The 72,089-nt window shown below is 39.3% G+C and overlaps 1 protein-coding gene across 1 annotated transcript; it reads left to right on the forward strand.

Moving 5' to 3' along the window:
- Positions 1 to 16,239: 16,239 nt before the first annotated feature.
- Positions 16,240 to 59,856, forward strand: tulp4b (TUB like protein 4b). The gene is made up of 16 exons (XM_030127287.1): positions 16,240 to 16,279; positions 16,879 to 17,170; positions 26,259 to 26,528; positions 29,034 to 29,162; positions 30,419 to 30,580; positions 31,860 to 32,040; positions 32,144 to 32,251; positions 33,113 to 33,279; positions 35,881 to 36,105; positions 37,934 to 38,168; positions 41,961 to 42,081; positions 48,685 to 48,829; positions 53,287 to 53,380; positions 53,464 to 53,607; positions 54,673 to 58,049; positions 59,530 to 59,856. The coding sequence occupies exons 2-16, from the start codon at positions 17,153 to 17,155 to the stop codon at positions 59,644 to 59,646; spliced, it is 5,493 nt and encodes a 1,830-aa protein (XP_029983147.1). The 5' UTR covers positions 16,240 to 16,279; positions 16,879 to 17,152; the 3' UTR covers positions 59,647 to 59,856.
- The last annotated feature ends 12,233 nt before the right edge of the window (positions 59,857 to 72,089 follow it).

The raw sequence follows: 72,089 nt of genomic DNA on the forward strand, positions 1-72,089 counted from the left end.
CTCTACATAAACCAACAGAACCTGGCAGCGTAAATAAACAGAACATTATTGAAAAGTTCCACTAGATGAATGTAGATGGACTGCAGATGTGGAAATGAACAGATGTACATGAACAAACTGAAGGAGAAACAGTCATTACTGAAGATGATGACGACACTTGGCTTTGTTTTCAGCTTTAACCCTTTCATGCATGAATTATGAGAACCGTAATCCAGATTTTTTTTCCTGAGTGTTTTAATTCCTCTTTAGGCATGAAAAAAGCTATATGATTGATTTTTTTTTTTTTTTTTAATGAACCTATTTTTCCTGGGGTTACAAAAATGTCCATTCAGCTGGACACCATGCATTTACTGACATACTGTGTGAAAACTATGAAATACATGTTTTTAATGCTGTTAATCTGTTCTCACATAAAAAAAATTATAAAATAAATAAATAAATAAATAAATAAATAAATAAATGCTTTCCACTGCAAAGGACATTCCATAATTTAAAAAAAAATCTATCTGAAAAAACAATCAAAACAATTGAAACAATTATTAAATGTAAAAAAGCCAAAACTTTTCCTCTCTTGGGTCTCTAGTTATTCCTTAGATATGCAAAAAAAAAAAAAAAAGTTAAAAAAAAACAACAAAAAAACCCCTGTTAATTACAGTCTAATAACCATTAGCAATTGATTTACACTCAAATATGTTACTGCAGATCAGGTTGATGAAGAACGGTACTGGTCTGAATGTCAGTGTATTATTATGGGATGGTGCATCAGTGTCCACTGCTTTGGCTGATATGGAACTAAAACAACCAAACCCATGAATATACAAGAGAACAACTTTGAATAGCTGTCCACTGGAGTGACCACTGTGCATGAAAAGGGTTAACTTTGTGCCCCCCCCCCCCCCCCCCCCCCCCTCAACACACACACACACACACACACATACACAGATACCCATACAACCCCCCCACCCCACCCCACCCCACCCCTCACTGCTCCTGTCTCAGTGGGATCGAGCACATAAAAGGAGGACAAAGCACTTCCTTACACCTCCCAAATCTGGTCAGAGGCTGGGATTAAATGCACCTTCTCTATTTATAACTTTAAAATCTGGATTCAATAACCTGCACTGACTGTGCACGGTGCTCCTCCCCCCCGCCCCCCAACACACACACACACACACACACACACACACTATTAAAAAAATCCTGTTGTTTTTATGGAAAAAACTGGCAACTGTGGTTTCCAGAACAATACTGTAAAAAACACATCCAACTGTAAACATATTTACAGAGTAACATGTAGATTTAACAGTTTAAACATGTAGATTTAACAGTTTAAACATGTAGATTGAACAGTGGATTTAAATGGTAAATGTTCTGCACTTCTTTAGCTCATTTTCTCCTCCTTCATGGTGTCCACAGCTCTTTCCAAATCCACCAGGTCCAACTGGGACCAGTTTAGGGTTCAGTGTCTTCCATGGACACTTGGACATATGGACAGTCAGAGCCAGGATTGGAACCACCAACCCTTTGGTTATTGGACGAGCCGCTCTACCAACTCTACCAACCCATTCATTTACACATTTAAAATGGTACATTGGTAAATGTTTACTTTTTTGTAACTTTTAGATGTATATATATATATATATATATATGTGTATATATATATATATATATATATATATATATATATATATATATATATATATGTATAAAGCAAATATGCCGTTATTTCAACATTATGGTCTTTGCAGTTTAAATGGCACCACATTGTTTTTCAATTTACAGTTTTATTTTCTTAAAACAATAGAAATCCATCATTTCTCCATCCAAATCTGGTTTTGTTCACATACTCTTCCTGTAAAAACTACAGCTATATTTGATTTAATCACTGACACAAAAGTCTTTTTAAATAAACAACTTTGCATTGTATTGTCACTTACAGTTTTTTTATGTTGCAATTTTACAACTTTTTGGTGTTAATTCTACAGTCATTTTTTACAGTGCACATAAACACATAAGGCATGTTCATGCACAGTCACCATCATTTGTTACGCTTAGACATGAAAAAAAACAAGGTAGATGAATCATCATATCTGCTCTGTATTATATTCTCATAAGGACTTCAAAATATGTGATAGTTTAAAACAGAGTTTTATGATTTTAAACAAATAAAGCACCAATAACAACAGAATTACACACAGGACTGGTGGGAAACAGTGGAAGTCTCTGAAGTCTACCTCTTCTATTTCCTTTAAACTCTCTTACACACAGTTTTTATGCAAACACACACACACACGCAGAGCTTTGATCTCCTTTCGTTCTCCATCTCCTGCTGTTCTCAGACATGGATCCTGCAGTTACATAACAGCCCCTTTTCTACTCTCAGTCTTAACCCATGTTGACGTATGTAGCCCGTGTGCGCTCGGAGCGCTGTTTTCTCTGCCTACAATCACACGACGCTGAAAACTTGATCAAATCTCCCATCATTCCAGACTGGTTCATCGCCTCAGAAAACAGTCAGGAATCCGGCAGCTCCGTGGTCTGGGTAAACAGGTTTGTGGGCCTTCACAATCCCCGCTCCGTTTCCTTGGAAAAAGTCAATCCTGCCAACGCTTTCTCTACCGGCTGCACAAAGTCTTTCATATGTTTTAGAATCTGCAGGAGAAGTAAGGTGATTACAGGTTCATAGGAGTATATGTGAGAGCGTACACTACCATGAGCCCACAGTGGGAGTGGGAGTTCCTCGAAAACCTCATGACAAGTAAGAGAAGGAATGGTGTTTCCATTCACACACTGTAAAAAATATGATAATTCTTTACTTAAAAACCAGAACTGTGTCACTACTAGGGCGTCTCAAAAACCACTTTTCTCTTCAGATCATGGTGTTATTGAAACCAGTTAATGTCCAACATGATAAAAGCCCCCCCAAAAAAAATTTCAGCAAAATCCATCAATGTCCCCCCCCCCCCCCCCCCCCCCCCAACACTGCAAAGTATGAAGGACTCTTCAAAAAACACCAAAAATGCTCATTTTAACCCAGAAAATCACATGTAATGAGGTCTTCAGTGTTCTCAAATTGCTTTTTCTGGTATTTTACAGCGTCCCGTGTAATATCAGCTTCATAGGTTATTGTATCAGGTGATATATAAGTGAAAATAAGGTGATTTTAAGATAAAATAACTCAGTTATAGGCTAAAAAGTTGAAATAGAAAGAAGTTCAGAACAGCAAATCTAGTTGAACACATTGTCTATTTTCTTAACCTCCTTTTCAGCAAAATACAGGTTTGAGTTCAAGACAAATAGAGCTGAACACTGAACTAATAAGGCTAAATACAAGATTTAAGGGTGCATAAATCACAGAGTTTAATGATGACATGGTTCTGATAATGTGGACATACTTTTATACATGTGCATTTCACAGTTTATTCACATATTACTGGCTCTATAGTTTCTCTTCCATTTCATTCTGGAGAACCTCTGGTAGCTTGATTCTGTGGGAACCATGTTCCCTCTATGGCACAGGTGTCAAACATGTGGCCCAGGGGCCAAATCCGGCCCGCCAAAGGGTCCAATCTGGCCCGCAGGATGAATTTGTGAAATGCAAAAATTACACTGAACATATTAACAGTCAATCCTTTTCCTTTAGGGGCATAAAAAGCCCTACTTTAGTCTCAAGTGGGTCAGATCAGTAAAATACTACCATAAAAGCCTACCAATAATGACAATTCCAAATTTTTCCTCTGTTTTAGTATAAAAAAGTTAAATTACATGAAATTGTGTAAATTTACAAACTAGCCTCAAACAAAAAATATGAAAAACTAGAAATGTGTTCAGAGAAGTAAGTGTAATTTTACTAATATTCTGCCAGTTACTAAAATATTTTGTAAATTTGCAGATCCATTGTCATCTGTAAGTTGTAATGCACATTTACAAATGATAAGCAGAGGCAAAATAGAGTTAAAATTGCACTTATTTTTCTTAATAAATTTCATGGTTACCTCCACCAAGGAGGTTATGTTTTTGCCAGGGTTTGTTTGTCTGTTTGTCTGTCTGTCCGTTAGTGTGCAACATAACTCAAAAAGTTATGGACAGATTTGGATGAAATTTTGAGGGTTTGCTGGAAATGGGATGAGGAAGAAATGATTAAATTTTGGTGGTGATCGGGGGTGGGGGGGCCCACGGGGGGGGCCACTGATCAGCCTTGGCGGAGGTCTGCGCTCTCTGAGTGCTTCTAGTTGTTCATGTTTTTAAAAGGACAGTTTATAGATGTAACGTTTCCATAATGTCATTTCACTTTTTTCACTATCAAACACATTGAAATGTTTGGAGTTGGCATTATTTGTACATTATTATGTTATTAATTTACTGGCCCGGCCCACTGCAGATCATATTGGGAGGATGTGGCCCCTGCTCTGTGGGCTCCATCCATGGCTGCATTGGCATCATATTGGATGTCTGTAACACCTCTGTCTGCAGCATCGTTAACCACAGATAGCTCCGACACATTCATTCATTCATTCATTCATTCATTCATGTTCTGAACCTGCTTTATCCTCACTGGGGTCCTAGGGGTCGCTTGGAGTGTATCCCAGCTACATAGGGGTGAAGGCGGGGTTCACCCTGCACATGACGCCAATCACTCTCACATTCACACCTATGGGCAATTTAGATTAACCAGTTAACCTATCAGTGCATGTGTTTGGATGGTGGGAGGAGCCAGAGTACCCAGAGAGAACCCATGCAGGCACTGGGAGAAAAAGGTCCCACCCCCATGGACTAAAGGTCCTACCCCCATGGACTAAAGGTCCCACCCCCATGGACTGAAGGTCCCACCCCCATGGACTAAAGGTCCCACCCCCATGGACTGAAGGTCCCACCCCCATGGACTAAAGGTCCCACCCCCATGGACTAAAGGTCCCACCCCCATGGACTGAAGGTCCCACCCCCATGGACTGCTGTTGGAATGGAACCCAGGACCTTGTGTCTGTGGCTCCAGGTCTATCCACTGCACCACTGTGTCATTTGTCTGTGCTGCAGTTGTGTTTCCATGTCTGCTTTGGTTTCTGTTGGTACTTGTTTATCAAACAGACTCAGTCCCACAGTAGACTCAGTCAGGTCCCACATGTGTGGATGTCTGTACTTTAGGCACTTTAGGATCCATTAAGCATGGGAATGCATTTAAAAACAGCATGTTTTGGTGTTTTTTGATGGGCCCTTCATACTTTGCAGGGGGGTGGGGTCAAACGTTGATGGATTTTGCTGAAATTTTTTTTGGGGGGGGCTATTGTCATGTTGGAGATTAACTGGTTTAAATAACACTGTGATCTGAAGAGAAAAGTGATTTTTGAGACGCCCTAGTCGCTATTCATTCACTGCTGTCAAGTTTTCAAATCAATCCATCAAATGTATTTATATAGTGTCACATCATTACAAAAGTTATGTCATGACCCTTTATATTTAGAGCTGGTCTAAACCAGACTCTTAAACCAATTTACAGAAACCAACAGAATCCTCCAGGAGCAAAGATTTGGTGACAGTGGAAGAAAAAAGTACCTTTAACAGGAAGAAACCCGGAGCAGAGCCAGACTGAGGATGGACGACTGAACTGACCAGTTAAAGGGTTAAAGAGAGAGAGAGAGAGAGAGAGAGCGAAAGAGAGAGAGAGAGCGAAAGAGAGAGACTGGGGGGGCACATGAAAGCACAGCAAACTGAACAATTACTGTTAAAAACTACAACTCCTGTTACTAGTATAACTACCAATAACTAGAACAAATGCTCATAACTGTTAATAATATTGCATAATATTACTACTCCAACTACAACTACAACTACAACTACAACTCAACTACAACTGCAGTTGTTAGCACCAATAATAGAAACCTCGACCGTCTATGTAACTATAGAATAAACACTATCACAACTATATGGATAAATGAATGATGACAATGGAGGCACTTACTTTTACGTTTTTACATTCTACTCAGTAATTCCTCCATTCAGATTTCAACTGTACCTTTTCAGAAGGTTTGCAAAAAACCCCCAATAAAACCCCAAACATTTGCATCCACTTTCATTATGCAGATATCAGGAGTTTGTTCTTCATCATCCTGCTTTAATCCATAAACAGCTGCCATCAACCATAACCATCTACTGATCTAAGCTGTTTAACACCTGGTGATCCATTATCCACCCCATCGGGGGTGGGGGTGGGGCACTGATTTGCCTTGGTGGAGGTCTGAGCTCTACCTCCACCAAGGCAGATCAGCCCCCCCACACCCCCACCCCCACCCCAATCACCATCAAAATTTAATCATTTGTTCCTTGTGCCAGTGTCAACATTTCCTGAAATTTTCATCCTAATCCATCCATAACTTTTTGAGTTATCTTGCACACGGACAGACAGACAGACAGACAGACAGACATGGGGGGGGGGGGGGGGGGGGGCACTGACCTGCCTTGGCGGAGGTCTGCGCTCTCCGAGTGCTTCTAGTTAAAGAATGAAATGGTCTGTGTCCTGTCTCACTGCGAAGAGACTGAAACAGGTCAATAACAGGAGTCTGTTGTGAAAAGAGAGGCTGCACTGCCACCTGCTGAGCACTTGTATTATTGGATGTTCTGCCCCTTTGACCTGTGCTGTTTTTTGTCTTTGTCTGCTCTTGTGTGGGAGCAGAATTCCAGTTTTGGTTAAGAATGTCTGGAGCCAAGGTTAGAGTCAACATCATTAATATTGGACAATTCCACTTATTCACTCTATGACGTCCTGGTCAGTCACAGGAGGACGTTCATAGAACGATAGAACGATAGAACGATAGAACGATAGAACGATAGATAGAACGATAGATAGAACGATAGATAGAACGATAGATAGATAGATAGATAGATAGATAGATAGATAGATAGATAGATAGATAGATAGATAGATAGATAGATAGAACGATAGATAGATAGATAGAACGATAGATAGAACGATAGATAGAACGATAGATAGATAGAACGATAGAACGATAGAACGATAGATAGATAGATAGATAGATAGATAGATAGATAGATAGATAGATAGATAGAACGATAGAACGATAGAACGATAGAACGATAGAACGATAGAACGATAGAACGATAGATAGATAGATAGATAGATAGATAGATAGATAGATAGATAGATAGATAGATAGATAGATAGATAGAATGATAGAACGATAGAACGATAGACAGAATGATAGATAGAACGATAGAACGATAGATAGAAGGATAGATAGAACGATAGAAGGATAGAACGATAGAACGATAGAACGATAGATAGAACGATAGATAGAACGATAGAACGATAGAACGATAGAACGATAGATAGATAGATAGATAGATAGATAGATAGATAGATAGATAGATAGATAGATAGATAGATAGATAGATAGATAGATAGATAGATAGATAGATAGATATGTGTAATTTTTTTCATAAAATTTCCTAAACAACTTCCACTCTGCACAAAGTTACATTCAAACATTTTCAGGATTTTAACCCTTTAAACGCCAGTTTTATTATTTGACTGCACTGTAAAAAAAAAAAAAAACAAAAAAAAAACAAAAAAACATAAACTTTTTTAAATTATTCCAGCAGCAGGGGTGCCGAAAAAATACTGTTAAATAATGGAAAATAACCATCTCATAAAAATACAGTAATTTTCCATAATTAAAATACAGTTTTTTGCCCTAACTTTACATGGGATTTTGCATATTTTTTTGACTTTTTAATGTTTAATAAAGAATATTTACATGTATTAAAACAATCCAATTACCTATAAATATATATATATATATATATATATAAATAATTTTCAGTGAGACTCAGTTGTCCAATCCACTGATAAAAACTGTATTTGGACAGTTTATCAGTGCTTATACATGTTATACATTCACAAAAATACATTTATTCAACATTTTTGTTGTGAAACCTCCTGTAATTACACAAGATATTTGTCAATTAACAAACGAGTCTTGTTAAACTTACAGAACAAATACTTTTTTTATGGTTAATTCTCAGTAATTTTATCTCATTTTATTTTATTTATTTATTTATTTTTTTACAGTACTAAACTTTAAATTAACAGTTTAATCTCATGAATAGAAAAGAAATATTTGTGAAATTACGATACATTTGCAAATGTATTTTAACTGTATTTTTCTGTGGGAAAACAAATCTTTTAAAAAATGGAAATTTTATGGTTATTCATAGTTACAGTTTTTTTGTGTTGCTTTACATTTGACATGTAAAATCACAGTCTGTTTTTTTCATTTCATAGATGTTTTCCTGTATCTTAAAAATACAGGAAAAATCTGTCAAATAAACAGTAAAAATTCTGTTAAATTACAGATTTTTTTTACAGTGTGCCAATTAATATGAGCAAATAAACAGAACTATCACTATGTGAATATTGTGCCAGTGGGCCTGAGTTTTTTCACACATTTTGTCGGATAATTGTAAAGTACAGCTTACTATTCATTGAACAGATATTTTCTTTTATGTGAAATATTATTTACAGTTACACAGTCTTCATAAGATTAGATTCTATGATTAACTTTATCCATTTGAGGGTCCATCCCTTGCCCATTTTCACCAAAAGTTTTTTTTTTTTCTAGCTTTTAGGATCAACCAATCACAAGTTTTGAAAGGATGACTCATACCTGTCAGCGGGGTCGACCACACCTCCTCACTAACAGGAGTTTCTGTCCATTCCTGCTCAGAGTTCTCTGACCGTGTTCTGGAATCACTCCTGAGCTCAGACTCCTTGCTAGGAATTTTTAGGTGAAGTTAGGAGCTCTGAGAGGATTCTGAGAATCTGTAGGAATACGGGTTCAGGTCTCAGCACAGGTGGACTGATCCCAGATCAGCTCACTGAAGCCCACACAGACACAGCTGCCTCCTTTACAGTGTAAACATGTGATTGAGCTGAATCTGAGAAAGCCCCTCCTACATATCAGCCCTGTTACCTTTGTCTACCTGACACATAAAAAAATCCTTTTGAAAAGATGACATGGTAATCATATCCGCTTATACGGAATCAAAATGCTACACAGAGCTGCACAATAACTGGAGACAACCGAAGCTGCTGTATGTTAATACGACCTTTGGAAGACAATTCAGTTAAGACTGTGGACATGGAGACGAGTTCAGGATAACAATCCTGTTTCTAATGAATCTCCCAAAATATCAGAGTTGAAGAAAAAGGTAAAACAAGCAACAAAATCCTGTTTGTAAAGTCACACGGCATGCTCAGAAGTACTAACAACAAGAGGCTCATCAGGTAAACTGGTTTAACACCATTCTTTATTACTACCAAGTAGGGATGTAACCATATGAAAATTTCATATCAGGGTTATTGTGACCAAAATTATCACGGTTATCATTATTATCGCAGTATTATTGAAATTGTGTTCAGAATGTTCAAAAAGTACTAATACACACACTGAAATAATTTAACCAAGTTGTATTTTGAGAAAAAAACCCAACAACAAACAAACAAAAAAATAAAATAACAGTCCCAATGTCCCTTCTGTTGCAGAAACATTCAAATATTAACCCTTAGTGGTCTGAGCCTATTTTGTCCGTTTTTCAGTCCTTTTGATTTTGCTTTTATATACTATAGAAACAAATGTTTACTATAGCCATGTTTGGGATCTGTTTTTTCAGCACAACTTCATCTATATCATCTGTCTATTAGTTTTTTTCACTTTAACCTACTATAAAAACATAAAAGGACAAAAAATACAAACAAATATATAAAATCCGATTTGAAAAATGTATATACTTTATTGCATAAATAACACACAGATGCTTAACGAACCTTTTCACAGACTTTAAATGTGAATATTGGTTCCAAATATTAGGTATAGAAAATTAAAATTGTAATAAATTAAAACTATACTCAAATATTTGACATAAAAGCAGATCTTTACATCGGGTTTTTTTCCCCTAAAAGTGCGGTAATCAAACACGGTTATCATGAGAATTAGAATTTAAACAGTAATACTAACCGTCTGTGATTTTACTGTGGTTCATCGTTATACCGGTAATCGTTACATCCCTACTACCAAGTAAGAGCCAGGAAAGAAGAAATCAGTTTCAGATCATCTTTCCTGTAGCCCCATATTTCATATATAGTCAGTGAAGCTCCACAGCCCACAACCCTACGTCCCTAAAGTTGTTACAGTACTGATACCATTAGCTTTCACCGCCTAGGGAACTGATAATCTCCTGACTAAAGCAATGGAAATTCAATAGGAGCCGTACCCTTTCCTACAGAGAACAATCGTATTTCCATGTTTGGTCCTTCAAATCCAAGGTACTATTGTGGTGTAGTACTGAAAATTAAATGAACAGAAGACATGTCTTCAACAGAGTTTTGACTGTTCAAGGCAAAAGGACAAACAAAACAGAACAATCCAACTACACACAACAACGCAGAGGCTTCCCCTGTCAGTACTGCAGTCCTTATGGTTATACACACACACTTCATCTGTTTGCAGTAATGTGATATTACAGAACATACTCTGTGTATAACAGGGAAGAAATTCTGATCTATGCGCTGAAAGGATTCCAAGGAGGCTAAGAGAGGAGGTAAGAGTGCACTTAAGTATTGCTTTAACTAGGAAGGAAACATCCTGCAACTCTAAATCCATGCAACATTGTAACAAAAGTTGTAGATCACAGTGTGTCAGACACAATGCTTATATGCTACATAGATTAAAAAAAAAGTGATGAAAGGTGAGGATCAGTTTACTGCCCAGCCACTTGTCAATCCAGGTTGAACACTAGTGTCCAGATACATTCGAATCAGCCAAAGTCCTCAGACTCTCCTAATTCTTGTTGGATGCAAATGTAATAACAAGACAAATAATTTAAGTGTAAAAGAAAAAAAAAAGACTAATAATACATCTACATAGGACGGCGTATTAGGGCCACATAAGAAAAAAAAAAGCTTGTCACTACAAGAATAAAGTCGTTATTTAACGAGAATGAAGTCGTAGTTTTAAAAACTCATTTAACGAGAATAAAGTCGTTGATTAATGAGAATAAAGTCATTATTTAATGAGAATGAAGTTGTAGTTTTATGAGATTAAACTCATAATATTTTGAAAATTCGACAGAGTTTCTGGTTTTACAGCAAAGGCCACAGGTGAAGCAGATCGTTTCCTTCTGCTGGACTCCTAAACTCACAGTCAAATCCACAGCTTGTTCAGAAACACAAACCCTGTGTGTTTAGTTCTGCTGTTTCCACTGATAGTCCTACAGACGAACACTGCAGCAGTTTGTCCAAAACAAGAGACAATTTACTACAAATCAGTTCAGTTCTGACAACAAACCCAAACGTGTGCAAACTCTTCGAAGTCCTTAAACTAATGTGTGGATGGAGGACAGACTCAGTATTTGGCCTTTGTGTCTAAACCACAAATGAAAGAAGAACTGCACGAAAGGTTCACAGTTCCACATCCATGAGTAGGTACGACTGCTCATTATATTATGACTTTATTCTTGAAATATAACAACTTTATTCTTGTTAAATAACAACATTATTCTCGTTAAATAATGAGTTTTTTCTTGTTAAATAACAATTTTATTCTTGTTAAATAATGACTTTATTCTCATTAAATAATGACTTTTTAAAACTATGACTTTATTCTCGTTAAATAATGACTTTATTCTCGTAGTGACAAGCGGGTTTTTTTCTTATGTGGCCCTAATACGCCGTCGTATCTACAAGTATGTTTTCATTGTTTTAATGTCCTAACATTTAAACATTCTAACACGCCTGAGAAACATCACATAGGAATGGCTGCAAATTGCTCAAACTGTCTTCTTGAATGTAGTTGGTAGTTATACTGTATAATACAAACCAAACGGAACTGCAAAAACAGCTGCTCACAGAGGCAAAAACAGCTGTTAGTCTAGGCTGGTGCTTTATTTTCCTCCCAAAACAATCACATGACACCAACGCGGCAAACCAGGGGTTAGCGTCATCGTTTCCAAAAGTATCTGTTTCTATCCAACCACATATCAACTCAACCTCAGAGGTTACAAACAAAAACCATGTCAACAGCGTTTCTCTCCCTGTTAAACGTTCTAAAACACTGGAACAGTGTGGACACGAGGTGTAAACACAGCACAAAATAATGACTTACAAAAAACGTATAAATGTGAGTGTAGCCCAGTCGCTATTCTACATAACATTTTCTGCGATTTTAATTGTGTTTACACATGCACAGATGTAAAATAACTAAATAAATCAGGTTAACCTGTATACATGCAGGAGGACATCGGAGTATTGGGGAGAAATACAGGTGTGTTTCGATTTCTCATAATCAGATTCCTGCTGTTATCTGATAAAGCATATCAGATTATACTGTTTTACATGGTCACCTGAATAATTTGACAACTCCAGAAATCGGATAATCATCGGAGTATTAATGTGGATGTAAACAGACTCAGTGACACTGGCTTCCTCCTCCACTGTTTATACCTCCAATGACTATACATTGACTTGTGCATGATAAAATCATGAAAAAAATTATGATTAAGATTTTACAATGAGGCTGATAGTGGGTCACTATGAATATGTTTAATTTGTGCAGCATGTCTGTCAAGGCCCTAGAACCACTTTAACACATAAGCTATTTAATATTTAGAGATGTGAATAAAGTTTTAACAACATGGCTGGCTTGTTTAACAGACAAAAAAGGCCCTGAGTAAAGTCAGGCCACTAGACTGTCCTTGAGGGTTTGCTGGACACAACCCAGTCTTTTTCCAAGTAACACCATCCATCTAGCAGAAACTTGTCAATGCTCCAGGGTAGGGCTGTGCGATTAACTGATGTTAAATTGAATTTTTAAATGGGGACAATTTTTTAAAAAAGCGAAATCAGCAAATCGATTTATTTCTCTCGCATCTCCGAGCTGCGTGGCTAGTGTAGGCTCCTCCTCCTATCTGTGAGAGCGGTCTTTCGCAGAAGTCTGTGTCATGACCACAGACGTTAAATCAGTGATGATACCAACATAAACCATGGTCCACGTCAAGGTTATTATCGTTAATGAAAACTAACGAAATGATGAAAACTAGAATTGTAAAAACATTTTTGTTAACTGAAATAAATAAAAACTAGAATTAAAAGAAAAAAACAATAACTGACTGAAACTGTATTGTGTGCTTACAAAACTAATGAAAAATTATGGATAAAATTCCCTTTGTTTTTGTCTTTGTCAATGTCGGATTGATATGAAATCGATTTATTTCCCTCAAACAATTTTACCTGCTGGCACCATATGATATTTAAGGGTCCGTCACTTGTGTTCACTTGTGGTTTCCAGTCGTCTTCTGGTCCCCACTCTACCTGGAAACATGGAGACTAAAGTTGGGAGAAAGCAGCAGAGTCCTGTCTGGGATTTATTTGAATACGACGACAGAGAAGAAGAGAAAAGAGACAACAAAACTAAAATTAACTAAAACTAAGCATTTAGAAAATAACGAAAACTTATAAAAACTATCAAAGCTGCTCTAAAAACGAATTAAAATGAACTGAATTAGAGGGAAAAAAAAGTCAAAACTAAATAAAACTAAACTAGAATAAAAAATCCAAAACTATTAGAACCTTGGTCCACGTAAAGATCCCCCAGTTCAAACAAGGTCAAGGTTCAAGGTTCCTTTATTTGTACCCGTAGGCAGATTTGTTTTGCAGTTGAGGTGATTGCTTTGGTATTACAACAAGACATACATTGAACATGTTAGACAGGTACATGATCAAGCTTACAGACAAAACAAAAAGACAAGGCTCTGGCTGGCATATCCATGCATAGCTCATTCAGTCTCCTCTAACCCCCCCGCTCTTCCAGAACAGCCCCAGTTCAGACCGATGGGACTAATGTTCCATTTCCTAGTGGTTTATGTTTGTGACTAAACAGTTTACTGGTGAACTTTTCATCCTAATAGAACTAATATAACCAGGTTCTGGCTGCACTTCCTGTACAAGCGCTCCAGCCTCTGGGAAGGCGAAGAGGGGTACGAACAGAGGGGGAAGGGGGGAGGGGCCAATGGCAGTTGAGTTTGATAGACATAACACCGTACAATCATTTCGAGTGGGCGCTCAAAATGATTGGATGGTGTTTTTTCAGTCCTGTCCGTTCCACAGGTGACTGATTTTTTTTAATTTTTGTGTTAGAGCATTTAATTATTTAGTTGTAATTGGGGTGTGAAGGGGATTTTAAGGAATATAATAAAAAATGCTCCAGAAAAACATCTCAGACCCCACCTTTAATCATACCACAGTTAAGCCTAAAGGTTTTCATAATGCCAAAAGAAAGCCAAAAATGCCACATGCATGCCATAATACTGCCAAAATATTTGCTATCTGGGTTGCATTGTGGGCTGCTCATGAAAACCACATGCTGACCTCTGTTGTCTTTTGTAAGTAAGTAAAGCTTTATTTATATAGCACTTTTTAAAACAACATGTTACAAAGTGCTTCACATAAAGGAGACATAGATAAGAACAAATAAATCAAATCAAATCAAATTTTATTTATATAGCGCCAAAAGTTATCTCATGGCTCTTTACATATAGAGTTGGTCAGAACCAGACTTGAAGCCAATTTACAGAAAAGTTTTTATGGTAGTTTTACCCAAAAATCCAAAGAGAGTTTTTACAGGAAAAAAATCTAGATTTTATTTTTGGCCAAAATCATGCAGCCCTACTGTAAGGGTTGTCAACACTCAGTCTACATACTGGTCTCAAGGAGGCAGGTTTTGGTTTCTGGTTTCTGGCTGTTTTTGAGCGCAGCAGTACCCAGAACCTGTCTGTCCTCTCACAGTTACTGAGGACACAACTCAGCACTGCCACAGGTGACACACCTACTCAGACCAGAAACATTCCTATTCCTGTTCCTCTAACACGATTCCAACAGGACTATGTATTCAAAAACTTTACACATGGAACAAAACCTTTTCTTTTTTTTTAAAAAAAACTTTTCTAGTTGGCTTATTTTGACTAATGCACAATTCAAGGGTCATTGCTATTTTGCTACAAATCACAATTTCATGACAAACTGTTCAGTGATGACACATCACCTGGTAGTCTTTCCTGCAAACATGAGGAACATCCATGTTATGGGTGGAAGGGCAGATATCATCATATTTCCTCTGAGTGAAGATGTCCGTCCCAACGAGATGAACCTAAAAAAAGCATTAAATTATAACCTGAGGTCAGATGACCATTGAAGGGTTTCAAGTAAAATTGGAAAACATACAGATGAATCAAATAGTGCCTTAAGCTCTACACTCCAAAAGGATACTTGTAATTTTTTTTGTTTGTTTTTTTCCCTTGGCATGCCCATGCTTGCCAGTTTCAGAAGTAGACATCTCCACGATCTTACAGGGACAGTTTTTTTTAGCATGACATAGCCATTATTCTGCAACGCAGAGCACTGCATGGGGAAAGTTGTAGAGAGTTGACTGATATATTTAGAGAACAACAACAGCCTTTTTTTGCTTCTGTTGCAAATTGTTTTTAAAATGGATGGTTCATTGAACCAGTTCAGGAATGGTAAATTGGAACTATGGCAGCCCTTTACTCACATCACATGACAGGAGGCTCTGCTCAGGGTATTGTCTATTTAATTTAAATGATATTATTTGTTTCCACACAGACCCTGTCAGTTTTTCTATAATTTTAGAAGTCCTTGTGGACATATAATAAAACATCACAGTTTGCTAAACTTTGATGTGTTGTTGGGGGGTTTTTTTGGGGTGGGGGTGGGGTGCTCGAGGGGGTTCTTGCCCAGGGCATCATTCAAGCTAGAACCGCCACTGCCCAACCCCACCATGAAACCTTGGTCTTTACCCAGTCGCCATGGCCCAGGCGTGGGACTCACGTCCAGGTCTTGTATCTAGAATGTCACTTCAGTTTGTAATTGTGGGATGTCTTTTTTCGGGTTGCCATTCAGACAGAAACCCTCTTTTGAGGTGCGGATGGACTGTCTCCATGTGGACCAGACTGCATGTCAGAGTAGAGTAAACCCACAACCCTTCAACAGTTCTGACGAGCTTGATTAGATTTATTTACCCTTTCATTTCCTTTTCGGGAGGAGAAACTGGGACGCCATATTTTCCGTACTGTCTGCTTCATGGCAACCCGTGTTCTTAAAGCCACAAACCCAGCAGTGCCTGGCAACACGACCGGACCGGACCGGACCGTTCCTCTGGACCGTCTGTGGACTGCCGGTGTCCTCCATCGGTGTCAGGTATGTCCCTGTCCCCAGCTCCAGCTCCATCTTCTGCTGCTGGTTGTATATTATGGCCCAGGTGGGGTTTCTCCTCATTTTCCACCGCAGTTTGCTGGTCTCGTGAGCAGCAGCTCTCAGACTGGAGCATGCGCAGACAGACTCATAGAAGACGCATTTGAATGAGAAATGCATTTGATGTGAAATAGAATGACAGAGCTGCATCCATCAGACCAGAGGATGGGTGGTCGGCTTCATTTGGAGTTTTTCACTGAACAGACGCTTCTGTTTACGCTTTGAATATTGGATTCTTTTTCTGTGTTTTCTCATATAATCTGTTCTACACAGAAATCCCAATGTGAGTTCACATCCTCGACTGGCGGCTTTCATGTTTGACGTAAAATCGGAAGGATCAGGGACAGTATCCGTCCCCATGGAGACTGATGTTCAATGCAGTGTTTCTGTTGCATAGAGACTGAGGACAAACTGGGAATTTAAGGCTGATGCACAGAATGACAACGCGGCTATTTTCAGGAAGGACCCATATCTGTTCTCTGTTTCAGTCTTACTTGTTGAATAACGCTGATATTTCTTTGGCTTTTTGTTTTTTAATGCAACAGGATTGCACAACTGTCCAGAGCAGCATTCCGGCAGCAGACATGGGATGGGCAGCAGGCATCACAGAAGTCTCACTCACATCATTTCAACTCTGAAGTGGCACAAGCGGCTTGATTAAATTCATGAAATGTTGAGGTGGACATCTGGCTGTATGATGCATTTTCCTTCCCCATAGATGATCCCATCGTAAACACTGAAAGCAAAGCAGCCATTACCCTTCAGTGAATCATCTGAATGGAAATATGGACTCCTGCAGAGGAGGAGTTTTAACTCAACATGTCCAGGAACTATGAGGTATGTTGAACTGCTGTGGAAATAGCCCTTTGTCTTCAGACTCAGGGATTTACTCAAGGATTTATCATACTATTTTTTTTTTTTTTTGAAACATAAATTAGAGTTTGGCTTTAATTATAATAATAATAATAATTAATAGTATAAATGGAACACTACGGTAGGGATGTAAAGATATGAAAATTTCATATCAGGGTTATTGTGACCAAAATTATCATGGCTATCATTATTATTGCGGTATTGTTGAAATTGTGCTCAAAATGTTCAAAAAGTACTAATACGCACACTGAAATAATTGAACCAAGTTGTATTTTGAAAAATGAATAAATAAATAAAATTAAATAATAGCCACAATGTACTTTCTGTTGCCGAAACTTTAAAGTATTAACATGTAAACAATCAAATATACAAATGTGCATTAAAGATGGAACCTTATGGACACTGTTTGACCATTTTGCAGATCAAGTTTGAGTTGTTTGAGTTTCTTTTTGATAGATAGATAGATAGATAGATAGATAGATAGATAGATAGATAGATAGATAGATAGATAGATAGATAGATAGATAGATAGATAGATAGATGCTGCTTCTTCAGGAAATGAGCAGTACCATTAGTTTTCAAGGTGCGGTAATCAAACACAGTTATCACGATTATTAGAATTTTATCAGTAATACTTACCGTTGGGAATTTTAATGCGGTTTATGTTATACCGGTAATCATTACATCTCTATACTGCAGTAAAGAATTTGTCAGCAGATTGATGAGATTAATAACTGGAATATTTTGTAATTCCATGTCTTATGGGAGTATTAATTGAACGTGGGTAGTAGGCTAGTTTAAGATTAGTCATAATGCAGTTTTAGGCTATATGGAAAGTACTGGTCAACTACTGTGGATTTTTAAAGGCTGGTATAATAGTGATATCACATGTACATTCAGTCCCTATATGTTGAGTTTTGGTTCTTCCAGAGAAGTCTGGAACCGTGAGTCTGTAAATATGAAATGAAAAATGTGTAGAAATCCTGTTATTGTTTAAAACCAAAGTGTAAGGTCTGTGGTAGTGAAATCAGGCACTACTGACTGAAATGGGAATACTGCTGATGACCAATGAATGTCTGTCCTCCCATAGTCTCACACCGAACTCACCAAAAAACATTGTCATACATTTTTTTCCCAGTCACCTGGTCTGGTTCCATAGTGGAAATATGTGGTCTCATATTATATTTGTGGACTAAATGACCACGATTTGGGGTAAAGAAAACACAGATGTGGTCAGGGGGTCATTTTTTTTAAACCAAGCATTTATTGTTTTGAAATATTTATATGAGCTTTACATTTCCCAGATAGCAAAATCATTATGGCTTAAATCTGGCCCAAAACTGGCATGCCATTTGGCAAAGTTCTGGGCGGATGTATGGGCCCTAAATGGCCCAAAATAGGCAAACCAAAATCAAACCAGAAGGAAGCCAAAATTCACCCAACACTAATTGCGGACTTCCAAAATATAGCCATAATTGTCTCAGAAAAGCCCCAAATCACCATAATCCAGCCAAAACGTAGCCAAAACTGACCCAAAGAGAGGCCAAAAGGAGGCCAAAATTCACCCCAAATGTGTGTTGATCATGCTTTTAAAATGAAGTGGGTTTTCTTCTGGGGAGAAATTCCCGCTCTTTGCGCAGTGTTTTGGCTTTACAGAAATATGCCAAAACACAACCAAAACACATCCATATATGGAATCAGATGTTGCCGCTCTTTAGTGAATCTTCTGTCTTGCCATAAACATGCCATACCATCCCTAGACTTGATCCCGCTCTTTGTCCAGTCTTTTGGTTCAGCAGACATATGCCAGAACTCAGACATCCCAGATAGCAAATATTTTGGCAGTATTATGGCATACATTTGGAATTTTTGCCAAAACACTGTGCAAAGAGTGGGAATTTCTACCCAGAAGAAAACCCCACTTCATTTTAAAAGCATGATCAACACAAATTTTGGGTGAATTTTGGCCTCTCTTTGGGTCAGTTTTGGCTACGTTTTGGCTGGATTATGGGGATTTGGGGCTTTTCTGGGACAATTATGGCTATATTTTGGAAGTCCGCAATTAGTTTTGGGTGAATTTTGGCTTCCTTCTGGTTTGATTTTGGCTTGCCTATTTTGGGCCATTTAGGGCCCATACATCCGCCCAGAACTTTGCCAAAATGGCATGCCAGTTTTGGGCCAGATTTAAGCCATAATGATTTTGCTATCTGGGATGTATGCCATAATACTGCTAAAATATTTGCTATCTGGGTTAGTTTTCTTTGATAGTGTTAGCTAGTAATATTAGCTACACCAATGTTGGGGCTAAACACGTTAACAAAACCTTTTATTTTGTAAAATAATTTGATAAGAAATCATTGACAAATAAGACAAGCATTAAATGCACCTATTTACCTGTTAACATATATACATTTTCCATTTATATTTTCTTGGAGAGGTAAAAGATAGTTAGCTAGCTGCTAGTAGTTAATTGTGGTGAATTAATTTCAGAAGGATATTTAGTCTCACCCACTGCTTCACAGTTTCCGAAAATCTGCATGATGATATCTTAAATATTTTTATACTGTATACTATATGCTATTTCATAAATAACAATCTTCATCAGATATAGTTTGAAGGCTAATGTGTAGGTGTTTCCAGAACAGATTTAAGACAAACAAGGTTTTCCATTGAAGGATTAAGCCAAACACTATAACATAATATTCCTGTGAAGTCTCAAAGCACAACATAAAACCTTAAAGGAAAAAACAAAAAAAACAAAACCAAAAACAAAACTGTGCACTGAATCTATCTCTGTAATCATCTCAGCATTAGTTTGTGAATGTGATCAAATACGACAGACTGTAGTGAGGACGTTATGTCCAATCAAATCCTGGAGCTTCTCCAGACACTGAAGAACACAAGTGCCAGGACACTGTGAACACTGAGATTTGACTAGTTTAAGGGCATAGTAGTGATTCACTGGTGTGAGGTTTCAACACTCAAATTCAACTCATTTGGATGAAATATCAAATAAACCATAACGTGACTACAATAAGGACACAGAGTTTTTGATGTACTCCATATTACATGCAAAATTAACTCATTTAGTATGTTCACTGACACTGTCTTTTATTCATATAATATTTGTTTACCACAAATCAAACACAGATGCAAAGATGGGTTTTTCCGGCTTTTTCCTGCCCCACGAACCGATGACCATTAAGAACCGTCTGCCAATGTCTTTGGGCCTGATTTATTCAGATCTTAAATGTGCTTGCTTGCACTAAAAAATGCATGTGCTATTGATTTGCGTGTCAGGGGTGATCAACTAAGATTGCCTGCGCAAATGACAACAGGTACAAAGCCTTGGAAACTGTCCTATTTAAATGTGGATTTTGCGTGTGATACTGGTTGTTGTCATGGAGACAGTGCGCTATAAAAACTGCTCTGGGATATGCCAGCACTCATGAATCTTGCTCTTTTTCCACACAGAGGGGTGGATAGGTATTTCTCTGTTGTTGTTTATCAGTAATTAAGTGTGTTATTAGTGAAATAAATAGCTTCTCTCTCTATGTCGCTCTGCATGGGGAATGAAAAATTTTTAGCCCGTGGGCACGAGAGAAAACCTGCATCAGTGTTTATGTAGAAGGTTCAGGAGTCCAGACACAACACCATGGACAGTAATGTATATGTATATGTGTGTGTGTGTGTGTGTGTGTGTGTGTGTGTGTGCAGTGCTAAAACCCGTCCTGTTCGGTCTCCCCTGCGAGAGACAGAAAGAGAGAGAGAGAGAGATGTTGCTCAGGAGGCATGGCGGGCGGGCTCATAAAGGGTGTGTGTGTGTGTGTGTGTGTGGGGGGGGGGGGGGGGGGGGGGGGGATATGTCTCAATTAAAAACTTTTTTTTTCTTCCGTCATCCCAAAAGTGTTGTCGTGAGCAGAACAGATTGGTTCTCTGCATTGCCTTTAGTTGTGCCGGTGCCGCATCCTCACAACTGCGGCCAGTTTTGCACGAAGCTGTGCAAGTTCAAACCTGCCTTTCAGACGTGCTAAATATAGACACAAAATCAGCCACTGCAATCAGTTTCAGGTTTGGTAAATCACATTGTGCACGCTAAGTAAATATTTGCATTTACTCCTCCCCAAAATTTTGTGCATTCTGCCAGAAATGCCCATATTGAATATTCATCAAGGTAAACACACTAAATGGATTGCGCGAGCTATTTTGTCTATTTGAGAGACACAACCCTCGGTGCATCCTGTGAGTAGTTCAGCTTCAAGGTGTTTTTGCGTGCACAAACCATTAGTGAATCTGGCCCTTTATGTCTAAGCTCACCTCATCATGGAACAAACCACTGTCTACCCGCATCACAGTGCCCGGCTATGGACAGTATATGGACCTGGAGGGAGCTAAGAAGGCTGGTTTGGGGTGTCTCAAACTGTCTCACAAGGGTGTGGGCAGTGCCCTGACTCTGCTGTCTAAGCACTGCTGGTTCTCCACCTCACAGCTGGAAAAAATTTACTCAGGCTGGTGCTGCTCGTGCCCTGAGCTCTATCACCATGCTCCAGGCATACCAGGGCATGTGTTTAGCAGAGTTGCGCTCATTGGTGCCCTCCGATAGGCTTCTGGCTCCTCTCCTGAATGAGGTAAGGGTTACATTGGATTATATCTAGCATTGCATACGTTGCATTGCATGCATGTTACGCCTGTGGTGCCAGCACACCCCCTCAAGAGTCCTGCACGAGCTGTGAGTTCGGGCTCTCAGCTGGTGAGGCGTCAAAACCAGGGTCAAGTCCCACACAAGTTGGCCTGGAGCAGGGACCCATCGCCAAGCCTCCAGAGAGACTCAGCACATAGGAAGAAGAAACCTCATTCCTCCTAGCCCTCAACCTGAATGGAGAAGGGCCTCAGCAGCCCGGAGACACTGCTGCCCCTCAGTTAAGGGTGCCCAACAGGCCATTGTCTGTTGCACTGGGACCCAGTCCAAGGAGAATTTGTTTGTCCCCCACACAGTCTCCCAAACACAACCCCCAGGCATGCATGTTCAGAAGCACTGTGATGGACCCTCAGGTTACAGCTCCCAGTTTGGGATTGCTAAATGTTTTTCAGGTGACCACATTTTATGTTTGTCTCTCTGTTCAGTGTCCACATGTTGTGAATTCTCCCATGTTGGAAACAATAAAAACTGTTTTCTGTTCAACTAAATGCATGTCAAATAAGTCAGGACAAACAGGGGGTGTCATTTCCCGCTTGCACAACAGAGGGCGTCATTCCCCCTCTTCTGATTTAGCAGGTCAGCCCACTTACTGTTCAGCTCCCTCAGTGGTGCACATGCGCTCCTCCTCCTTAGGTCACAAGTATCATTGATAGGGGTTACCGACTACAGTTCTGGGTTAGGCAACCCCATTTTCTTTCCGTGGTAAACCCTGCTGTTGGAGACAAAGCAGCAGCGGTACTAAGGGAGGAAATAAACCCTTTCCTGAACAAGAAAGCTATATGAGTCGTTCCTTGTTTGGAAATGAACAAAGGTTGGTGCAGTTGTTACTTTGTTGTTCCAAAAAGGGGTGGGGGTGGGGTGGGGGGGTGAGTGGCTACCAGCCCCAATCGTCCAGATAAGCCAAAATCCAAAACACCTCTCTCTTGGAGGGAGCCAGCACTGCCTTGACACATTTGGTGAACATGCGTGAAGCAAGAGATAAACCAAGGGGTACCACCAGTTATTCATAGGCAATGCTTATCTCAGGAATTGCCTATGACCTGGGTGTATTGCTACATGAAAATAACCAACTCTGACTTCAGTCACTGCAAACCAATCTCCTGGAGTGATTGCATTCTTTAGCTGCATGAGCATTACCATTTGGAACTTGTAAGTTTGTACATATTTGTTTAATGCTCGCAGGTCCAGGATGGAACACAGTAAGTGCTAAGGGCTCTTACATCTCCCCTGGAGCCCACAGGTGCCGCGGTCCCCTCTTTCTTCCACACGGATAGCGGTGTACGGAGCAGCAGCCAGCGCTTCCTGTTTGCGATTTTCACAGACCGTGGATTCGTTCTTTTCTTGTTGTTCCTCAGTGGAGGTTCCTTTCTGCTCCTGGTCTCGGCCCAAATGGAATGAATGACTAAAACAAAGGAGGGTGATGTTCACAACTCCCTGACTCACCTCGTCTCCACCTTGCCCAGGAACGGAGACTCCATCTCTGGCAGAAGATGGAAGCAGGAGGTGGGACCGATGGCCTAGATGGTGGCCACATGCAGCACGCAGTCCCTGGGCAGCAGCAGCGAGATGCTGCTGCACTCCCTGCTCAGGCTTCTGGGGAGAAGAAGAAGATCAACCAGGCTCCATCCCTGGCCTGACCAAAGGACGTACCTGGGTGGTCGGTCACAAAGATCCGGGGCAGAATCTGGACTCCTTCACTGAGCGTCAAACCGGGGTCCAGTTACCTAGGGAGCCGCATTTCCAGGCGCAGTCTGGTGGAGGATCTGAGCACAAAGGATGGTAAAGGGGACTGAGCACAAGGAGACCGGTGGGGAAGCTCTCCTCCTTAGCAAAGCCTTCATGGGGAAGGCAGCCAAAGAAGCCAGCTGGTGGAGGAGGACCCTCGGCTCCTCTGTGGACAAGGACTGGCTGTCCCTGGGCGTGGAGGTCGGCGAGGACAGCATTTCCCACAGTAAGGAGCAGTCGGTCACGTCGGTGGACAGCAGGGTCCCCCCCGATACATGCCATTTTCACCTATGGCATGTAGCCGAGGGTCCAGGGTGCCCTCCCCAGGGACAGCCAGTCCTTGTCTGCGGAGGAGGGTGATCCAGTTTGGTCTCTGAGTGCCTTTTCTAGATCCGGCCCCCCTGCCTCAGCTGCTCCAGGACAGTTTGTTCTCATTGCTGTTGGTGGGCGACAGCTTCCTGGGAGTGCAGCCATAGTCCTTGGACAGGTCGTCGGATCAGATACTGGAGTCCAATACTGGAGTGTGACCCCCTCCTCCACCCGCCAGCTCCTTTGGTCATCTACCTTGCGGAGGCTTTGCTCATTGCGGCTGTGGAAGAGAGCTTTCCCACCAGTTTGCCTCCCCCGGCTCGGTCCCCTTTGCCTCAGACCCCCCCCACCAGATTCATGTTGTGATGAGGGGGAGCTGCAGCACCCATGGGTTCCAGACCAGGGAAGAAGCAAGAGTCCTTAGTGCTTACTTCTCCCACATTTCCTCTGTTTTGATTGGTTGCTTGATTGGAGCAATCACAACAGTGTCTGTCCTCAGAACATCTTTCGGTAAGCAGAAGTCCCATCTGCGTTGTGTAAATTTGTGACATGGCTCCTTATGGAGCAGACGTGTGTCTGAGTTAAATTCAGTGAGAAACCACCTCTCAAATAAACTGTGATTAATCCAAAACCATACATCCTATCTCAAAATTTTTCTATGTGAGGCTTGTGGAGAGTCTTGTGAATGTATTGATGATATGTGGAAAAAAAAAAAGGCTGAACTGAATAAGTAGGGATTTTGGGATTCATTAATTGGTGTTAGAATACACTGAAAGGCAAATTCCCAACTTCCTGTTGGAGTCGGCTCATGGGTATCAGAGTATGATTTGTCGGGCTTGATGAGACAAAAAAACTGGCATTCGTTTCATGTCTGTATGACATGTCTACTGGCCGCTTTGGCCATTTTTGTGTATGTAGGTGGCGCTAGAGAGCATCTATGGGGTTAATTTTTATATTGTGTCAAATTTTTTGCCAGGTGTGACATGTGTACCAAATTTGGTGAGGTTTTGAGCATGCTGAGGGGGTCAAATTCAAGTTTAAAGTATAAAAAGTATAATAAACAAATTGCAATTAATCTATAACCGTACATCCTATCTCAAAAATTCTTGCAAGTGAGACTTGTGGTGACTCTTGTGAACATATGGCTATATAACAAGGATAAAAAGTCAAAATGGATTAAGCTGTTTCAGACTTTGCAAGTCTCAGGGCTTGTTTAAAAAAAAAAAAAAAAAGACAGTTATGACGAAAGTGCAATATCACTTTTTTACCTCCGCCAGGAGGTATTGTGATCATTTTGCTTTGCTTTGACAAGGGTTTGCTCTATCTTTTGGTGCTTTTTAGAAGCCAGTTTGACAAATGGCCTCGGACAAGATAGTTTTTGAAGTTTTACTTTGAAAGGCAAATCGCCAGCTTCTTGTTGGAGTTAGCTCATGGGTGTCAGCATATTATTTGTTGTGCCCGAAAATTCTGACATTAACTCATGTCTCTATGACATTTCTACTGGCCACTAGGGCCACTGCTTTTTTTTTTTAACATAGGTGGCATGAGAGAGCACATTTCGATAGCTATGAGGTCAGTTTTTATATTTTATCAAATTTTTCACCAGGCGTGACATGCATGCCAAATTTGTGAGTTTCTGAGCATGTGTAGGGGGTCAAATTCCAGTTTAAAGTTATGTCGGAATTATAACAATGAAAAGCGAACAAAATACGGACAAAATTGGGCAAGTCCCTCTCACTCACTCATCCTCAGTCCCTAATAATAGAAGTAAAACCATAAAAGCAGTCCCACTTAGGTTACAGCTACTGTGAAGTTTCAGATTTATTGACTCTTTTAAGTTTTATTTAAGCTCCACTGATTCCTTTTGCAGTTCAGTTCAGTTCAGTTATCTGGTTTCTAATACAGTCTAAGATAGTTGAGTGACCATTTAATCTACCCTTCTAGCTCTAAACCATCAGCATTATTTCACTGTAAAAACTAAAACAAAAATAGATTTACGTTAAAATCAGCTTGGTTTTGTTTTCTCCCAGTTTGTTTATAAAATTGCTTTTGCACAATATTGTTAACTTAATGAACAGTGACTGTGCTACAGCATATTTTGACATACATTGTTTTATACAGGCTTTTAGCCTCTAAAAATTAGTGTTTTCTTCATAGAATATGAAATACTAGCATTAAAAGTGAAGAAAAAGTAGTCAGTTCATTGAAATGAAACTAAAAATGAGAGAAAGTGATACTGTAAGCTTATTATACTATCAAAAATGGTAATCTACTGATGCTTCAGCTCAGCTTCTTCCTCTTTCCTCTCGTCCATATTAGCCTGGTCACTCAGTAGGGATGTTGGCTGCTGTGGAACATGGTCCCATCCTCTGCAGCGACTCCAACATCCTGTGCCTCTCGTGGAAAGGACGGGTCCCCAAGAGCGAGAAGGACAAGCCTGTGTGCCGGAGACGGTATTATGAGGAAGGCTGGCTCGCCACAGGGAACGGGAGGGGAGTCGTTGGGGTGACATTCACATCTAGTCACTGCAGGAGGGACAGGAGTACACCTCAGAGAATTAACTTCAATCTGCGAGGACACAACAGTGAGGTCTGCTACTTTCATGTGTTTTAAGAAATACATCAATTCATTTATATGTTCATTCCTTTAGTCTTTTACTTTTTTACATTCTTCAAACACTCTGAAAGAAAAAAAATTGACTGAAACGCATGGGCGGTGGTGGTGCAGTGGTTGTTACGAGGCGACAGCAAGAAGGTCCTGGGTTTTATCTCCTAGATCACAGGTGTCAAACATGCGGCCCAGGGGCCAAATCCGGCCCTCCAAAGGGTCCAGTCTGGCCCCTGGGATGAAGTTATGAAATGCAAAAATTACACTAAGGTATTAACAATCCTTTTAGTTCAGGTTCCACATTCAGAACAATTCAATCTCCAGTGGGCAGGACCAGTCAAATACTATCATAATAACATATAAATAATGACAACCACAAATTTTTCTCTTTGTAAATGTAAATATTTTCATCTGTTTACACTAAAACAAAGTATAATTTCGCAAAAAATATGAATAACCTGAACAAATATGAATAACCTGAAATGTCTTAAGGGAAGTAAGTACAATTTTAACAAGATTCTGCCTGTTACTAAATGTTTTGTGTGTTTGTAGATCCACTGTGATCTGTAAGTTACAATGTACATGTGTAAATGATAAACTGAGGCAGAACATTGTTAAAATTACACTTATTTTTTCAGGTTGTTCATGTTTATTCACATCTTTTGAAAGGATAGTTTGTAGATGTAAACCTTTTCATAATGTAAATTTACTTTTTTCGCTCTAAAACATAGAGAAAAGTTTGGAATTGACATTATTTATACATTATTATGTTATACTGTTATATATAATATATTATTTTACTGGTTCGGCCCACTTTAGATCAGATTTAGCTGAATGTGGCCCCTGAACTAAAATGAGTTTGACACCCCTGTCCTCGATGGACCTTTCTGTGCAGAGTTTGCATGTTCTTCCCATGTCTGTACAGATACTCCAGCTTCCTTCCACTGGCCAAAGACATGCATTAATTGGTTAAGCTAAATTGCCCATAGGTGTGACTGTGGGAGTGATTGGTTGTTCGTCTCAATATGTCAGCCCTGCAAAGAACTGCAATGAAGGCCCAGGCTTCACCCGTAGGTAGCTGGGGTAGGCTCCAGCACCCCTGTGACCCTCTGGAGGATAAAGCCATTCAGAAGATGAATGAAAGAATGACTGAAACATTCAGTACAGTATTAAATCCATCAAAAAATGTGCAACACAGTCAACTTAATGTGTTAAGGCGGCCATACACTGTGCGATTATTTCGATCGTTGCACGCAGCTCCATCTCAAACTGTGCAAATCAGTGGTAAAGTCAGGCTCACGATTCATGTTCTCACACTGTACGGACCGATGCTGGTATGCGACCGGACTGCTCACACTGTAGGACCATACACCAGAGGACGCACCACACTGTAGGATCATACACCAGAGGACTCACCACACTGTAGGACCATACACCAGAGGACTCACCACACTGTAGGACCATACACCAGAGGATGCACCACACTGTAAGACCATACACCAGAGGACGCACCACACTGTAGGACCATCCACCAGAGAATGCACCACACTGTAGGACCATACACCAGAGGACGCACCACACTGTAGGACCATACACCAGAGGACGCACCACACTGTAGGACCATACACCAGAGGACGCACCACACGTTCCAGTGTTGGATCTGGAAATACAACGTTAAAATACCAAGGAATCTGGAAGTGCATAGACAATTGTGGATTGGCGTGAGTCACCAAATGGTAGTGCTAAACAAAAACCAACGAGTTGCTTTGGTAATATGTGCCATTATCTGTGGGGAATCAAAAAAGAAGAAAAGACGACCACATGTTTGGTGCAGGAGTTGTTTGTCCAGACGTAGACAGTATGGGCTGTCAGTCCTACAGCAAAGGGAACTAGAGGGAAGATGCAAAAGCTAAACTGCACTAGGCCAATAGCCAGCTACTGTTAGCTTAGCATTAGCTTACAGTAGGTGGCTATTATTGTATTGGCGCATGCACAGTGTGAGAATCTGAGGCCCATGGGCTCATGGCATTGCTCTGACAGTGCCATACCCTCAGGAGGAGCGAGCAGGATTTCAAACAGCTCCGTTTTCCTTGCGAACACACGATTGCTGGTGGTGAGGTGGTGGTGAGGTGTTAATGGCTTCTCCTTACCCCATGTACACTGCACCAAGCACGACAAACGATTACAGGCACATCTGGCCGTGTATGGCCGCCTTTAGGCTTAGCCGTGCATTGTAAAATTATCTAATTTGTGCATTAAAATGACACAGAACAGTATTTGTGCCTTATGTGCAATAGAAGTACAAGTGTATCTGTACTGTGCAATGCTTATTAATGGATTCATATTGTTAGTCTTTGCATACTCAGCTTAAAATGCTGTTTTTAAAGCATTGTGCTCATACTAGATATTAATCAAGAGTGCTACTTTTACAGTATAAAAAGCATACTAAGCGTCTGTAAATAGTAACAGTGTTTTGGTCTTTTGCAGGTTGTCTTGGTCCGTTGGAATGAACCCTTTCAGAAACTGGCCACCTGCGATATGGAAGGAGGGATTTTTGTGTGGATCCAATATGAGGGAAGATGGTCTGTGGAGTTAGTGAATGACAGAGGAGCCCAGGTGCAAACTTTTCATCCAATGTTACCAAAGAGCTAACTCAGCAGAACGATCGCAGTCAGAAGGGGAGCAGAATTAACCAGAGTATTCTCAGTATGCCTGCTGCTTACTTCAGATTCGCCCCGACACTGTAGATGAGATAGTTTCATTCACAAACTTTTTCATAGTTTGATAAACCGTTCTCCAGAACCTCCAAGGTGGTAGTCACACAACAGGAACCAGGAGGCCAAGTTCTGAAACTGACTGAAACGAGTCTTGGTTCCTGGTCCTCATTCCTTGGCTGTAGTTTTGAGGGAAAAGGACCCGGGTCCAGAATGAAGTAATATGTGGATATATGTTACAGTTTTAATACCTGGTGTTGGCCACGAGATGCTGGTCTATAAACCCCTGGTTCTCCTAGACTTAGAGTGGACTGCTAACTAGATATACTAATCCAGTTAATTTTTTGTCATTCTGGCCTCATTTGTTAGATTTGGGTCATCAAGTAATCTGGTCACACACATTTTTCAAACATTAATAAAATCTCAGGGCAAATTGAATTCTGTGATGTCTGCCCAGTCTGACACGTAAGTGAGCAAAGTCAATAAATGAGCAACCCAGTAACAGAATATTCCTGTGAAAAACAGTGAGACAGAGACAAAAACTACATTTGCCTTTTTAAGGGAAAACATTCCTTAGTGATTTAGTGATTTATTCCAAACATGCAATGAAATTTAACATATACGCACTAGCAAAACATACATAATAATACAAATATCAAGAATCATAGCAATCTCAGTCAGAAGAAAAGCACAATAATTCCATTTACATTTACCCGAAAAGGGGTGGGAAGAAGTGCAACTTATTTAATCCCACCCCCTCTCCCAAAAATATTATTAATAATATATGTCCCTCTTCCTTTTACATTACTCTTCTACAGTATATTTATATATCTATTCACACACACATACGCACACATTCATTCATCCATATACACATATATACGTTTATACATATACACAACATACAAATACATATATAATCTTTTACCAGTGCCTTTCTTAGCTGTGCTGGCGAATAAATAAACAAATAATAACTAACTCAAGGAAGGAAATACATACATAAACAACAGTGACATTCCTTAAAATGATGCATTGTATATCTCCTTACTCACCTCAGTGTCAGCCTTTAGTTTGTAAATCTAGAAAACCTAGGGAGTAATACAACTGTATTTTAATGACAAATGTCTTAAAGGTGAACATTCTGTTTCTTTCTTTTAGGTGAGTGACTTTACTTGGTCACATGATGGCACTCAAGCCCTCATTGCGTACAGAGATGGATTTGTGTTGGTCGGCTCCGTCAGTGGACAAAGACACTGGTCCTCTGAGATTAACCTGGAAAGTCAAATCACCTGTGGCATTTGGACACCTGATGATCAGCAGGTTAGACAGCTTCTTGTGTAGTTAACACATTTGAACTGCAGTGTCTTATCCATTATGCAAGAAACGGCACTGTGCGTACAAAGGATTAAAATTAGGGCTGGGCAAGTTAATGCGTTATTACTGCATTAATGCATTCATTAAATAACGCCGACAGTTTTTTTTCTCTCCCGTTAATGCCGTTTTATTCTAACTCCTATTCTTCTGCTTGTGTGTGTGTGTAGCGAATAGCTCGGCAGATAGACAACAGGTTTACCAAGAAAAGCGGGACGCCCAAAACTTCTGTCCAAATCTGTTCCTGTAGACTCACTGTAAAACTGCAACATACAAACAAAATATGTCTGAGTTCTGTTCACTGCCTTAGTACATTTACATGGCATTATACATTTAAATGAATGGGAAAAAGACTGCTAGCTCGATGCTAACTTGAATGGAAAAATCCATAGACATGCTAACGATTAGCATTTACAGATTAGTTTAAGATTTACAATGTCTTTTTATCCAACAACAAAGGTTCACATCACAGATATTTGATACTATTCATTCTTACAACAACTGAACATAAAATACTCGCAGGCAAACGTTTTTGGGGCCATAAAAACAGAGTGAAAGAAATGTGTCTGTTAGTTCCTTCTTATGTCCAAACTGGCTATGGGAACACCGCAAGGACAAAACATACGTTAGTGCAACTTATTCCCACCACTAGAGGGCCCCCTTTGCTTGGTTTGAACAACTGAACATCACATATTATTGGGCTTATTAGTATTAGTACTGATTAGTGGGACTAAGACTCCTGTCAATCACTCACAAGGGGAAATAAACTGGTGTGGACATAAACATGTGTAAAAGTAGCGGTCTGTTCCATGGACATTTTCATGTTAAATGTCTTCAGATGGTGGGGGGGAGAAGGACACAGGTGTTTGGAATCACTGACATGTGCAATTATTTTTATCAGCGGAGTACTTCAGTCTGAAATATCACTGAAAGGAAATACACGCTGTTGATGCCGGATACACACACCCCAATATAACTATGCGATGAATCGTGATTAATCGCAGAAATCCATGCAATTAATTGCGATTAAAAAATGTAATCGCTGCCCAGCACTAATTAAAATATTATTTCTCAAACAGAACATCTGCAATGAGATCCCTTTCACTTTTTCTCCTGTGCTGTTTTTGAAATGCAAGAGCAAACGGTTTGTCACAGGACACATATTTGATGCTCAGTAGCATATTCTTCATGTCATCCATTCAAATTTGATGTACGATGTCCCCCTCAGGTGTTGTTTGGCACAGCAGATGGTCAGGTGATAGTGATGGATTGTCATGGTCGAATGCTCGCTCATGTTTTGTTACATGAATCCGACGGGATAGTGAGCATGTCGTGGAACTGCCCTGATTTCCTAGTGGAGGACAGCACAGAGAGCGACACAGAGTCGGATGACAACATTCTGCCTCTAGGTACAAACCCATTCCCCTTCTGTTCAGACCATACAACTGCCTGGTGCTGGAGTGACATGTGATGACGATCCAATTCTAATATATTTTTCTTTATTGTTCAAAGTGCGGAGAGTCAAGCCTCTGTTGACGGTCACCTTCTTATCAGGAGATATCAGTTTAATGAACAACTATGATGACCTCTCCCCTGCCATAATTCGCTCAGGGCTCAAAGGTATGAACTGATAATGGAATGAAAAATGGAGATTAATACTCATAAGGGTCATTCCATCCCAAATCAACCAGATTTCAGAAAGTGCCCCGCATGACCCCCTCACAAAATTCTGAAAAAATTCACACTTGTTCACCTACCAGATAAGCAAACACATCCAAAATTTTAATGTCATATCTGTAATAGTTTAGGAGATACAGCCCTTTGAAAATTGTTTTTTGTTTTTGTTTTTTTTTTTAATTTTGCAAATTTGCTTTTGGGCCAACTTTGAGGAGCTGTATGTCCTTAGGTATTCCATCCACACTGCTGAAACTGACTGTGTGGGCTGAAATCCCCCTGAAAAGACCAGATTTGGCATCAAAATAATTGTAGGTGCCTTCATGTTTGGTTCATGAGGCCTTGAAATCAGGCCCAAAAGCTAATTCTTCAAAATGTCCTGTCTCTTCAGGCGATTTGGCTCAAATTTGACTCAGTGGTACATCTCACAGGCTACACCCATTCAATGGAACAAATTGAATTTTGGCTGCATAGCGCCCCCTACAGATTTACTTATTCAAAAATTTCTTTAGTTCGTACATACGAACACCAATTTACCTCAAATTTGAGTCAATTGTCAATCTCCAGGGCCTACACCCATTCATCAGAAGACATTAAAATTTGGTGCTACAGCGCCACCTGCTGAACGATGGACATACTTGTACTGGACGTGCCCGTGGCGAGGGCCTTTAGATGACACTTGCGGCTTTAATTTGGATCTGTTTCTGCTTGACCAGGCCCAGTAGTCAAACACTGAGAGGGACAATTTGAATGCATTCTGAACATACATGAATGAATGTCTGAAAATGCTTCTTTGTGACTGCACAGATGTTGAGGCCCAGTGGTGCTCTCAGGGAGACCTTTTGGCTGTGGCTGGCATGGAGAGACATGGTCTACCTGCTGAGTCTGCCTGTGCATCCATCATGAGGAATGCCCTGGTGAAGTTTTACAATGTTCAAGGAGAACATATCTACACCTTAGAGACACCTGCGCAGGTATATCACCTCTAGATGTAGAGATATACTGATAGACAGTAGTGACAGACCAGGGTTGTCAAAGTCATTTTGGTTCAGTTCCATATTCAGCCCAATTTGATCTCAAGCGGGTCAGAACCAGTAAAATAATGTCTTAATAACCTATAAATAATGACAAATCCAAGTTTTCCTTTTTTGTTTTAGTACAAAAAAAACCCCAATTAAATTATGAAAATATTTACATTTTACAAAAAAGATGTGAATAACCTGAAAAAACAGAAATTTCATTTGAAAAATTAGTGCAATTTTAACAATATTCTGCCTGGACTTATTATTTCTACATGTACATTTACACACAGTGTTCCATAAACAGTTGGGAACAGGCAGAGTATTGTTCAAATGTTGGAGTTTTGAACTAAAATGTGAACAGTTTCACCAATATTCCACCTGTTATTATGAACACAACTCCAGATCCCAGTGGATCCATAAATGCACCAAACATTTAGGAACAGGCAGAATATTGGTCAAATTACACACTTCAGGTTGTTCATCTTTGTTTTTATGTATATATTTATTTGCATTTTATTGTGAAAGAATAGTTTTGTAAACGTAAATATTTTCACAGTGTAATGTTATTTTTTTCACTTAAATTTTTTCCACATAATTTTTCACAAAGAAAATTTGTCGTTGTCATTATTTATGGGTTATTGTGTTGTTATTTTGACTGTAGATCTCATTGGTCTGTATGTGGAACCTGAACCAAAAGGATTTGGACAACCTGGACTGTTCAGGTTCATTTATGCACTTTCATCCTGCAGGGCCGGAATGGAATCTTTGGCGGGCCAGATTTGGCCCCCATGCGGCCTGCGTGTTTGACACCTGTGTGATAGATAAACAGTCAAATAATTATCGCAATAGCAATAACACTTTGGATCGTTTGATGTGGACAGTCTGAGAGTTTACAGAGTATTTGGAACACTTACAATGGAGCTTTTGTCTGCAGATGAATGGGCTGTAGATTATCTGTTGAATTACTGAAATTTGAATCTTTTCATGCTTGAAATGAAGCAACCTTTTCTTTTACAGTAGTACTTCACCAGTATCATCCAAGTCTGCCTGTGGAAGCCAGAATACACAATAGTCATTGAAATTATGTGGTTAATGGTTTTTAAAGACAGGTAAAGACAGAAACATCAAAAAGTATTAGATTCATTGCTTTTTTTTATCCAAATTTGACAAGTTTTAGTTTTTAGAAACTTAATAATATTGGGTTTGAACTGGGGCATGGGGGGGGGGGCTACAACAACAACCCAATCATAGAAGAATTCTAGTCAGTTGTTCAACATGATATAATGACATTCTCTTAGCTACTAGCTGTTAGCTAACCATCAATAAATCCTTGTCTCAAAAACAGAGATACAGCTCAGACATTTAAAATATGTAACTGATGTATTAGCATATTGTCAGAGTATATTTAAGGTTTTGCTAACGTAATTGCCATAGGTGATGTAGCCAATGAGATGTCAGTCAAAACACAGTCCATGACAACTACACAGTCTCAGAAATGGTCAAAACAGTGAAGTATTCATCGACTCAGTTTTGTCCAAGTTGTGAATTGTTATGTTCTTTCAATCTTTTTGTGGATGCTTAATGAGACACTAAGTTTTGAACCAAAATAATAGAATTTCTAGACTTACAAATACTCTATTCCAGGGCTGTCAAACTCATTTTAGTTCAGGTTCCACATTCAGCCCAATTCGATCTCAAGTGGGCCAAACCATTAAGATTATAGCATAAAAACCTATAAATAATGACAGCTCTTCATTTTAGTGCAATAAAAAACATTAAATTATGAAAATATTTACATTTACACACTATCTTTTCACAAAAAGATGTGAATAACCGAAAAAATGTTAATTTCTTTAGAAAAATAAGCTCAATTTTTGCAATATTATGCCTCATCTTATCACTTGTACTTGTGCATTTACACACAATGTTACACAAACACAATTTTGTTGAAATTTTGAAGTTTGGAATGTGTAACTAAAATAAGAATTTCTACAATATTATGTGTCAACTTATGAACACAACTTACAAATCGGATCTACAAATCCACAAACATTTAATAACAGACAGAATATTGTTCAAATTGTACTTAATTTTCAGGTTGTTCACATTTTATTGTCAGGGTTATTAATAATAACAATAATAATAATAATACATTTTATTTATAGGCGCCTTTCAGGACACTCAAGGTCACCGTACAAAGTTGTTAAAAATAAATAAAACACAATTAAAATTACATAGACTGTTATTTGACTTTAGATCACATTGGGCTCAAACCAGTTCAACACCACAGACTGTTCAGATCTTCAGTGTCATTTTTGCACTCCATAAAATCATGCCGTGGGCCAGATTGGAACCTTCGGAGGGCCGGTTTTGGCCCACGGGACGCATGTTTGACACCTGTGCTATAGAACTTCTATGCAGACTATCCAAAAATGTTACTTTATTTTGTCTGATATCCTTATTTTGGTCTAAATGTGTCCATGAGTGTTTGCAATGCAGTGAAAGTCCTTGTTGTTTTTCAGTGTGCTTTTATGGCCAGTGGCTTTCTTTCAGAGACCCATCACCACCATCTGCTGGGGTCACAGAGACTCCCGTCTGTTCCTTGCCTGTGGACCAGCGCTGTACGTGGTGCGTGTGGAGCACAGAGTGGCCAGCCTACAGCTCTTATGCCAGCAGGGGATCGCCAGTGCCCTGCGAGAGGAGAAGGATGTGGGCAAACTAAACATGCCCTCACTACTGTGCTCTTATGTCACCACCGCTTTCATACCCACCATCAAGGTACACCGATCCTTTCAGAGACAACCCTTTGTGCACTGGGATGCAAAACTGCTGAGTAGGGATGCACCGATTCTGATACCAGTATCGGGCATCGGCTCCGATACTCAGTGTGTTTACTCGTAAAAAGTAATCCGATACAAATGCACCGATATCACTTACAGCCATGTGACATTCCCAGATCAGTGCAGCAGGTACGAGGAGGAGGAATAATGTGTGTAGAGTGTGAAGAGTGTGGAGGATCCGTGTATCATTCGTTCATTCGTTTTTCAATTTAAAACCAAAAATCAAAAACCAAAAAAAAAACACTCGTTTTTTTGTTTTTCTATTTCAAAACCACAATGAAAAACTGATAACGGTTTGTTTTTCCATTTCCTGATTTTGTGCTCAAATGAAAAATGGAAAAAACGGATAACGACTGTTTTATCCGATTTTGCTATTTTCAGTACAGTTCAGTTGTCTGACCCGGAAGTAGTCAAGGCAAGGCAGATTTATTAGTATAGCACAATTCATACACAGGGAAATTCACAGTGCTTTACAAAAATGGAAAAGAGTGATTAAAAACACACAATTATAATTAAAACATAATCAGTAAAACATAAATAATAATCAATTAAAACAAAGTAAAAGAGAAGAGTGCAGATAGAACCCTTTCAGTTGTTAAATGAAGTGGTCGTTACTAGGGAAAAAATAAACAAATGGAATCATGACCGGACTGGAGGAATATTTTGCTAGAATTAAGCTGCTGTTTGATACGTACGGAAGCATACTGCATTCACACAAAAAATTCATTCAGCTCTGTTTTTCTGAATTAATTCAGAGAAACAGAGCCGAATTTAATTTTTTTTTTCAAAAACAGTATCTCGTTAATTCGGAAAATTCTGTTTGTTTGTTTTTTCCCATATTAATGACTACTTCTGGGTCAGATAACTGAACTATACTGAAAATAGCAAAATTGGATGAAACGATCGTTATCTGTTTTTTCCATTTTTCATTTGAGCACAAAATCGGGAAATGGAAAAACGAACTGTTATCCGTTTTTCATTGTGGTTTTGAAAATGAAAAACAAAAAAACGAGTGTTTTTTTTTGTTTTTTGATTTTTGGTTTTAAATTGAAAAATGAGTGAACGAATGATACACGGATTGTGGAGAATGAACCAAATAAATGACGGTGATCAAAGTAAGACTGACTGACAGTACCGTTCCAGACACAGACAGATACAGACGCAGCGTTCTGTCCGTCCTCTGCGTACATTCCATCTGTTTTCCAGGTGATGGAGGATGAGTACCCAGACGGAGAATACCAGCGGGAGTACGGAGCGGTGCGGACCGCCGCCAGCGGAAGTGAAAACCAAACTGATCACTCATTTGTCTTTTCTCTTCCTGCTGAAGCTAAACTTTTAAACCTTACCAGAGAAAACGCTGCAACAGTAGTATCACAGTAGTGTTCCTCTGTCGTCTACAGGTTTGTTATTACTGACTTTCTTCTTCTTCATAAAACGTTCCTCTTCTTCGTGGTATTTGTCCAATATAGTTAATTCAGAGCAGTGGATTAATTGTCCAACGCTCATTCCAACACATTAAATGTCAGTAGCAGCACTTTTCCAGTCAGACCAATGACAACGACAATAAAGCACATTTACAAAAGGAACGAAGAACTGGAATGGGATTATTAAGGACTAGGATCAGTACTCGGTATCAACAAGTACTCAAATGTAAGTACTCGTACTCCGTCTGGAAAAAAGTGGTCTCGGTGCATCCCTACTGCTGACTATTAAGTATTTTTTGGTGTGTCCAGTTGTCCCACAGTTCTTTCCTCTCATTGTTCTAGCCACCAATTCCTGACCCCAACAACATTCGTGACTTTGTCAGCTATCCCACATCTGGCAACGAGCGGCTCCACTGCACCATGAAGCGAGCAGAGGACAGCCCTGAGACAGGCGGACCCTGCTATACACTGTACTTGGAATATTTGGGAGGATTGGTGCCCATTCTCAAAGGAAGACGCATCAGCAAACTCCGCCCTGAGTTTGTAATTATGGACCCAAAAACGGACAGTAAAGCAGGTTGGTTTGGATTGTGCAGGGTCACTTCACCCTAGCACAGCGCAGTCAAACTTATTTTAGTTCAGTTCCACATTCACCCCAATATGATCTGAAGTGGGCCGGACCAGTAAAATAATAATAAAAAAAGGAAAATTACATTATGATAATGTTTATATCTACACCGTTTCCCTAAAAATCTGAATGTGACCAACTTGAAATGAAAGAAAAACAAGTGCAGTTTTAACACTATTCTGCCTCAGTTTATCAGTTTATCATTTATACATGTGCATTACAACTTACATTACAATTACAAATACACAAAACATTTAGTTACAGGTATAATATTGATGAAATTGCATTTACTTTTCTGAAGACATTTCACCTTGTTCATATTTCTTCAGGTTTTTCACATTTTTTGTAAAAGGATAGTTTGTTAATGTAAACATTTTCATGTAATTTTACTTTTTTACACTAAAATAAAGATAAAATCTGCACTTGTCATTATTTATAGGTTATTACGACAGTATTTTTGTGGTCTGACCCAATTGAGATCTAATTGCTTTATATGTGTATGTATGGAGCCTGAAATAGCATGATTTTTACACTACTGATTGTTAATATCTTCAGTGTAATTTTTGCATTTCACAAATTCATCCTACACATCAGCCTACCTAGATTGGACCCTTTAGCGGGCCGGATTTGGCCCCCGGGCCGCATGTTTGACACCCATGCCCGAGCATGTCAACTCTATTTTTTCTTCCAGGGGAGCTCCCTGTTCTTGTGTTTTTGCGGTCACAATCAACAGATATTGCATCTATAAAGCTTTTGATTTAGCTTTTATCCATACATTTTAAAACAAATATGGTAAAGTAACAAGAAACAGATCAAACATAGTTGCTGGTTTGCATGTTTCAGCCTGATAGACGTTTGGAGAGCACAGAGTGAGAGATGTTATTAATTCCACTTATAATAATAGCTCAGTAGTAGTTGAAGTAGGAAGTAAGTAAGTTATTTTCAGTTATGTAAAGGCAAGAGGCATATTGATGTCCTTTCTACATATCGTATCAGGTATTTCTGACCAGGACAACAGATCATTTTAGGATGTTCAGCTAATGTAATCTTTAAAAGACATTTTGGTCAATGTCGTTTTGGGAAAAAAAAATCTTAATAACTTAATTAATAAGATTACTTACTCAATAACTGGGTTCATATTGACCACATGTTTACATGTAGACCTATGTACTGTATATATTTGTACATGTCTCATTAAAATACTAAGCAGTCAAATGTGAGATGCTGTATAACGCACCATCGACTTCCTGATAAAACCTGCTCTGTGACTTTTGGCAAATTTTACAGGAGAAACAAAAAACTGTTTCTATAACAGGAAACTGTGAAATATGCCAAAAAAACATATCTGTTCCTTTAATGTTGGTACTTATGATGGAATGTAAACAACTTTCACAGGAGACTGAAATTTGAAGCTATAATAGGGGAGATAGCAGGTTTTTATTCCCAACCAAAAAATGTCACTTAGCAGGTTTTATCAGGAAGCCGACGACAGGTTGTGAAAAAAGCAGCAGGACCTTCAGGTGAGGAATTCAAACAATCCTAAATGTACTGTATGCTGTTATGGATTCAATTTAAATCAACAACATGTGTGTAATGTAACCAATAGTCTATGTTTGTTGAATACGTTTTTTTTTAACTAAGATATAAATGGCAAGATGCATAGGGGGATCTCTACTAATATTATCAACAGACCTGTTTCCTTGTGGAAAATCAAATCACTATTCTGTTTTCATTCATGGAATTTCTGTTTCTCAAAGCGATGCATTTATAAAATTGATAAAGCTTTTTTTTTATTCATCATGGGGGACCGAGCCTTCACTGCAGCCGCCCCCACTCACTCTCACCAAACATCAGGAACTCAGACTCAATAGTTATTTTCAAATCACTACTCAGAACTCGAGTGACACGGTGGTGCAGTGGTTAGCACTGATGCCTCACAGACAGAAGGTCCTGGGTTCCATTCCAACACCAGTCCATGGGGGTGGGACCTTTAGTCCATGGGGGCGGGACCTTTATGCCACGTTTCCACTACATGGAACCAGCTCAGCTCGGCTCGGCTCAGTATTCCTGGAGACCGTTTCCATTACAAGATACTACCGACTTTACAGTACCTGGTTGTCATAGCGATGCGGCGTGTTACTTCCGTGTCGTCTGTTCAGAGAGTTGCTGATACACTCGCGTGTTGTCTTGTCTGAATTTTTACGTCGGCCACCAAAGACTGAATCTCCTCGACCGACCATGGTGTAGTTTTGGGCTGTTATCATGTGGATTAATGTACCGCTATATTTGCTGTCCACTTCTGCATCTGTGTTTTGTAAAACGCCGAGCCACAGAGAAAACTCTCTGACCAATCAGTGGTCTGCAGTGTTTACACATCACCTTTTAGTATCTGGTCCCCAGTCCTGGAAGCTCGGCGGAGTTGATACCAAAAAAGTAGTACCGGGTACCAGATTCTGGGTCCTTTTTCGTAATGGAAACGCAAAAAGGCCGAGTCGAGTCGAGCCGATACCAGGTAGTGGAAACGGGGCATAAGTCCATGGGGGTGGGACCTTTGTGGGTGGAGTTTGCATGTTCTCCCCGTGTCTGCGTGGGTTCTCTCTGGTACTCTGGCTCCTCCCACCATCCAAACACATGCACTGATAGGTTCATGGGTTAATCTAAATCACTCATAGGTGTGAATGTGAGAGTGATTGTTTGTCTCTATTCAGGTTTTGCACATACGTCACATGATCACGTGGTTGTCTGTTTATGACGCCATATTGGTAGGCAAGCTTTCCTTGGATCGTACAAGTGCCCATTGTTGGTGATATTTCTCTCTCTCCTGTGTAGATCTACAATTACATAAAGCTTTAAGCAGTGTGATCATGGTGACCACATGTGTTGCAGTCAGTTGCAATAGATGAGTTTCATGTGACGTATGCATACGTTAAGTCTTAGAGGAGGAAGTCACGCAGAGTTCATAGTGTGTTAAAGGATGGACCTGCTAAAGTCCTGTGTGCCGTTTATTCCTAAGCTTTCACCAAGTTTCAGTTCGGCATACAGACCGCTGGGTTCCAGTGGTGGCAGCTAGTGCTGGGACTGTTGGCTCTTTGAAGGGAGTCGTTCAATCAGGAGTCGTTCACTGAAAAGAGTCGTTCAACAGACTGGCTCTTTTATGTTTTTTGCATTCTTTTGGAACACCAATGTTTTAATGACTAAATAGGCTACATGTGATGATTGACATTCCATTTTAAAGGTGTTTAATTGGGGCGACAGTAAATATCTTACCGTAAAAAAGAATAGTTAGTTCAAATGTATGGAATAAATCCATGACATGAGAGGTGACATTAGACAAATGATGGACCTGGAACAAAAACATCACGGTACATTATGTGGACTAGTCTCATGGCTGACTCTATGGCTCAAAAAAGGTTGGGAAACACTGACTTAATGTACTTACAAAACTTACATATCAATCATATTTCATCATCTTAAATAAAAAACAAATACCTTTTTTGTTTTGCTCCTATTTTACTGGGCTCCGTTTGAAATAAACTGCACTTGTTTTGTCCATCGTTCACCTTGAGAAAGAGCAAACCCAGACTGTGGTGATGCTGCATGGTCTGGGGCTTCATCCAGGAATAGTCTGTGTTGTGACCTGTTGAAATTCGCCTGTGGTCGCTCTAAACATTGACTTACTTGAATTGCATCCTTTTTTAATATTCATGAGGAATGACCTTCATGGTTTTTGTGCCTTTTTAGAGGAGGTGTGTGTGAATCCCATCTCATACACTGACAGCTGTAACTGCTCCGACTCCAGTGACCTTGAGTTGAGTGACGAATGGGTCGGGAAGAAGTCACCGAAGTTATCTCGAGGAAACAGGTCAGCCAAATTCTACGTCATGGTTTATATTACAGGGTTCTCGCTAGCGTCATTGAACGTCGGGGCACCCTAGGGACAGCATCGGGGGAGATTTGGCTGATTTCACTGAGATTCGCTGTCTTTCAACCAGCGTAGTGGTGTTTTTTTGTGTGTGTGTGATCGTTCGGCGTAATGGTAACAAGATTTGAATTTGAAAAAGTATATTCCTTTGTCTTTGCAGACAGGAAATGAGAACAATAGAATCCACAGCCCTTTGTGTGCCTTGGTATTGTCTGACGCCCGCCCGGCAACATCATTTGCCTTACGCTCACTGGCTGACAGTGAGACTTCAATCAATTTATCTGATTTAAATGGACCGATCACCTGTGGAAAATTAAATTTAAAATTTAGCCTGTGCGTGCGTGTAGTGTGAGTGCCGCTCTGATTATCCCTAATTTTCATGCAATTTGTGTCAAGTTCCCGTACAGAGTAATTCCCATCAATAATTAAATTCACAAATTGAAAAAAAAAAACAGTTTTTGCTTTTCATCATTATAACAAAGACAAAAACTTGGCTTCATTCCTCAAAATTTGCCCTTCAAAATGCAGGAAATAGTGTTTCAGAGAGTTATAAATTTCAAAATTCATCCTCCCCCGGACCCCGCAGGTGCACACCGCGTACATGGTGCCCCTACGCTGTGAAAAAATCCTAGTGAGAACCCTGTATTAAATAACTATTTCTCAAACAATACACAGACCGAAGCAGGACATATACTCCACATGCTGTTCATGGTTTGGAGGTGTTACTTATCATTTTAATCTAAAAAAAAATAACTCCAACAGTCAACAGCAGAAGGCATCACTGAATCGTGAATCAGACGATACCTGTTCCTGTCACCAAATTAAGACTGGGCCTGTCCCTTACTCAAAGAATTGTGGACCTTTTAGTTTACACTATATCTATGTAGTAGTAGTAGTTTATTTGGAGCACATAGAATCATCAGATAACAAAGAATCATACAACACGGTCGAAAAAAATAAAAATAAATAAAAATTTTCTGCGCTTAACAAGGAGTGTGCAGAAGTATAACTTATAGACTCCACCCCCTTTTTTACAAACTAATAATCAAACTCAATCTGCTTCCTTTGCTTTGTTAACACACATTTTCCTCTGTATATTTGTACAATAACACAAAACATCCACGCAAACCGTTCACATACACTTTTTTAGTCACCTCACACACAATCAGATTTGCACAATCAACCATTTTTAATATAAACTATAACATTTATATGCACTTTAAATATTTACTGTAAATACAATGATCAATAAATATGATCATATCTTCTTATCATGATAACCAATTAACTACAATGATATCTGATTAGGATGGTCCAACAATCCTGGTAAAAAATAAAGTTTCAGATAACCTCAATTAGAAGCCTGCATTAGGTTTTGTCATTCAAAAGATGATTTAGGAAAAAATTTGGAAGAAAAAGGAGATGTTTTAGAGGTTGCACAAAGCCTGTACATCAGAACATGGTTTGAAGCCCCATCACCAGCGAAAGCCCCTGAAAATGATTTGGCATTCCTTCAAAAACTGTCACAGGATGAACATTCAGTTGTCCTAAAGCAGCCTGAACAGCTCTGGTCCACATCTGTGGTACTGGAGTGGAGAACTGGTTATGGTCCATTCTGGGACTCCAGTGTGACACCAGAGCAGAAGCAGCTGATGGTCGACAACATGATGTTAAATGCAGGTTCTTTGGTTCCACTAAAGCGTTGGGATGTCCTTAATCCATCAGACTGTGAAGGGAAGCAGATCAGGGCTTTTGTCTCCACCAGCACCATGCGTTTGTTTGAAACTTTGGATCTGCCACAAACATTCTGAACAGTTCCTCCAGTAGACTGGGCTGATGATGCAGACTTTCAGAAGGAGGAGAAAACTGGGCATTCCACTAAAGTTGTCAGTGATGTCACTGACAGAGGGGCGGAGCTTATTCCAGACTTCAACTGGAGCCGAACAACAAATGCAGATCACAAACAGTACTGGCAACAAGTTATCAAAGAACACAGGAACATTTTTTGTCATTTCAGTAAAGCAACAGTGGTTGTTGGACTTTCTAAGGAACATTTTTATGCCAGTTGCAGTTTGATTTCAGAATACAATTACAAATTATTCTAATCTGCCTTATTCATTTGGCTAGTTCTGTTATAGTATATAGAGACATCTGCACGTGTCTGTGCAACCTCTAAATATTAATTAATTTGCATAAAATTTGGACCAAAGTATTTTGGCCAGATATGGAACCAAATGCAGGGTTCGAATCCAGAGAATCTGAAAAAAAATGTTTTTGGACCACCCTATATCTTATTTTATGTGTACTTCTATAATGTTCTGTATGTTGTTATTATAGTGGATTTATTCATCCTTTTAAATACATGAATTGTAGAAGACATTTTTCAGTTTTGCTCCAGATTATTCCACAGATGAACCCTCTAACACAGATACACTGGCTTTGTGTGTTTGTTCTACACTTCATTTTCTTGTAGATTTCAGTTCCCCTTAAATTCTAATTACTTTGCCTGGGCTCTAACATCTCCTGTCGACTGTGGGGGGGTGGGGGGCATATGGTCATGGGCTTTAGACATTAGAATAACAATATTAAGGTCGACAAGATCGTATAGTTTTAGAGCATTTGATTTGATAAATAGTGGATTTGTTGGAGCTCAGTATTGTGTTTGATTGACAAGTCGAATTGCCTTTTTTTGAAGTAAGAATATAGAATTAATGTTTGATTTCTAATTGTTACCCCATATTGCTGCACAATAGTTCAGATATGGAAGAACAAGAGAACTGCACAATATATGGAGAGATTTCTGATTTAGAAGGTTTTTGGTTTTATACATTATAGCAATACTTTTGGCTGTTTTTGATCAAAGTAAGTTTACATGCTTTTTCCAATTTAAATGGTCATCAGTTATAATGCCTAAAATTTTTTGTTGCAGACACTCTTTCAATTTCAGTTTCCTTAAATCTAATTTTAACTAGTTTGTTATTTTTCCTTTTACCAAAAATAATATATTTGCTTTTACTAAGATTTAATGATAGTTTATTGACATCGAACCAACCTTTTGGTATAGCAAGCTCCTTTTCAACTGTATCTACAATTTGACTTAAATCTTTGCCGGAGCAATAGAGGCTTGTATCATCCGCAAATAAAATACATTTAAGGCTTTTTAGAACCTGGCAAACATCCTTTATATACACAATAAATAGTTTAGGACCTAATACCGAGCCTTGCGGTACTCCATGCGTTATTATTCTCCTTTCAGAATTTGCATTATTCATGTATTCATATTGATTTCTGTTGCTGAGGTAACCTTTCAGCCTGGAGTTTGCAATGCCCCGGATACCATATCTCTCCATTTTCTGTAGTAACACCGAATGGTCGATTGTGTCGAAGGCCGCGCTTAAGTCTATAAAAACACCTGTAGTATTGTTACAGCCCCAAGGTGAAACATATTTACAAAGGACACCTGAGTCAAACAGTATAATTCAAAAGAACATATTTTATTATATTTGCTTTATTTTCGTTTCGTTCTGCGGCGATTCACTTCTTTTGTTGAAAACAAGCTGCTTTTAATTGCGCAGAATCCAAACCTCTTTTAAACCCCGTGCCCAAAGTAACAAAAGAAAAGACCAGAGTGGACCGGCAAAATAAACACAAGGACAGTGCGCTGGACAGGCTGACCCTATACAGGGCTGTAGAAGCTGCCAGCGCACCGCTACCCTATCAAAAAAAAAAAAAAATCAAACCATAAAATAAGCCTTAATGAAAGAAAAGCGAAAACAGGACGTCCGGATCCACCTGGCCAAACAAGAAGAGGAAAGCTAACAAAAGGCTAACAAAACGCCCCGCTGGTGTGCAGCAGCTTGTGTGGAGTGGAATGGATGTGCGCCTCGATGTGCACGCTCCGGACGCCGGCATTGCTGGAGGAGGAGGAGAGAGAGAGAGAGAGTGAGCGAGCGAGCCCAGCGCCGGTCCTATTTATAGGCTTTGTGCCGGCAGGAAAACCAGTTGGCCACCTATTTAAAAAAAAACCCACACTAAACACGTAATATTTTACAAAAAATGTTATCAAGGCAAAAAAATAACAGAGAGAGCAATAATCACCCAAAAGTGTAAAGTAAGAATTATAACAAAAAACCCACAAAAGACACAGGGAGGAAAAATAAAGGTGCGTCAGAACATGACAAGTAGATTCTTTAGTGTCTATTGCTGTTGAAATTTCCTCCACTAGCTCCATAACTGCCGTTGAAGTTGACGTGTTTGCTCTGAATCCATATTGGTGGTTGCTCAGTAGTTTGTGTTTATTTATGAAATTGTCCATCCTTACTACAAATAACTTTTCCCAAATTTTTGAAAATTGTGACAGAAGACAAATGGTCTGTAATTATTAAACTGATGTCTATCTCCGTTTTTGAAAATGGGAATTACCGTAGCAGTTTTCATACTACATGGAAAAATACCCGTGAGGAAAGACGGATTACAAATATATGTAAAAGGTTTCACTACACAATTTATGATATCTTTTATGAGGATTAGGGATGTAACTATATGAAAATTTTACATCACGGTTATTGTGACCAAAATTATCACGGTTATCATTATTATCACGGTATTGTTGAAATTATGCTCAAAATGTTCCAGAAGTACTAATACACACAATGAAATAATTTAAACAACTTGTATTTTGAATTAAAAAAAACAAAAAAACCCAACAAAAAACCAAATAAAATAATAGTCACAATGTTCCTTCTGTGTCAGAAACATTCAAATATTAACCCTTAGTGGTCTGAGCCTATTTTGGCCGTTTTTCAGTCCTTTTGATTTGGCCTTTATATACTATAGAAACAAATGTTTACTATACCCATGTTTGGGATCTGTTTTTTCAGCACAACTTCATCTATATCATCTGTCTATTATTTTTTCACATTAGTCGACTATAAAAACATAAAAGGACAGAAAACACAAAAAATATATAAAATCCGATTTGAAAAATGTTTATAATGTATTGCATAAATAACACACAGATGCTTAACGAACCTTTTCAAAGACTTTAAAAGTGAATATTGGTTCCAAATATTAGGCATAGAAAATTAAAATTGTAATGATTTAAAACTATACTCAAATATTTGACATAAAAGCAGATCTTTATGTAGACGTTTTCTCTGGAAAAGTGCAGTAATCAAACACAGTTATCATGATAATTTGAATTAAAAAAATTCTTTAAAAAAAAAATTATAATAATAATAACAGATAGAAAAAAGGAATAAGAAAAAAAAGAAAAGAAAATCATGGCCTCTTAATAAATAAATCCTGTTCTCCATGCCAAAGTCTTGTTCAGACTCCACAGTGGGTACAGTTACATGATGTTTTTTAAATCTGATTTATTTTTCCAGAAGAAATTAATCCGGAACTAAAATACTTTCTCTTCTGTTTACATGGAAATGTTAAACCCGAATAAAGGTTTACATGAGAAACATTATTCGGTTTTGTCCTTTTCTTTTACGATGCTTTAAAGTTGCTTAACTTTGTCAAAAAATGTCATCAACATTGATAGCTGCTTGTTGACTTTGGTCATCTCCTCCGTCATGAAGCTTAGCAACTTACGAATTTCTTCAATGTCGTCTTCCATTTGCGGATCGTAGTTTGTGTTCTTTGTAGGAAGCATTGTCACTAGGGCTGTGTATCGGCAAGATTCTGGCGATACCATACAAATCACAATACTAGGATCACGATACGATATATCACAATATATCATGATACTGTTAAAAAGGCAAATGTTTTTGTTTGTTTCTTTTTTTAAATGACTGTTTCCTGGATGAATTGATTTACAACACAAATATATGCAAATACTCAACACATTTTCATTTGATCAGAACAGGATGTAATGTTATATCACAAAATTTTGTTGTGTTAAAACTTAAATCACGTTTTACAGACATTACAGTTTCAGATCCTGTTCAAATGTTCATATTTTATTAGTTCAGAACTAACATCAGAACAGTATTTGAGTTCAATCCCAACAAAGGAACTAACATTATTTAATAAAAGAGTGTGAAATAATAATAAATAAAATAGAAACAAAAACTAAAATGAACCTCCACAATATCTGCATTTGAATAAATACCTAAAAATATCGATACAGCACTTTTTAATATCGATGCAGTATTGTGAAATGAAATATTGCGATATATTGCAGAACCGATACTTTCTTACAGCCCTAATTGTCACCTTTTCCTTCTGATCATTTACAACTTTACTTGATTTGTCAACACAGTTTGTTGTTGTTTGTTGTTCTTCTACTAGGAAAACAGCAGACTACAGGGCGCCGCCATCATACTCCTCATGTTAGAGCGTCATCACAGTTTCTCCTTCAAGAAAAAGCAGGCAGCTGCTCAAACTAACACTGCTGTATCAAAACTGTAGTTCCTAACCACTGTGATGATACTTTCAGGTGTTTTTTAACAAATATTACAAGTAGCTGCTTTACCAACTCTCACTGATTTACTGTAATGTAACAAGTTTTGAAAAATGACACACCTTGTTTCACAGAATAAATATGGAATCACGAAAATCTCCTAAACTTTCACGAGCAAATCAGGAAGGCTCACGATCACCAAGGTTATCCACCAAGAAGCCTCCTGTTCGGTCACCTAGTCTGACTCGCCGAGAGTTTTCTATGGATGGAATCACAGAGGTAAATGTTTCATCTATCTATCTATCTATCTATCTATCTATCTATCTATCTATCTATCTATCTATCTATCTATCTATCTATCTATCTATCTATCTATCTATCTATCTATCTATCTATCTATCTATCTATCTATCTATCTATCTATCTATCTATCTATCTATCTATCTATCCTCGATTTTTTTCAGAAATATGACAGTTATTGCAAAATTGCAAACTACAATGAGTTCAGTTCTGTCCTGAGTCAAAATGAAATGATTGTTTTCCTGGTTCTGGTTGATTGATTTTGATCAGCAATAAGAACTGTATTTGTGTGTTCTTCACCCACGTCTGCTCATTAGTCAAACTCACAGATGAATTGGACCTCTCCTCAATTGTGCACAACCATTCCCTATAGAAAGACACCAAAATGGACCAAAAACACATTTGTCCACAACGCCACCACCACTGCAACCAGAGAGAGATGGGGCCATTGGCGTGCTTCAAGCTGGACGGAGCAGACGGACCGTAGCCAGGGTGTTTGGACTCCACCACTCTACCGCTGAACGCACCACTGATTTTTTACACATTTTTTTTGTTATTTATTTTTTGGTGGAAATCTAACATGTACACATCAATCATACATACATCCTAGTGATGATGTGCATTGCACCATTGGACTCGAGTGCGATGATGTTGTGGAGTCAGCACTGAACCAACTCTATATATATAGTGTCATGAGATAACTTTTTTGTTGTGATCTGGCGCTATATAAATAAAATTTGATTGATTGAGTGATTTGATTGGTTTTCCCCTGTAAGTCGCTTTGGAAAAAAGCGTCTGCCAAATGCATAAACATAAATGCATAAACATAAACATATGGGCGATATGGCCTGATACCGTCAGCTCGTAGGTAATTACGAATGATTCTAGCAGACACTAGCCTGTGATGTGTCCCAGTAGTCTCGGCTGCAGTTCTTGTTGCCGGCCAAAACCTGTCACGGAGATGTGACGGCCGATTGTCCCGGTCCTGTGCAGCGGTTGGAACAGGCGGTCGACCAGATCTGGGACGGTGGTTGGAGGAGCCGCTGGTGTGGTAACGCTCAGCAAGGCATCCAACGGTAGAGTGGTGGAGTCCAAACACCCTGGCTACGGCCCGTCTGCTCCGTCCAGCTTGAAGTACGCCAATGGCCCCATCTCTGTCCGGTTGCAGTAGTGGTGTCATTGTGGACAAATGTGTTTTTGCTCCATTTTGGTGTCTTTTTATAGGGAATGGTTGTGCACAATTGAGGAGAGGTCCAATTCATCTGTGAGTTTGACTCATGAGCAGACATGGGTGAGGAACACACAAATACAGTTCTTATTGCTAATCAAAATCAATCAACCGGAACCAGGAAAACAATCATTTCATTTTGACTCAGGACAGAACTGAACTCATTGTAGTTTGCAATTTTGCAATAACTGTCATATTTCTGAAAAAATCGAGAAACTGAAAATGGTGCGTTTCTTTTTTCCTTGAGTGTGTGTGTGTGTGTGTGTGTGTGTGTGTGTGTATATATATATATATATATATATATATATATATATATGTACAGTCGTCAAAATTATTCATACCCCTGCCATTTTATATTTTTTGTTTTTGTGATGAAAGAGTTTTGTTAAGCTTGTTTGGGACTTCTATGTGATACACATGTGAGGAATAACAGCAAATGATACTGGAAGAAATACTTTATTTCAGGATTATTTTATTAATGGATTTCCAAAAAAAATGCCATGTTCAAAATTATTCATACCCCAGGTTTACTCAGTCCAATGTCTGTTCTTACCAGTCAGTAGAGTAGCCTTTGTTCTTGGTGATGGCTCCTGTTCCTGGATGACACTGTAAGAACATCTGCTGAGAAACTCCAGATTGGTCCTGACTGGACGTCCCAGCAGGACACTGACCCCAAGCATACCACCAAGGTAGTGCAGCAGTGGTTCGAGGACATGACCCAGTCCAAGTCCTGACCTAAATCACATAGACAATCTGTGGAGGGAGTTGAAGACCAGAGCGATGGGTACAAGACCATCCAACTGGACCCAGACAGAGGCTTTGGCCCAGGAAGAGTGGACCGACATCCCACAGGAGACATAAGAGTCTGTGGACACTAACAGGAACCACCATCCTACCAAGGTTACTCTATTAAGAACAGACATTGGACTGAGTAAACCGAGGGTATGAATAATTTTGAACATGGCATTTTTTGAAATCTATTAATAAAATATTCCTGAAATAAAGTATTTCTTCAAGCATCATTTGTTGTTATTCCTTCACTTTCATAAGTCACAAACTTGACTAAAGTCATTCATTTCATCACAAAAACAATCACAAAAAATGCCAGTTGTAGGAATACTTTTGACGACTACATATATATATATATATATATATATATATATATATATATATATATATATATATATATATATATACAGTACAGGCCAAAAGTTTGGACACACCTTCTCATTCTTCGCATTTTCTTTATTTTCATGACTATTTACATTGTAGATTCTCACTGAAGGCATCAAAACTATGAATGAACACATGTGGAATTATGTACTTAACAAAAAAGTGTGAAATAACTGAAAACATATCTTATATTCTAGTTTTCTTCAAAGTAGCCACCCTTAGCTCTGATGACTGCCTTGCACACCCTTGGCATTCTCTTGATGAGCTTCCAGAGGTAGTCACCTGAAATGGTTTCCACTTCATAGCTGTGCCTTGTCAGGGTTACTTAGTGGAATTTCTTGCCTTATTGATGGGGTTGGGACCATCAGTTGTGTTGTGCAGAAGTCAGGTTGATGCACAGCTGACAGCCCTATTGGACAACTGTTAGAATGCATATTATGGCGAGAACCAATCAGCTAAGTAAAGACAAACGAGTGGCCATCATTACTTTAAGAAATGAAGGTCAGTCAGTCTAGAAAATTTCAAAAACTTTGAATGTGTCCCCAAGTGCAGTCGCAAAAACCATCAAGCGCTCCAACGAAACTGGCTCACATGAGGACCGCCCCAGGAAAGGAAGACCAAGAGTCACCTCTGATGCTGAAGATAAGTTCATCTGAGTCACCAGCCTCAGAAATCGCAAATTAACAGCAGCTCAGATTAGAGACCAGATGAATACCACACAGAGCTCTAGCAGCAGACACATCTCTACAACAACTGTTAAGAGGAGACTGTGTGAATCAGGCCTTCATGGTCAAACAGCTGCTAGGAAACCACTGCTCAGGAGAGGCAACAAACACAAGAGATTTATTTGGGCCAAGAAACCCAAGGAATGGACATTAGACCAGTGGAAATCTGTGCTTTGGTCTGATGAGTCCAAATTTGAGATCTTTGGATCCAACCGCCGTGTCTTTGTGCGACGCAGAAAAGGTGAACGGATGGATGCTACATGCCTGGTTCCCACCGTGAAGCATGGAGGGGGAGGTGTGATGGTGTGGGGGTGCTTTGCTGGTGACGCTGTTGGGGATTTATTCAAGATTGAAGGCAACCTGAATCAGCATGGCTACCACAGCATCCTGAAGTGACATGCCATTCCATCCGGTCTGCGTTTAGTTGGACCATCATTTATGTTTCAACAGGACAATGACCCCAAACACACCTCCAGGCTGTGTGAGGGATATCTGACCAAGAAGGAGAGTGATGGAGTGCTGCGCCAGATGACCTGGCCTCCACAGTCACCGGACCTGAACCCGATCGAGATGGTTTGGGGTGAGCTGGACCGCAGAGTGAAGGCAAAAGGGCCAACAAGTGCTAAGCATCTGTGGGAACTTCTTCAAGACTGTTAGGAAACCATTTCAGGTGACTACCTCTGGAAGCTCATCAAGAGAATGCCAAGAGTGTGCAAAACAGTCATCAGAGCTAAGGGTGGCTACTTTGAAGAAACTAGAATATAAGAGATGTTTTCAGTTATTTCACACTTTTTTGGTAAGTACATAATTCCACACGTGTTCATTCATAGTTTTGATGCCTTCAGTGAGAATCTACAATGTAAATAGTCATGAAAATAAAGAAAATGCAAAGAATGAGAAGGTGTGTCCAAACTTTTGGCCTGTACTGTATATATATATATATATATATATATATATATATATATATATATATATATATATATATATATGAGGGCCGTTCAATAAGTTCATGGCCTCACCCAGAACAGAACAACACAGACTGATAATTTATATTTTATTTTTCAACATAATCTCCATTTACAGCAATGCACTTGGTCCATCGATGTTCAAGCATCACTATCCCATCACAAAAGAATGTAACATCCTGTATTATAACAACCAGTATTTCTGGGTGAGGCCATGAACTTACTGAACGGCCCTCGTATATACGTGTGTGTGTGTGTGTGTGTGTGTGTGTGTGTGTGTGTGTGTGTGTGTGTGTACATATGTGTGTGTATATACATATGATCTTTTTTTCCTCTGTTTCATAGCATAATTACCTTGCTCAAGTCACTTCCAACATTTGGGGGACAAAGTTCAAAATTGTTGGACTTGCTTCTTTCCTCCCTACAAATCTCGGTGCAGGTAAGTATTAAAAATGTACAGTATGATGGATGTTGATTTCACTTTGCCCAATGTAATATTCTTTCTACATTTCTGTGTTTCAGTCATCTATAAGACTAGCCTGCTCCATTTGCAACCAAGACAGATGACAATCTATCTTCCAGAAGTGAGAAAGATATCACATGACTTCTTGAGCCTGCCTGTGTTCAACCCAAATGTTTTCAGTGAGGATGAGGATGACCTACCAGGTGTGCAAAGCTGAAAATATATTTACCATTTTCAAACATTACAAAAATGGTGATAGCTGAGCAGTGATGTAATTTAACTAATTACAGTACCAAGTACAAATATATGAGGTACTTCCCCTTCTTGTCCAAAACAAACAAACAAACAAAAAAAACGGGCACCATCAAATCAAATTTCAAACATTTATGACAAACTGAAGAATAAATAAGTAATCACTTGAAAACTGATCTGGATTCACTGGAAAATACATAATCCCATTGCTGGAAAAAGGTCTGCTTCTGACCGAATGAAAGCCTGACTTTTCAGACACATGTGGTCCATGGGTGCACATGAACAATGAAGAACACACAATACAATCCAAACTCATTACATATACTATAATACTTTAATAATAAGTAAGTCATATTTCTATATGAAGTAAGTTTTGAATGCAGAACTTCTACTTGTACTTGAGTACTCACACAGTGTGGTACTTACATTTCCAGTGTATACATTTTGGGGGCTTTAGGCTGGATCTAATCACAGTAATTGAATATAATAGTAATGACAATATTTTCAAAGTGAGAACTGTTGTGTTTTTGTTCCAATGACATGTATGTATCTCTAAGAAGTGAGTTACCATTCACAGATTCTCTCATGTTGCACTGGAGTATTCTACAGCAGCTGAGGAACTGACAGATGACAGAAAGGAAGCTCGGCCAATCATTTTATTTGGACCGAATGAAATAATTGGTCAGAGTTTTATCAAAAATATATGACAAACATTTTTGAGTTTCAAACCCACGTGGATTTCTTGTACATTTTATTTTGCCACACGCTTATTAGGAGCTGTTTAAGATTACAAAACAAAAGTCTAAAAACGCCAGATCGTACAGTATAGCTTTAACTAAAAAAGCCAGAAGTGGCCAATAAACACTGGCTCTGCAGCTGGTGACGTTAAGTTGTTACTCATTAGATTTAATTTGCAACGTCACCACTACATGCCATAGTTATTTTTACATTAAATGATTGTGGCTCATTGTTCTGCAGTTGTTAAAATAACTTAAATACTTCTCTGTGTTTTTAAGTGATGGGGCCCCCTGGAGTGGCAGGAGAAAATCCTCCATGTACAGTCAACATTCCAATTGCTCCCATACACAGCCCTGCTCAGGCCATGTCACCGACTCAGAGTATTGGCCTGGTTCAGTCTCTTCTGGCCAATCAGAACATTCAGCTGGATGTCTTGACCAACCCTACGGCTACTGCAGCAGCGGCGGCAGCGGCGGCAGCGGCGGCGGCTGCCTCCGTCCCTGTTGCTGATCGTAGCCAAGATGCAGTTGCAGCACCATATCCAGTGACAACTAGATACTCCAACCCTGGTCAGGTGATCTTTAATGGTCTGGAACTGGGTCCTCTTCTCCCTGGAACTCTACCTCCTCCACCTCCACCTCACCATCTCCCACCTCAGCCACACTCACAGAGGTCTCATTCCCAGCAGCCTCGTCAACAGCAGTCCAAACAATCGCAACAACTGCAAACACAGCAGCAGCAGCAGCAACAAAAGATGCAGCAGCAGCAACAACACCATCACCCATCCCAATCACAGCAGCAGCAGCAACAACAGCAGCAGCAGCAGCAACAACAACAGCAACAACAAATGCAACAGCAACATCTACAGCAGCTGCACCATCAGCAACAGCTCCATCAACAGCAGCAACAACATCCGCAGCAACATCAGCAGCATCAAGTTCAGCAACACCAACAAATGCAACAGAATCAACAGCAAGTAACGAGCCAACAACTTCAGCATCAACAACAAATCCAGCAACAACAGCAACAGATGCAACTGCAGCATGAGCAGATGCAGCAACAGCAGCAACAGATGCAACAGCAACAGCAGCAAATTCGACAGCAGATTCAGGAGATGAGGCAACAGCAGCAGCAGCTCCAACAGCAGCACCAGCAGATCCAACAACAACATCAACAGATGCAGAGGCAACATCAACAGATGCAGCAGCAACTGAAGATGCAGATGTCATTGCCCCCTCCTCCATCTGGTTATCCGACCATTTCCTTACAGCAGATTCATCTTCTGCCTCAGATCACTCCTCCTGCCAGTGAGCCTGTATTAGACAGAGGAGACCACGGACACACTCTGAAACCAAGTCTGCCAAGGACTTTACCACCGTCCTTCAATGACACAGATGTACCAGTGGAGATTCAGATGAGGAAGGTGAATCCTCCTCCACCATACCCAGGAACTGTGGTTTCAGCCACTGCTGCAGCCACAGCAGCAGCTACACCTCAGACCCTTGTCACAAACTGTGACAGCCCAAGTGTCCTGGCACCAGACCCCTGCCTAAAGAAGGAGGAGTTTTTGCTTCACCCTGTCACCCTACAATACCCAACCCCACTGGGTTATGAAAGGATCACAACCTTTGACAGCAGCGGCAATGTGGAAGAAGTGTGTCGGCCACGCAGGCGACTCATTCGAAACCAAAATGCATATGCTGTACATGGTATCGGAGGCTCGGCCACGCTCAAAGTCACTTCTTCTGAGAGTAAGAAAATTCAACTTCCGTATAGTTCAGCAACACTGAGTCGTCTCTCCGTTCCTCGATACTCAATACCTAGTGGAGACCCTCCCCCTTACCCTGATCCAGCCAATCAAGTAACGGCTACACTCCCCCCCCCACAAAGAATTGATAGCAGTCTAATTCATGCCACTCTCCGTCGTGACCGCAGGGATGTGGGACTCAAAGTACCCCAGATGATGGAAAGCTCCAGAACCCTTCCCACAAAGGCTAAAATGAATAGTGCGTTAGCTCTGACCTACCAACAGAGGGTGCCCACTGCACTCTACACATGCACCCAGTGCAGCAGTAACAGCAGCAGCACTAGTGTCAGTGTTACTGGTGGTGGAACAACAAGTAGTGGTATAGCAGGTGGCACGGTGGTGAGGCAGGACTTCCCACCAGGGAAAGCTCCCCATCATAGTACCATTATTGTGCACTCCAAAAGTGCCTCACCTTTGGCCTCACAGTCATCTTACAGTCTGCTGGGCGCTGTTGATAACAGCCGGGACAGAACGGTGTACGTTAACTCTGCCTTTACTGAAGATGAGACTTTAAATCAGCAGTGTCACCTTGAAAAGTCTGTTCGCCAGCTGACTCTGGGTGATGTCAGTTTGACAGTTAAACGCCCTCCACCTTATCAGTGGGACTCCTCTACCACTGAAGACTTCTGGCTCACCCCAGAGCAACCAATGTTAGCCCCCCCACCAGGACCCCACAAACCTCCTCCGCTCATTATCAGTCAGGCTCAGCACCTGGACGTGACCCGGCTACCTTTCATCCTCACAACCAAACCTCCAGCCAGTCCAAGTGCAAATACTCTTACGTTGCCATCAGGTTACCAGATTTCCCTTTCACCTTTCCCCACAGGTGCGGGTCACGGTGTACCCCCACTTCAGACTTTACAGAACCCGCCACCACAGTGTGCTCCGAATGAAGTAGTCGCTCCGGTTTCCTTTACTCAACAAGATCCCAGTTTGGTCTTACCGCCGGGTTATCCTCCAAACCTGGCTGGCTTGACTTGTTGTCCGCTCCCTCCAGTGTATCCAGGAGCCAGCTCATGTGCCGGACTTCAGCTGCACCCTGTCAGCCTGCACCCTTGGAACCCTTACCCCTGCCCACCTCCCATGCAAGACCCTCCGGCCCCTCCCCTCCCGACTAAAACGCATCAGATATTAGAGAAGCCGATCCTCTCCCCCCCTCCCCCCACCGCACCTCCTCCACCACCACCTCTCCCCCCTCCTCCTCCACCCACTGAGCTCCCACCATCCAAAAGTGCCACAGAGGATCTAACAGAATCTGCCAACAACTTTCCAGAGCCGTCATCCCTTAATGAAAGCCCAGTCCCACAGGAGTCCGAGCGCTACAACAAGAAGAGCCGCAAAAGACTGGACAGCAGAGCTGAGGAGGCAAATTTACCCACTGTCTCTGAAGGGAAATCAAGAAAGGAAGGCCGTGCTCTCTCTGACTTTAACACGCTTATTTCCAGCCCAAGGCTCAGCAGCAGAGAGAAGAAGAAGCCCAAGGGACAAAGGGAGCAGCTTAATAAAACCAAGAAGATGAACAGGACGACAAATGAGTTTCAGGATAGCTCAGAGAGCGAGCCAGAGCTGTTCATTAGTGGAGATGAGCTCATGAATCAAAACCAGAGTAGTAAGAAGAGCTGGAAGAACAAGCGCAGCCTCCGGATGGCAAGTGAGCTGGAGGAGATCAAATGCCGCAAGGCCAATGAGAGAGAGGACCGTAGTTTAGGAAGCCAAGGATTTGTCTATGTTATGGCCAATAAGCAACCACTGTGGAACGAAGCCACACAAGTGTACCAGCTGGACTTTGGAGGACGGGTGACCCAGGAATCAGCCAAGAACTTTCAGATTGAGCTGGATGGTAGACAGGTAATTTCATACAAACTCTCATGTTATCAAAGTTTGTAAAGTTAAATTTCAGTTTAGTTTTGGTTGGCTTTTACAAGAAAGTAGTTTTATTTTTATTTTGAGGAATCAACTGTTTTTAGTTTAATTTTTACTTCATTTCAGTCTCAGTTTCAGATTTTCAGCCTTGATTTAACAAGGTGGAGAATGTAAAAAAATTCAGTATGGCAACAAAGTTAGACATAACATTGATTAGATTTCAAGCTGTAAACAAGAAGTTAATGTTATGCACATACTGTAAATATTTAATCATCCAATTTGTCGTTTGCTAAAAAAAAATTGCTGAAAGTTATTTAAATTTGATGAGATGTATTTAAATTTTTTCTGTATTTTAAGAATTGTTCAATAAATTAAAATCCATTCAAAAATATGGGATGTAATTTTGTTACCACGATTTTTTTTTCCCTCTCGATCAACTCTTAGGTTGTTCACAAGAGTTTCAGAAATGGTATAAATACTGCGTTATAAATTACTGTGGTACTAAATGTTTTTACAGAGGCAACAACTTTTTAATCATCAAAATATAATTGAATTTTATTTACTTACATTTTAATTAGAATCAGAATGACTGAAAATAATGACTTTAAAATGAGTAAAATAATATAATTTCCATTTATTTCCGACATTACTTTAGCTACCATAGCTTCATTAGTTCAATTCAATTTTTTTTTGTAGTGCCCTATATCACAACAAGGTTTCCTCACAGGGCTTTACAGAATTAGTTGGATATGAAAACAAACAACAGTCAAAGAAACAGTAGATGAAGGAAATGGATTAATGTCCCGGGCATCCCCTGTCCTTAGACCCTCCTTCTCGGCAAAGAAAAACTCCAAAAACCCAGTGGGAAAAGAGAAACCTGAGGGAGAAGCACAGTGAAGCACAGATCCACTCCCATGGACAGACAGACTGTAGATGCACCAGGACTGATGGACGTCCATCTGATGATGGAGTTCCAGTCTGTAAAGATACAGTAGGGTGGGGGCACATGAGGGGTCCATCCAGTTAGATGAGACAGGTGAGGGTGGGGGAGGAGGTCCATCCAGACAGGTGAGGGTGAGGGTGGGGGAGGAGGTCCATCCAGACAGGTGAGGGTGGGGATGGGGGAGGAGGTCCATCCAGACAGGTGAGGGTGGGGATGGGGGAGGAGGTCCATCCAGACAGGTGAGGGTGGGGATGGGGGAGGAGGTCCATCCAGACAGGTGAGGGTGGGGGAGGAGGTCCCGGGTCACACCTTAACTTAATGGTATATATTTAGTTTTTTCAGCTGAAACTTTTCCAGTTTTATCAACATATTGTCTAAAAGTTCAACCTAAGGTTTGTTCGAAATACAATGAAACAGTTTTTAAGTAAATGTTGCATATGTTGATTGACAAAGTATCCATTTTTGTCTTCATTCCTGTCATTTTCCATTATTGTAATGAATCTGTTCTTGTGTCTTGTGCAGGTGATGCAGTTTGGGAGGATTGATGGGAATGCCTATATTTTGGATTTCCAGTATCCTTTTTCAGCAGTGCAGGCGTTTGCTGTTGCTTTGGCCAATGTGACTCAAAGGCTGAAATGAAAGGCTTCGTTTGTCGATTCCACTTCAGACAGACCGTGCGCTGGTCTCACACCTGTGTGTGGAGCTAGAGTTGTGGAAATGTCGACCATTTAGTGGTTCTTTTTTAAAGAGGTAAATACAAAAGGAAGTCCGTCAGTTGCAGATCATTTAAGATCAGTCTCTTAAAGGTAACGTTTGCCTAGATCACTGGTCACAAACTATACTAGTCAATCCATGACATTGATGGCCAAAAAACAAAACCTCAAATCTGCAAATTTTTAGATTTTGAGTTTTCACATTAAATGGTGAGAACAAGGATGACTCCACATTTTCAGTCTATCTGCAGATAATCCCGCCCTTTCTTGTGACATGAGGGTCACCTGACGACAACAAAGACCATACTAAACTAAAACTAAACCATCAATCAATCAAATTTTATTTATATAGCGCCAAATCATAACAAAAGTTCTCTCATGACTCTTTACATATAGAGTTGGTCCAAACCAGACTCTAAGCCAATTTACAGAATCCAACAGAATCCTCCAGGATCCACGATTTTTTTGTTTCCTGAAAAAAGTGATTTTTTTTTCAGGTCAGAGGTTTTGTATTTTGGCCATCAATATGTAGTTCTTATGTTGAATGTACACAAGCTTTTTTTTTTTTATTGTATTATTTGAATGTCATTTACTACAATAAAAAAGAGGTTAGCCTCATAGCAACAAAAAAGAAAAAAATAAATACAGCTTTGATAATATTTCATTATCTATTCTAATTGTAATTTCATATTCTAATATTCTATTAGGGCTGCTGTAAGACAAGAAATTCAAGAAGTGGGCCAGTTTTTTGGAGAAAAAACAGACTATTAATGATTAAAGTCATATATTTAAGAGAAACAACTTGGATATTCTTATTAAAATATGAAAAACGATCCAAGAAATAATTATTTAGATGAAAGTATTGAGAAGAAAAAGTCAAATGTTTAGAGATGAGATGTAAGTTTGATATAAATGCAAGTCAAGTCCTCTAAATCTTGTCTTTGTTTGGCTGACTGCTGGTTGTAGGTTCTGCAGTCCGGGGTTCACTCCCAAAGACATTTACTGAATTCATCAGTTTTTGTACGCGACTAAACTGCTAATACACCGTAGATGATGACCCAAACCTCTTCCCATCTTCACCATAGTCCAGAAAAAGTCTCCTGCACAAACACTGGGAAACAAACTACAGCGACATACAACCATCTCACCTCTTATTATATAATTTAAGGAGAATTTAGTAGAAGTGGCCGAAATAAGCCATGCCAGTTTCGATTGTTAATGTTTAGATTTGCTCTTTATTCAAACCCCTTTTGTTAAAAACTGTGATTTGTTGTCTGTTACATTATGTCGCAGCACAATAGAAGAACCTGTTGACTCTGTAAGCACCATTTTAACAGCTGGGTTTAATTTGTAACTTTTATCTGTTAATTGTTTTATTCTCTGGAAATCCTCACAAACCAAAGCATTCTTTAGAGCCATCACTGTTGTATTCCTAGGATGTAAATTTGTACATTTGTGTTTCTTTCATCACACTGCTGCACTTTTTTGCTGTTTACCACCATCTTGCCGATGATTTGAAACCAAATTATGGGAGATTTCTCATACACTCTGTTTGTAGTGCGGTCCTGGAAAATTGTCATTTTGAGGGCGAAACAGCCCTCCCCCTTAAGGCTGGTTTATGCTCGCCGCACGAACGTGACCTGCGGAAAATAGACGCGGGGATTCGGCACGAGTTTATGCGTGGTGCGTTTATGCTCCAGGCGGCGTCTGTTCCCAAACTGCAGGGGGCAGCGTGCCACAAACGCACGTCTATCACAGTAAAACTAGAGAAGAAGAAAATTCATCAGTTCGTTTTGTGTTTTCACATAATTATCAATAAATGTACCTCCTCCAGAGGGACATGTGTGTCTGTTCCCTGTGTTTAATACAATTCCAGATCCAGCTCAACTCTTTCAGAATCCATGGGACGTTTGGCCCCTCCCCCCTGGGTCTCCACTTCTGCCTTTGGTGGTCTTTTTTGCCTTCACATATTTGTCCTGAATGTTTTTCCAGTTTTTTTTTGCCCATTCCTCCTCTTTGCCGACTGTCGCTGCAGTTTCCCTCCATGAATCGTTCCCACTCGGCTGTGGTGGTGGTCCCGCTGTCACCGCTCATCCCAGTGCCTGTACTTCTGTACTTCTACCACCAGGAGCTCCTGAATGTCGGCCATGTTGTCCGCGCATCTCTTACAGATTTTCTGAGGTGCGCAACGCTGAAAGTTTCCGCTTGAGATGAGCCGCGCGAAGGGGCGGGGCTGTGAAAATGACATCAATAGACAAAGTGAAGCCACGTGGAGCTGGCCGAGGCGGTGAGCATAAACCAGCCTTTAGCCCTTCCCCTCCCATTCATCAAAAACGGGACAACCCTTCGTGACTTGTTACGTCATCAGCAGTCATCGATGCCGCTATAAACAGATGCGACAACTTTGTTTCCAAAAGTATTCCCCATGCCGTCAGCAGCTGGAACCGTCTCTGTTCCATGGGCTTTGGTCATCTTTTTGCGACTATCAACTATAAACCGCAGAAATGCGATCTATAACACATTGAAACGGCATTAAACGGCCGATCAAATGATTCAGTTGTTTACAAAGAAAATACGTTCATTTGTGTTTCTTTCGTCACACTGCTGCACTTTTTTGCTGTGTTTACCTCCATTTTGCTTGATTCGAACAGAATGATGGGAAATTTCTCCTACCCCTCCGTTCGTGGTGTGGTCGTGGAAAATCTCCATTTTTAGGACTATACAGCCCCCCCCCCCAGCCCTTCCCCTCTTGTCTAATTGAGAATCGGGACACCCCTACCCTTTCATGTGTACGCACAAAACAGAGGAGTAGGAGTAAGGGGGAGGGGCCAAGGGGTGAATTGGGATTCAGCCATAGTTACAGTACGAAAAGTAAAGACCATTTTTAAATTAGATTCTAATTTTGTGTTAAACATTTAAATGGACTGCATTTGTCATTGTCTGTTATAGACCAGGGCTCGTAGTCCTACAGATTCTCAGTGCAGAGTTGCTCCTAGTGCCCAAATTCTAAGAAAATTCTTAGAATCATGATGTTTTCTTAGAATTTCCCCAAAAATGAAGAGTAGATCCTAGTAAAGATAAAAGCTATTCCTACAGAATCCTAGCCCTTAAGAGAGCTCCTAAGGTCAGATCTGTTCAGAGCAGGAAGAGGACTGTTAAGGGGAAGAGGAGTTCCTTAAGCAGAGGACAAAATGGAAGAGGCAGGAGGAGATTCTGCAAACACTGGACGACAGGGAATTCATTAAATGCTACAGATTGCACTGTAAAAAAACCCCAAAAAAAAAGTAAAAACTAAAAAAATGGTATTATTCCGGCAGCAGGGGTGCCAAAATAATACTGTTAAATAACGGAAAATAACCATCTCATAAAAATACGGTAATTTCCCATAATTAAAATACACTTTCTTGCCCTAAATTTACATGGGATTTTGCATATTTTTTTTATTTTTAATGTTTAATAAAGAATATTTACATTTATTAAAACAATCCAATTCCCTATATATATAATTTTCAGTGAGACTCAGTTGTCCAATCCACTGATAAAAACTGTATTTGGACAGTTTATCAGTGCTTATACATGTTATACATTCACAAAAATACATTTATTCAACATTTTTGTTGTGAAACCTCCTGTAATTACACAAGATATTTGTCAATTAACAAACAAGTCTGGTTAAACTGACAGAACAAATACTTCTTTTATGGTTAATTCTCAGTCATTTTATCTCATTTTATGTTTTTTTTTTTTTACAGTATTAAACTTTAAATTAACAGTTTAATCTCAAGAAAAGAAAAGAAATATTTGTGAAATTATGATGCATTTGCAAATGTATTTTAACTGTATTGTTCTGTGGAGGAAAAAAAATCTTTAAAAAAAATGGAAATTTTATGGTTATTCACAGTTACAGTTTTTTTTGTGTTTTGCATTTGACATGTAAAATCACAGTCTGTTTTTATCATTTCATAGATGTTTTCCTGGAAAAATTTGTTAAATAAACAGTAAAAATTCTGTTAAATGACAGATTTTTTTTACAGTGTGCCAATTAATATGAGCAAATAAATAGAACTATCACTATGTGAATACTGTGCCAGTGGGCCTGAGTTTTTTCACACATTTTGTCGGATAATTGTAAAGTACAGCTTACTATTTATTGAACAGATATTTTCTTTGATGTGAAATATTATTTACAGTTCCACAGTCTTCATAAGATTAGATTCTATCCATCTAACTTTATCCATTTGAGGGTCCATCCCTTGCCCATTTTCACCAAAAGTATAGTTTTTTTCTTGCTTTTAGGATCAACCAATCACAGCTTTTGAAATGATGACTCATACCTGTCAGCGGGGTCGACCACACCTCCTCACTAACAGGAGTTTCTGTCCATTCCTGCTCAGAGTTCTCTGACCGTGTTCCGGAATCACTCCTGAGCTCAGACTCCTGATAGGAATTTTTAGTTGCAGTTAGGAGCTCTGAGAGGATTCTGAGAATCTGTAGGAATACGGGCCCTGATCTAATACATTTACATACACTTAAGAAATGTGATAATCAATAAACCCTGGTTTATGCCGCGTTTCCACGACGTGGAACCAGCTCGACTCAGTTCGACTCGACTCGGTATTCCTGCAGACCGTTTCTTCTCGTCTTTCTTCTTGTCTTTAGGAATACGGGCCCAGGGGTCACCAAGCCTGATCCAGATGTGTTTCTGTTCAGTATTCATGTTCCTTATTAATCACTCAAGGTATTTTCTTTTCATAGAAGATTCAGATTTTGTGTACACTTTAATGTAATATGAATTTTATCTTTGTAATCATATATCCTGGTCTCTGTTTTCAATTTCAAATGGTGATTATTTTCTGTTCATATTTGTTCTCAGCATATTTTGTAGTGTACAGATGCAAATACGGTAACTTCATTAACCTTGGTTTTCTACATCTTATAGCTGTGTTTTTTACCCATCCTTTTAATTTCCCAGTCTCCCCTCTATAGGGTCAGATATGAGCCAAATGTACTCTGCTGGGCTAAAGCAGGCCCACTGGCCTGATGATGGTCCTTTCTCTTTGCATACAGATCGACACCTCCCCGGCTGATCTCAAACTCAGTTAGCTCAGTGTTGTTTTCATTGGGTGTTTTTTGATGCTACTTGCAAAATGCATTTGAATGTGAAGTTCAGTGGTTTGCCTCTTTGGAAATCAGTGCTGTTTTAGGTAGATAGAGCTTATTTGCACCGATGCTATCAACATTATGTAGAACTGATGTTGTACTTGCAAAAGAAAATACAAAGCTGCTTGCACCGTGTATTTAGTAAATGATCTATCATCATTATATGCTTCGAAAAAACCTGCTCATATGTTGCTGATCTCAGTAATTTTGTACTTTGCTTTGACTTGGTACCAGGAGGTTTTTTTTTTTTTTATGTTACACTTACAGAAAATATTGAAAATAAAAACACTTGGAAAAGGTATTAAATGAAGTATATTCATAACTTGTCAAGATTAACTGTTAGTATGAATCAGTCATGTAAATTTGGTGCTAATGTATAAAGAAATGTCTGGACATTTGTCATCCACTAATAGACGGTTATTTTAAAGTAGAGTATATTGAGAAAGTATTTTAAGAAAGGCTATCAGAAGAATAGTAGTATAAATATAGTACAGAAAGTTTTCATTTCAAAGAGCTTTACATTTAACGCTGCTTCAGAGACTTAAGCAACAGTACGTGTCAGTTATCAGCAATACTGCCCAATGAATTGTTGGTTCCTGGTTCCTTTCTCCTGTTTTGTGAAGGAAACATAAATGACGAGACCATAGGTTTACACAAACCTATAAGCTGGTTAAAGAGTAATAAAAATGAATTTGTGCCAAGTGTTTTTGTTGGATTGTTTTTTTCTTTTTTTTCCGGTGGGAATGATCACACCAAAAGTCTCAGAACATATTTTAGAGCAGGGCTGTCAAACTCATTTTAGTTCAGTTCCGCATTCAGCCCAATTTGATCTCCAGTGGGCCAGACCAGTAAAATAATAACAGTGAAAAAAGTAAAATTAAATGATAATAATGTTTACATCTACAAAGTTTCCTTAAAAATCTGAATAATAGGAACCACTTAAAATGTCTTAAGAAAAATAAGTGCAATTTAAAAAATAGTCTGCCTCTGTTTATCATTTGCATGTGTACCTTATAACTGATAAATCACTGTGGATCTACAAATACATTTAATAACAGAATATTGATCAAATTGCATTTACTTTTTTTAAGACATTTCCGTTTGTTCATATTTGTTCAGGTTATTCACATTTTTTGTAAAAGTATAGTTTGGTAATGTAAACATGTTCATGTAATTTAGCTGTTTTGCACCAAAAAAAGAAAATTTGCAGTTGTCATTATTTATAGGTTATTATGATAATATTTTACTGCTCTGGTCCACTTGAGAACTAATTGGTCTGTATGTATCTGTACATGGAACCTGAAATAAAATGATTTCAGCACCATTGATTGTTAATATCTTCAGTGTAATTTTTGCATTTCACAAATTAGGGATGCACCGATACCACTTTTTTCCAGACCGAGTACAAGTACTAGTACTTACATTTGAGTACTTGCCGATACTGAGTACCGATACTAGTCCTTAATAATCCCATTCCAGTTGTTCGTTCCTTTTGTAAATGTGCTTTATTGTCGTTGTCATTAGTCTGACTGGAACAAAGTGCTGCTACTGACATTTAATGTGTTGGAATGAGCGTTTGACAATTAATCCACCAGGGGGCGCCGCTCTGAATTAACCATACTGGACAAATACCACGAAGAAGAGGAAAGTTTAATGAAAAGAAGAAGAAAGTCAGTAATAACAAACCTGTAGACGACAGAGGAAACACTACTGTGATACTAATGTTGCAGCGTTTTCTCTGGTAAGGTTTAAAAGTTCAGCTTCAGCAGGAAGAGAAAAGACAAATGAGTGAGAAGTTTGGTTTTCACTTCTGCTGGCGGCGGTCCGCACCGCTCCGTACCCCAGGCCCAGCCCTGGGTAGTTGTCCTAAATGTGTCAGTAGTTTTTCTCTAACTCCCACAGTGGCTCTTTGAACAGATCCTCTGTCTGTCGGTCCCGCTGGTATTCTCTGTCTGGGTACTCATCCTCCATCAGCTGGAAAACAGATGAATGTACGCAGAGGACGGACAGAAGGCTGCGTCTGTATCTGTGTCTGAACGCTACTGTCAGTCAGCCTTACTTTTATCACTGTCATTTATTTGGTTCAGTCTCCACACTCTTCACACTCCACACTCATTATTCCTCCTCCTCGTACCTGCTGCACTGAACTGGGAATGTCACACGGACAGAAGTGGTATCGGTGCATTTGTATCGGATTACTTTTACGAGTACGAATACGAGTACACACACTGAGTATTGGAGCCGATACCCGATACTGGTGTCAGTATCAGTGCATCCCTATCACAAATTCATCCCAGGGGTCAGACTGGACCCTTTGGCGGGCCAGATTCGGCCCCCGGGCCACATGTTTGACACCTGTGTTTTAGAGGCAGGTAGTGTACCTGTCGGCCTCAGTCTAAACTGCACCAAACTATTTCCTATGAAGTCAGAGGGCTTACATTTGGTGGTGATGCAGATGTCTAATATTTGAATAAAGGAGAGGTTCCCCAAGTTTTTCAAATCAAAAAAGATCAACAAGACAATTCCACCCTATTTAATGAATAATCACATAAACATTTTTGAAAATGTGCAAAACCACAGGAACTTTACATGAAAAACAATACATGCATCCAGTGTAGTTTGTTTGCATATCTCAGTTCTTTTTCTTTTTCTCTATTTTTGACTATAGTGAAGAAATATGTGGAAGTTCACGTCTTGTTAAAAACTCTGCATTCTGAATCAGTCTTTCTTTTTTTGGCGTTAGCTGACATCTTCATGGGCTGAAACTGACCAATACACCAATCAGTGCAAAAGCCTTAAGCTAAGTATGGAAAGTACGTGCGCAAAAATGTTAATTTAGCAGATCCTTCAAAATAAAAGCAGTGCCGTTGTATTGGTTGCATCTATTATGATGATATATATTTGCATTGACTTTAAATTTTCCACTGACTTCATGTGGGCGGTCAGGGTCAGGGTTTGGCCCATAGGCTGTACAATGCCCAGGTCTGGGAGGAGAAACCGACAGACAGAGGCTCTGCCGTTGAGGAGAACATCACCACCAGTTTAATGAGAACAGAAAGATTGTCTGTTTTTTCCTCCTTGGTTAAACTTCTCACAGACTAGTCTACAGAGATTTGAGTTAAGGACGATGGAATTATAAAAAAGGTTTGTTGGGGTTTTTCTACAACTGGGCGGCTGTCAACATTAAGGGCCCTCCATACTAGGGTTAGGAGGACTTTCCCTTTTGGGCTGAACCAAGAAGCTTTAAAGGGTCCAGTTAAAAGATCCCCGCCTAGGAAGTTTAATTTGTTATTAGGGCTGGGCAAGTTAATTTATTTATTACCATTATTAACGCATTCATTAAATAACGCCGACAATTTTTTTTTTTTATCTCCCGTTAATGCCGTTTTATTCGAACTCCTATTGTGTGCGTGTAGCGATTAGCTGCAGATAGACAACAGGTTTACCAAGAAAAGCCGGACGCCCAAAACTTCTGTCCAAATCTGTTCCTGTAGACTCACTGTAAAACTGCAACAAACAAACAAAATATGTCAGAGTTCTGTTCACTGCCTGAGTACATTTACATGGCATTATACATTTAAATGAATGGGAAAAAGATCACTAGCTCGATGCTAACTTGAATGGGAAAATCCATAGACACGCTAATGATTAGCATTTACAGATTAGTTTAAGATTTACAACGTCTTTTTATCAAACAACAAAGGTTCACATCAGAGATATTTGATACTATTCATTCTGACAACAACTGAACAGAAAATACAACCGTTTTTGGGGCCATACAAACAGAGTGAAAGAAACGTGTCTGTTAGTTCCTTCTTATGTCTAAACTGACAACGGGAACACCTCAAGGACAAAACATATGTTAGTGCAACTTATTCCCACCACTAGAGGGCCCCTTTGTTTGCTTTGAACAACTGAACATCACATATTATTGGGCTTATTAGTATTAGTACTTATTAGTGGGCGTAAGACTCCTGTCAATCACTCACAACCATAAATAAACATGTGTGGACATAAACATGTGTAACAGTAGCGGTCTGTTCCATGGACATTTTCATGTTAAATGTCTTCAGATGGTGGTGGGGAGAAGGACACAGGTGTTTGGAAGCACTGACATGTGCAATTATTTTTATCAGTGGAGTACTTCAGTCTGAAATATCACTGAAAGGAAATACACGCTGTTGATGCCAGCAACCCCCCCTCCCCAATATAACTATGCGGAATAATCGCAGAAATCCACACGATTAATTGTGATTAAAAATTTTAATCGCTGCCCAGCACTAGTTGTTATACATTGTTCCTGATTTATGTATTTGTTCATGTTTTCTCAGTTTCAACGTGCAGGAGAGGGCTAATGGAGGATAGCATTACCTAGATCACAGGTGTCAAACATGTGGCCCAGGGACCAAATCCGGCCCACCAGAGGGTCCAGTCCAGCCCTTGGGATGAATTTGTGAAATGCAAAAATTACACTGAAGATATGAACAATCCTTTTAGTTCAGGTTCCACATTCAGACCAATTCAATCTTCGGTGGGTCAGATCAGACAAATACTATCATAAAAACATAGAAATAATGACAACTCCAAACATTTCTCTTTGTAAATGTAAATATTTTCATCTATTTACACTAAAACCAAGTATAATTTTGCAAAAAATGTGAATAACCTGAACAAATGTGAACAACCTGAAATGTCTTAAGAGTAGTAAGTACAATTTTAACAATATTCTGTCTGTTATTAAATGTTTTGTATGTTTGTAGATCCACTGTGATCTGTAAGTTCTAATGTACATGTGGAAATGATAAACTGAGGCAGAATAGTGTTAAAATGACTTATTTTTTCAGTTTGTTCATGTTATTCACATCTTTTGAAAGGATAGTTTGTAGATGTAAACCTTTTCATCATGTAAATTTACTTTTTTCGCTCTAAAACAGAGAAAAGTTTGAAGTTGACATTATTTATATATTATTCTGTTATTATTTTACTGGTTCAGCCCACTGCAGATTAAATTTAGCTGAATGTGGAACTGAACTAACATGAGTTTGACAGCCCAGACTTAGATGGGGAAGACACAGATAAAGGTGGTTTCATTTAATATAAACAGAATACACAGCCCGATAAAGTGATGGAAAATCTTGTCTAAATTAAAGAAAGATAAGGTTCAAATAGCAATGCTGCAGGAATCCCACCTGGATGATTCTGAACATGTTAAGTTAAATAAAATGGGTTTAAATCTATATTTTTTTCTTCCCATAACTCAGGGTGGCGATCTTCCTATCAAGTAAAAAAAGGTAAGTGACACGCACATCCAAAATTGGAGGTGTGCAGGATCCCAAAAAGTTAAACATGAAAAAATAAAGGAAGGTCCGGTCAGACTTCCTCAGTCTGATGAAGGGCCTCGGCCCGAAACGTCACACGGAATAAATGGTTTGGGAGCTCACAGGTTGTGCGGACCTTCCTTTATTTTTTCAGATCTTCCTATCAAGTGCCTTGCAATATGAGCGTACTTCTGAACATAAAGATAGATTGTAAATTCTCCAAGGACAGATTGGAATTCCAATCTTCAGATCCTAATGTCTTACTAAAATTCCTATCTGTCCTAGTAGGATTAGGAATCCTACTGGATTTCAATTTCTACTGTGACATATATATAAAAAAAAAAAAAAATATATATATATATATATATATATATATATATATATATATATATCTATATATTACATATAAAATGTATTTATTAATTCTTTCACCATTATCCAGTTTTTTTCAAAATTCTGTTCATTTTGTTAATTATTTAATTCACTTTTTGAGACTATTTTATTCATTTTTGCACGCATATTTATTTTGCTGGTTTTATTCATTTTTGTTAATTTCATCCTAATCTTATTCATTTTTGTTTATTTTGTTAATTTATTTGCACATTTTGGTAATTTTTTATTTTGTTGCCTATTTTATTCATTTTTTGATTATTCTGTTATTTTTTATCCTGACTTTTTTCCTTCAATTTTGTTTGATTTGATTATTTTGCACATTTTTGCCAATGACAAAATGTCAGGAATTTTAATCACCTAACAAAGTAATACACAGAGACCTGCAACTGAAATAACACCCAGACACCATAATTGTAAGTTTTACTTGCTGCAAGTGGAGACAGAACCGCCAGTGTCACCACTCGTTCACCTTTCCTCCGACGAGCCGGCTTCTCCCGTAGCTTTTATTGAAAAGCATTGATTACGTTAGAGTAGGCATTACAATGGGTGCAGTTTCACAACGCACTTTGATTGAAAGGTGCCAGTTACATTAGAGCTGATAAAAACATCTTCTGAAACCGATCATGACCTCTCCTGGGGCCTGTTTCACAAAACTAGGATAAGGGATTAAGCCGGGATATGTTGGCTATCCTGGCTCAACTTATCCATGATCCGGTTTCACAAAAGCAGGATAGAGGAAAGCAGGATATGTTTTGATATAAGTTACCGTGGAGATTTATTCTGTGGAACTAGCCTGGTCCAGACCAGGCTAAATTCCAGGATTTATTTGATCTCATCCCTCATCTCAGTAACAGTTTCCACAAATGGAAACCGATAGTTCTCCCACTGCCCATTAAACCATGGAATCACAAGTAACTAGACCCGCTGTCAGTATTTAAACATTTGTGATTATTAATTTCAATAATTTTACATAAATGATGATTTTAGATGATTTTGCAATCATTAGATCAGTTCAGTTCCAATTGTGTTATTCAGACATTTCAAACATTAGACATTTATGCAGATCCAATGTTTAAAAACTACAGAGTCTGTAAAGGAATAGGCTGAAGCCTAAGAATCATTCTGCTGACCCCCCCATTCATATCAGCAAACAAATTAAATACAATAGATACCAATGTCTTTAGCTTAGTAACAACAGAAACAACAAAAAACTAAACAATTCATAGTTTGAGTGGAAAAATGAACATTCACATTCTTCATATATTTTCATGACATTTAAACATAGTTTAAACATAAATAGTGTTGGACAGTCTGTGAACTCAGGATTGAACTTGTTCCAAACATTTTCTCCAACACACAGACTAAATGTGTTCAGATTTGTTCTAACAGAAGGTTTATTGAACACGACTTCCTCTGAAATTACAAATAATTTCCCATGTTTTAATCAAGCTCCGAATATGAACAGGCAACCGATTTTTTAAATTTTCAACATGAATTG

This window comes from Sphaeramia orbicularis, chromosome 22, assembly GCF_902148855.1.
Source record: "Sphaeramia orbicularis chromosome 22, fSphaOr1.1, whole genome shotgun sequence".
Taxonomy (NCBI): domain Eukaryota; kingdom Metazoa; phylum Chordata; class Actinopteri; order Kurtiformes; family Apogonidae; genus Sphaeramia; species Sphaeramia orbicularis.

Coding starts and splice junctions, on each gene's coding strand:
- tulp4b (XM_030127287.1), top strand. Junction 53,381..53,463: donor CCCTACAAATCTCGGTGCAG/GTAAGTATTAAA, acceptor TCTGTGTTTCAG/TCATCTATAAGACTAGCCTG. Junction 53,608..54,672: donor GGATGAGGATGACCTACCAG/GTGTGCAAAGCT, acceptor TGTGTTTTTAAG/TGATGGGGCCCCCTGGAGTG.